We start from the raw sequence: 61,324 nt of genomic DNA on the forward strand, positions 1-61,324 counted from the left end.
ACATATTTTCTTCTGTTTTATCATCAGATGACAATCGTTAGTTAGTCGCTTAGAAAAGATATAACACAACTCTCCTCAACAAGCCATCATCACTTATGTGTGTAGCAGTATAACACTTATCAATAATAATAGTGATGCTTGCGATATAAGCATTATGACACAATTCTTTAAAAGGACTCATATGCAACTCTATTTTATGCTCTGTTTGTTTTTTCATTATATTTGTGACATGCGCAATAAAGTTGCACCATGAATGCAACCGAAACACAGTCCTATAAATAAAGGATACATTTTCACGCTAGTTTAGCATTTTCAGTTTGTCGTGCACGAGGGTATCATCACACGTATCTTTCAGGCGGCTCTACACAGCGTCTGCTCGATCTGTATGCTGCTGACGTGCTCCGCTGTCCTCGGCGTGTTTCACCAGACGTGTAGTAGCCTGTTGAATGTGATAGCGCTGGTATGCACTCTTCCACACAGGTATTTGTTCTGAAAAGGTATGTGTGATCACCCGAGACAAGAGGAGACCGCTGTCTGAATAAATGTTAAGCATATCAATTAGGGAGCATCAACAGAGACACTCTCTGAAACTGGTGGATAGAGAGAAATTTTAAGTAAAGTGTAGTTTTAAATTCTATGCTAAATTCTAATTTCTTTATATATGTGAATATATGTTGGGAGACAACAATAGCTTCAGAAAGGTAACAGCATCGACAGTTACATTTTACAAGCCTTGTGCTCAAGGTTGTGAAACAACAAATATCCACTTTTCAATAATCCACTTTTCAAGTTTTAACTTTTTTTGTACCATACAAAATTACTGTCCAATAAAAATTATAACAGAATAAATGTCACTTCCTAAAAAGATTATTATTATTTTATATATATATATATATATGGGAGAGTTCATTAATTTAACTAATGGGCTGATGCCCAAGCTGGGAAAATAACTATCTTTTTAAAAATATGTAAACAAAAATAAACAAACAAACAAAAATCATTCAACGGTTTAGCATCAGTATGTTTTTTTTTTTTTTTTTTTTTTTTAGAAATTAACACTTATTCGATAATGATGTATTAAATTGATCAAAAGTTCAGATTTTTTTTTTTACTGTAGTTTTCATTAAATTAACACCGCCTTAACAAACATACAGTAAGAGACTTCTGATAGAAAAGATAAAAAAGCTGTATGTTAATAATGCTATAATATTATGCTGGTTATGAGCAAATTCTTTAACATATCAAATAGTGATACGTAGTGCGGAAATGAAAAATCAAACAAATATAACGAGCGCTTAATCGGAAGACAAACGTCAACAACTATAAACATGACTCACTAAACTGCTATAACAGTCATCAGTTGCACATAACATGTTTGCTTTTTGACCCTGGCACTGACCCCATTATTTGTTCCCCAGAGAAATATGAATATACACACAGATTTCATGAACGAATGCTCATTTAACTTGGCAGGGTGATTAGCACGCCAGGCGGCACGGGAGAGAGGGGATATGTAAACACAGTTGGATCACCACACCCACTTCCCATCACAGTCATCACAGCCCAGCCTCTGGGCCCGGCCTGACCCCCTTCCATATATTAATCCCAAGGCTACTGTCCTGTCCACTGGGTGGTCATAGCGTATGACAACGCAGCGCACTGTCGAACCTCATATGCCAGGAATAACTCAGCCTTACAAGGCAGAATGTGGAGTGAAGGGGGGGGGGGGGGGGATAAAACAGAATTAGGCCACAGCTGTTTAGGTCTGTAGGCAAAAAATTAGTCTCAATATGTCAAAGAATATTACATCAAATAAAGGGCCTGCCGCATGCTGCCCTGCTTTGCTGTATATATGTACGCAGAACACAGCAGTGCTGTTCTCACACCACTTTGCACATTTGTTTGCACAGCCATGTTCTTCTTTAATAAGTGAACCTCTGTTTTTATGCTAATTGGAGGAAAGGAAATGTTGCGAGTACGGTTTACGGATAGATAAGAAAAGGAGGAGTTAAAGCTACAGTAGGTAACTTTTGTAAAAAATATATTTTTTACATATTTGTTAAACCTGTCATTATGTCCTGACAGTAGAATATGAGACAGATAATCTGTGAAAAAAATCAAGCTCCTCTGGCTCCTCCCAGTGGTACTATTGCCATTTGCAGAAACTTCATCGCTCCCGGTAAAAAATAACCAATCAGAGCTGCGGTCCGTAACTTTGTTTGTGTTCAAATGTAGAAAAATGTATATAATAAGCGAGTACACCATGAATCCATTTTCCGAACCGTGTTTTTAGCTTGTCCTGAATCACTAGGGTGCACCTATAATAAGTGTTTATATTCGGACTATTTTAGATTGCTTCGGGGATACCGCGGCGGAGTAACCCAGTACCTTTGTGATTCTTCGTAGACATAAACAGAGAGAAGTATTTCCGGCTACGATGTTCTTCCGCAAGACGCAAGCAGTTCTGTTTATTAACCGCTAGAGCGTCAAAAGTTACCAACTGCAGCTTTAAATTGTATGCTAATGTATTGTGGTACATTACATACTTAGCGATGTTTGCTAAGGCAAAGATATTGGAATAATGCCTTAAATTAATAAACCTCAATTTCAAACATTTTCGTGTTACAGACATATATGGTACAGCACATCAAATCACTGGATGTATTTAAGAAACAAAGCACTGCTTTGCATAAGAAAAATCATTCAATTTAAGATTTGAAGAGCAAAGAATAAATTGTGAAACAGAGCTAGCTAATATAAAATTAGCACCTAATGGAATACATTAGACCCCTTTTTTCACTTTAGCTGGTAGTGGTAAAAAGTTAGCGATGATTGCTAAGGCAAACATATGGGAACTTCCCGTTATAGTACTAAATGGGAGGAGAGGTGTGCTATTACTTTTCTAAACAATCAAATTTACCGTTTTTCCTGGCAGACAATAACCAGGCAAAAATGTATATTAGAAGGAGAGAACTCTGCAACATCAGTCCATAAATCATATTAACTTCACAGTAGATTCCTTTCACGTGGGCCTGCAATTAACCACCCTCGTGGCAACACTTTAACCCTTAAACATCCAATCAGCATGCTAGACCACTTAAAACCACTCCAACCATCATACATCTCTAGTATACTTCAGTTTTGACACACAATCACTAATTCCTTGTTGCTGCGTCTCCAGAAGTTTTTTTGTTGTTCCGTTTTTTAGTTTTTAGTTTTTTTTTTCGGGTTGTGACAGTGTTGCCACCTTGTGGACAAACTAATTAATGCAAAAAGTACACACAGATAAATATAGCTATGCACGTACTGGTATGAAGGTATACTTTGAGCTTTAGCAAACTAAACACAAAGCAATGCCTTATCACAATCTCATTTACATGAAAAACAATGTGCTAAAAACAGAAAAGTTATGCGTATACAGCCTTTATACTTTAATTTCGTTGTGAACGTTATGTGAACATCATGTGAACGTTAGCGCATTCATAAAAAAAAAAAAAACTTTAAACTTAAGGACTAAAGAGTAAAGAACATATTGTGAAACTGCTTGTTTTTAGCCTTATTCTTTTCACGTTTGAGTGGTACAAAGTTACATCTGTTACAGCTACATGATTTCTGTTGTACAATATGTTTTCTATGTCAGTCAGTGCTCATGTATAATGTCAACATCAGTTAGAATGACTAAGAGGAACTATCATGATATATAACCTTTAGAGGCTTATCACACGAACTGACATGACTGCGGCAAAACAAGTTTTTGTTGTCTGAACAAGAAAAGGCTGCAGGACTTATGGGGCCTTTTAGAAGGAACAGGTCACCTTAAAAAAAAAAAAAAAAAAAAAAAAAAAAAACTTTTGTCACTATTTATTCACCCTCATGTTGTTCTGAACCCCATTTCTGTGGAATGTTTTTAAGAATGTAAACACTGCTTTGTACTTTTGATTACTTTGTTGTAGGAACAAGCAAAAATATCAGTTCATTCACTGATAATATTTCCATGACGCCAAAACGAACAAATGTCATTCATGCTCATGTTCAATTCAATATGGAAGAGGGGGATATTTTGGGCTTTCTTCACTCAAATACAGTTTTAAAAGACATTTTACAGCTGAAATGAACACTAAAAGGAGGAGTAAAACCTTAACCATTTTTAGTTTTTTTTCACAAACATTATAATTACAGGACAGATTATCCATTAATAAAGACTTATTTTTGCATGATTCCTTGCACAATACAATGCTATGAACTCAAAACACTTTTTCATGATTTGTAAATGAATACATTTTGAAGTTTGTATCACATAACTAGCTCCAGGTACGGGTTTGTGGAGTCACAAGCATCCAGAGAAGAGCTCAAAAAGGCATTTCAGGTTTTGCAGAAATGTAGCCAAAGTCATGTATATCCAGTGAGCATGGGTTTTAAAATGTACTTAACACTTCACAAAAAAAAAAAAAAGTTCTTTAAAGGGGACATCGTATGCCCATTTTCCACAAGTTGGTAGGATTCAGAGTGGCTCTGATGTCAGGAGAAAATGAAGACTCTTTATGTTCACTTTTCCATCCAACTAGTATTTATTTTGTCAGCCATTGTTAATTTAGTCTTCGCCTTAGTCATGAAAACTGGCAAAAACAAACAAAAATATTTAAACAGTAAATTTCCTAATAGTAATTCCAATTTGAACTCTTGGTATCTGGCAACCTCACACATGAAACCTTGTGTAGTAGAAGTGTGTAGAAAAGTCTGCAATAATATTTTGCCTCATTTTTTTTTTTTATTAAAATGTAAAAAATAGTAGTTTTTATTTTTAAAATTACATTTTAGTCTTGTCTTTTCTTGTCAACAATACTGCATTTTGATAAAGTCACAGGGACAATATTAGTCAACAAACAATTTTCATCATCCTTTTTGTTAACGAAATTATCATTACATTCAACTAACAGTCCAAACAGTTCACGGTAGCCACTAACGTCCATAGAATTGGAAGCCAACTGTTTGGTGACCAACATTCTTCAAAATATTTTCTTTTGTGTTAAACAGAAGAAAAAAAAATGTATACTGTACAGGTTTGGAACAACTTTAGGGTGAGTAAGTGACAAATTTCTCATTTTTGGGTGAACTATCCCTTTAAGTCAATTTTATCATCGCTTTAAGAAGAAATACTAAACATTTTTTAGCCAAACAGGAATTTATGAAAAACTGTCAGTGGGAGGTTGTGTACAGGCCTCACAACTTTGGGTTAAAATGTGAGCACGAGATGAGGTCATGTTAGCAGTAAAAGGATGATAAATCCAATGGTAAACTGAAAATACTTATCTCTTCATGACACACCATTTTAGAAGTTCTCAAGGCAGGAGCATCCCGCGCTCACTGACAGAACTGGGTAACCCAGTAACACAGTCTCTCATCCTTACTCAGATCTTTCTCACGCAAGAAAGTGAGAGAGGAAAGGACACGAGAGAGAATAATGAAGAGAGAATAAGGACGCGAGACCCCAGACTTCAACTCTTCATACTCTCTTCCTGTTTAGTGAGTTGGGCTTTCCCAAACCAGATAAATAATTTAGGCACTGCAAGATGTGGGAAAGAAAGAGCCAGTGTCTCTCGTCTAACATTGGGGCCGTGCTATCATGCTTTGGCGCAGAAGACGAGGCGATGTACGCCGGTTCAGATAGCCATCTCGACTTAATCACGCAGCCGCTGCTTCATTAACACTTCAAAGAGATGCAGAAAAAAGGAAACGGAGGCCTTTATTCATTGGCCTCATTTTCTGGAGTCAGTAATGAATCACTAAGGAATTGGATTGAAGGAGAAAGCAGTGAGAATGCATCAATAAGGGAACGTGTGCTAAATCCATATGTTTACAGGATCACCAGCACACCACTGCAATGCTCTGACACGCAATGTCTGACTGTATAAAGTATATGCAACACACTTCAATGTAATGCACTGAGTTTATGGTAAATTAATTCGACAGAAGCTCATTTGTAAGGTTGGATCAGATGAAACTGACATATCAAAAGCAGTTATAATCTGGGATCAAGACATTATATATTTGACCAGTTGAGCTGTTTTTCAGCATCATTACTCCAGTCTTCAGTATCACAAGATCTTTCTTAAATGATTCTAATATGCTGATTTGATGCTCAAGAAACATTTCTTATTATTATTATTATTATTATGTATGTTGAAACAGTTCGTGTTTACTATCTTTGAGGAAACCATGATTGAAATAGAATTAGAAATAGCAATTATTTAAGATAGCATTTTCTGGAAACAATGTAAAAGCTTTGCTCCTTGCTAAATAAAATTATCAATTTATTTAAAACAATATCTTTGTATTATAAATAATAATAATATAAATAAAATAAATAAATAAATAAAATCAAGGTTCCAATGAGGCAGTTACAAATGAACATAAACATGACTAACTCTTGGATAATTTAGAAAGCAGGAACAGTGAGTATTTTAACATTTATGGATTAGCCAATGAATATGAGGCAATTTCAAGTGTTCCTTTCTCTTCGGAGTGTTACAAGCTGTTCGTGAATAGACAAGATCCCTAAAGTTGCAAAGACTAAAGTCTTAAACCCAAAGAGATATTCTTTATAAAAGTTAAGAATCCACACCCCCCTAAAACGTCTATTTTAAACACGCCCACATGTCTACATCACAATGTGAGAAGATTTGCAAAACACGGCCCAAATGTTCACGCAAAGAAAGAAGGCGTAACCTTATTGTCGCTGCCACCGCCGCCACCATGTCGTGGAGACGCCGTGTGTTTCGTTGCTAAAGCGAAAATACTTTGTTCGGTCTTCCAAAAGAGGACACAACTAGAAATCAGTGGTTAAGTTGTATTTGCAACACTGTTCCAGAACAGTTCAACCCAAATATTCAGATGTGTGCAGCACATTTTATAGAGGTCTTCCACTTCAGAATGATGAGCTTTATAAGAATCAACACGTTTCAGGAAGACGGGGCATAGAGGAGAAACAATAATGTCATTATGTGGAAAATAATGTGTGTTTTTTTTTTTTATCTTAAACCTCATAAACACATTGCATTACACCAAATACACCAAATAATGTTCTTTTTAGCAACATCATATGAACCCCTTTAAATTTTATTTTAAATAAAGTGAGAGAGAAAAGGGGTAAGGGGAAATGTGCCACAAATGCTGCTGAGTGAGCGAAGCTCGTACTGAACCCATGCGGAATATTCCATCATAAGATCAAGTATCTCTTCTGAATGACCATAATAATGTTTTTTGGGATAGATCCGAACACAGATAAGTGAAAATAAAGTGAGACAGTGAGTCAAACCAAGAAAAGGAAAGAGAATGCATGTCTCAAAGGTGGACAAGCCCAGACAGACACTCTGTGTTTTTGTTTTGTCTAACACTAACCCCTCATACACACAAAACAAAAGGCACTGAAGATCATGTCTGTGTTGTCACTCTACGACCCGACCCAACGGAGGGGCGTCTGGGATTTCCTTGCCCTCGTTCACCTCTCATGAGGGTCCATTTCACAGGAAACCCTATTAAGACGCCCAACACCCACATGCTTGACCCCAAGCACTTAGTTCAAAGAACTCCGACACAAGACGACAGGGTGGAAGATCAAAGCTCTGCGTTACGCCGGGGCGGCTCTGCAATCTGTTCCTCTCAGCTCCTCTTTTCAACACTCCACAGTTTGTTTGTAGGTTTGAAAATGGCAAAACATTCATTAACTCCCTTACTCTATCTCCATTCTCTCAGGTTTAGGACTTTACCTAGCCCTGTAACGAAACGCAGCGGCAGATAACGATGTCGCAAGAAAAGGATGCAGATGTTCACATGCTTTCCTGCACAGGAAACAAGGGGGTCAAACATCTGCACAGTATGGAATGCCTTGAGACTGCGTTTGTTCCACAACCATGATTGTAAATGTAATTCAGGACACTATAAAGCAGTCGTTTTGCTTGAAAAATGACATGACACTCAATATATATGTATATACAGTGGGGCTCGAAAGTTTGGGCACCCTTTGCAGAATCTGTGAAAATATGAGTAATTTTCAAAAAATAAGAGAGATCATACTAAATGCATGTTATTTTTTATTTAGTACTGTCCTGAGTAAGATAAGTACATAAAAGATATTAGCATTTAGTCCACAAGACAAAATAAATGCTGAAATTATTAAAATAACCCCACTCAAAAGTTTGGGAACCCTTGGTTCTTAATACTGTGTTCTGTTACCTGATGATCCTCGACTGTCTTTCTGTTTTGTGATGGTTGTGCATGAGTCCCTTGTTTGTTCTGAACAGTTAAACTGAGCAGCGTTCTTCAGAAAAATCTTTAAGGTCCTGCAGATTCTTCAGTTTTCCAGCATCTTTGCATATTTGAACCCTTTCAAGCAGTGACTTTATGATTTTGAGATGCATCTTATCACACTGAGGACATTTGAGGGACTCAAACACAACTATTTAAAAAGATTCATAAAGTCAAGTAAAAATAATAAAATAATTTGGTTAACTGAAATAAACAAAGTAATATAAAATATGCCAATATTTTAGAATTTTAGATGACAAATGATAAAAAAAAAACTAGATTAGATTAGATATGTTGCCTTTGCAACTTTTGTAACTTTGAAAAGTTTAAGTTAAGTTCTAAAAATCACAATAAACAATAACTAATAAAAATGGCATATTAAATACATTTAAAATGAAAACTGAAAGAAATGTGTTTGGTTTTTAAAATAGTATTTAATTACAGTCATGACATTTTTGCGTTCCTAAATCAAAACATTTGGCGAAAACGTGGTAACATGAAATCAAAATTAATACAGAGATGACATTTTTCAAAACAGTACATAAAGCGTAAAAATTATATGGGTGTAAAAAAAAAAATTACATGGGTGTAAAAAAAAAAAAAAAAAAAAAGAACCTATACAAAATACACAAAATAAATAAAAATCACTTGCATACTAAGTTTTTAGCATTAAAAGCATTCTGAATCCTAGCAATCTATTTCACACATGCGCAGCTATGGTTACTGAGTGTGCAAAGCAAGAAAAATCTACTTCAAAGGATATGCTACAGAATTGTTTGATAAAAGAAGCCCATTTTTTTCCAGGAACTAAAAAAAAAAACTAAAAAGGAAGAGAAGTTTATAGTAATTCCTCAGACTATTTCCCTTCCAAAGCTGCTGGGAGATTCACATCCATATAGCGTCTACACGCTCATGTATCCCCCACCCCCATGTTACATAAAAGGCCTATTTAAGCTTCAAAAAAGAGAGAGAGAGACACAGAACACTGCCACTACTGACAGCCTGGCTCCATGACCTAGTTTCCCACTTATTCAAAGGAAGAGAGAGAGAGAGAGAGAGAGAGAGAGAGAGGAGAGCGGGGGGGGTTCACTGGATAAGTAGGAGGGGGTCATGGTTCACTGTGGGCTGCCTCCGAAACGACAGACAATAAGCACTCACGAGTCATTTCACTGGAACAGGTGATGAGCTCAAGTCAGCAGGTTAAAAACACTCCCAGGGCCTGAATATGTTTTCTAACATTATCATGAGTGTGTTTGGTGTAACACAATTTGATGTGTTCCAAAACCTAGTGTGCTGCACTATAGGCAGCTGATTCATTGAGAATAAACAAATAAATTAGAAATCTGTAGGATAATGTCTACATTTCACTGCTTTTTATTCATATTTAAAAATGAAACCAACTAATACCAACATTTAAAATGTTAGAAAAATAGCTAAACTTAAGGTTGACTTTTTCCCATCACTGAATAACAATGACTACATTTGACTATTAAGTTAAAGTGCAAAATAGAAACTTCACTCATGATGTAATGAGGTTACAGTGATCATTTGCTGAGTAATGAGTGACTGATATTTCAGCACTTCAGCACACACTTGCGCTTTTGTGTAAAGTGCATCTTTGAGAAGTGCACGTATAAAAGGAACAAACATTTGTAACCTTGCACAAAGAAATCCATCTTATATAAAAGCCATCAGGAAAAAAAATATATTCATTTTTATTGAGCGATTGCATTTATTTTTGCAATCGACTGATTGAAAGCCGAACAAATAACTTGTATCCATTAAGCAGGCAATAATGTAAAGTAATAATAAATAAGTGAATGAAAGTAATGGAGCAGCGGCCAAATCAGTCAGCAGGACACCGGGATTTTTCCTGACATTCCCACAGCACTCAACATGAAAAACAATGGCATTAGAACTACGGGATTAATTTTCTAAACAACATTTAGAAAATGTAGAATTCACAACAAGGTCAGTCTGCTATTTAAGTTATTGCTTCAGACGGGATTGGGATCTCTGTAGTGTTTTACTATGTGGGTGTGTCCATTGTCAGAAGATCATGTGCTCTGGATACGTGCAGCATGAAAAGCATAGAAAAAGACATCACATATGTGGTTAATTGTCTCATTAAAATAATTATAGATTTCATACTACATGTATGTAATTAAAGGAAGGACTACAAAAATCTATCATTATTGAGGGTCACATCTGAGCAGCCTTTGGTCTGCCGCTCTTTATTACTGATTGAAATGTACTTTTATATGCCAGTATATGCAGAACTAGGACCATCAACTCTTATTTTACCTAGAGAGTAAGCAAAAAAACAAAAAAACAACAACTTTTAAATATATAATGAATGCATACTAAGGAGCAAAACACTGTACAAAATACATTCCTAACTGGATGAGATTAAAGCCGGCAAGGAATAAAATATAAACTTTTTTCATTAATCATATTTATGTATTTTTCTTTTTCTTTTTTGAGTGTGCCAACTTTCTCTAATCATATAGTATGTCACATTCATTTTTTAGTATAATGCATACGTCTCAAAATGTAATCATGATTACATTATTTTTCTTTTTTTGATAATTGGTTACACCTGGATGTATTTCACAATACAGAAGAACTACTTCAGTTTCATTGTGACTTTAAATTACTTTGGCCCTGTTTCCAAATGGTATTAAGATGCACTTTCAGTGATCCAGTCACAAGTGGTCAGCTGAGACGCATTACCGTTGACACCTGGTCTTAACATATCTTAAATACATTTCCTGTGTGCCTCTTGTGATGAATGAATACGTTTAAATTAAACCATTACACTGTGTACGTTCAAGCAGGAAAGGAAGGGAATGGAAATGATGCAAATGGTAAAGGTGATGCACACCATAACAAAGATTGACTCGATTGTTTTGGTGCACTTTTTAAAAACACATCCCATAATGCTCACATTTAGGGTCAGTGGGTGGCAAACATAGGTTTTTTTGTGCCAGTTCAAACTCATTCGGCTATATGATTGTCTTCACTAAGAAAGCAATTGTTTGAATTTGTGTCATTTCTCAAGTGGACAAGCTTAAAATGTTTTAGACCCCATCTGAACCTGTATTTAGACAGCCATCGGTACAGATCGCGAAGACCGCTGAAACCAGACGAGTCCTCTGCACAGACCCTTATAGCCAACTTTAACTCCCCCCACCAAATTTAATGTATCCCGATCTTCAAGCAGAATGAACTGGATGAAATATTCTGAAAGATCTGACTTGTGTGATGGAGCCTGGAATTAAACCACACCATAAGAAGAACTCTCCATTTCTGTCACCAATGGAGTTTAGCTTCTTTGCCACGTGCAAACAAGAACAAAAAGATCGCTCAGTATCCACTGGAGTCAGAGCAAACATTATATTTAGTTTCTAGACACTGCCCCCAAAAATGTGATTGATTTCCATTTTAGACTTTTAGATTTGTGTGTGTGCTCTTTTTGAAAATTGCACAATTTAGACCTTATTGCAGCATGTGCTGGTTTGGGCTGGTATGGCCTCATTGAGCTAAAAGTAATAGTTTAAAACTGTTTGAAACAAGTCTGTCACTCGGGAGACAGCTGCAGGATGCGGTTAGGGGGCCCCAAGTTCCTTGTGTGTGTGTGTGTGTGTGTGTGTGTGTGTGTGTTGGGGGTGGGGAACATGTCAGGGATCATGAAGTTTCAGAGCTGAACACACAAGTACTGAAGGATCTAAACATACTGATGACAAATGCATGTTTACCAGTGCAAAGACTTGACCAACAAGTTTTTCAAAGAACTGTTCAAAATCACACAGTTAGGCATAATCATATGATTGCTTTACAAATAATTTGTTAGTTACACCAGTTACAGGCTATGAGTATGTGAGTGGAATGTGAAGTGATTTTTCCGTCAAAAAAAAAAAAAAAAACCTTCCCCAGTCTTTTGAAACTTTATATTGCAGTTTACATACCGGAGGCTATCTGTGAATCCACTCAATCAACAGCCAAATATCTTTCAAAGAGTGACTAAAGTGGGCCGCAAATTAAGCCTAACACAATTTTAATGTCATTAAAATATTATAAACTAAGCAGAGAGTAAGTGTGTGAAATGTGATGGGCTGTAGTTACTTTGTGTAGTTGTGTTAGGCCACGAAAACTGGTAAAGAAAATAAAAGAGATATTTTGTATTTCCTTGTTAAAGTACGATTCAGAAATGTGATTTAGTAGGCAACTAATAAGGCTCTTACATTGCATCTCAACCTATAACCACAGAATAAAGAAACCAAGGTTGGTCAATAAAGAAACAATTGAGTTTTTCACTCTAGAATATTACGACACCGAGTGAGTGTCAAGTAGGACCGCACACAATCTCAGCCTGCTGGATGTCTGCAGATCACCAGTGCCTGCTCGACTGTAAGCTTTATTTATCATTATTGCATTGTGACCTAGATTAAATGTCTTTCAGATACCTCTCACTGCCAAAGAATTTCTCAGACTTTCCATTGCCACTGAATGCATAGCAACTTAACTAAGAAATGTATACTTCTCATCAGGTATATATATATATATTAAATTGATCAAAAGTGACAGTAAAGAATTTTTTTATATCAGATTTCTATTTTATAAGCTCTTTATTTTATTCAAATAATCCTGGAAAATGTATCATGGTTTACACAAAAATATTAACTATTTTCAACACCGATTAGAAGAAATGTTTCTTGAGCAGCAAACCAGCATATTAGAATGATTTCTGAAGATCATGTGACACTGAAGACTGGAGTAACGATGCTGAAAATACAGTTTGCATCACAGGAATAAATTATGTTTTTATATTTATTTAAATAGAAAACTGTTATTTTAAATTATAATAATATTTCACAATTTTACTGTGTTTTTAATCAAATAAGCGATAAGAGATATTTGATATTTTCCTTTGTATAATGTTTGTTTGCAAAACAATCTGACTCCCATTCCTATGACTTCTCAAACATTTTCTCCAGTCCGTTGCCAGGACCTGGAAACCTTCCTGGAGCAATCATCTTGACAAAGTGGAGTTCAGCTGCCAGTAATAATGGAAGATGAGAATTTTGGCCGTCTGATTTATGACACTTCACTACTGCAACAAAAAGAGTCTTAAAATCAATATTTAGACAAGGTTTATGTGATCTTGTCAGGTTTACAACTACAACCACAAGACCAAATCTGTCTAACTTTACAAGATCTAGATGATCAGTGAATGAAGTCACTAGTGGCAAAATAGGATGGAATAGTCCATCTGTCATCAGTGGTTCAAGTGTAATGTTGTGAAGCGACCAGAATACTTTTTGTACACGGATAAATCAAAAATAACAACTTTATTCAACAATGTGTCTCCTATGTGTCTCTACGAATCATCATAGCGTCATTTTGTAGAATATGAAGTAGCAAGGTACAGTCTTCTGTGTCAGCCGTGACACAAGGATACGTTTTCTACGTGTATTTATACTTTGATTTGAACTAAAACAGTGCATCCGACTGTTGGGCTGACACAGAGGAGCGCACACTGCTTGTGTTCAGTGGATATTCTCCAAAATGGCACTACGGTGATGCGGAAAGACACAGAGGAGACAAATTGTTGAATAAAGTCATTATTTTTGTTTTATTCGCATACAAAAAGTATTCTCGTCGCTTCATAACGTTACAGTTGAACCACTGTTGGCAGATGGACTATTCTTACAATGTCTTTAATACTTTACTGGACCTTGACACTGTTATTTATTTGCCAGTCTATGGGACAGTCACAAGTCTCCAGCTTTTCATCCAAAATATCTTAAATTGTGTTCCGAAGACAAACTAAGCTTTAAAAAAACAAAATCATTTTGGGTGGAGTATCCCTTTAAGGTGTCTTTCTTCAAAAAGTCACATAACATTTTGTTTTTCATGACTATTTTTGATGTCATTTTTTATTTATCAAAAGATGAAGAAAATGTGATTTAGTTTTTTCATAAGATTCCTTTAAAAGTAGATAATTCTTACAGATAGAGACAAACACGCTCTGTGTTAAATTTGGAGTAATTGTTAGGATATATGTTTCTTTGTGTTGATGGGAACAACAGAGAACAATCTGTGTTTGCGTTACGTGCCTCTCTGCTCACATCACATTCCACTGAAACCGTCCCATTGTCTACCCATGTAATAACAAACAAAACGCCAAAGATTCGCAGATGTGTATGACTCTATAACACTATCAACTACTCAAGATCATAACATTTCAACAAATGTTTTATTCTTTCCCTGAAATCACTCTAGTTTGCAAGTTTTATGTCTACTTTCAGCATTCCAACAAATCACGGTTGTTGCTTTTGTTTTTTTCTTTCTCCCTCAAACTTTAATAGAAACCTTACTTTACCAAAAAGTTCAGGAATCTCAATTTACAATCTCATTTTAAACCAGCTTTATCTCGCCTGAATTTTTAGCACATTATTTCGCAAATTATTTCAAATACTGCAATCCAGTTTAAAATTATCCAATATGCAACAAATCAATAAATACATTTATGAATTCAGAGCTATTTAGTCTACTGTTTGAAATGCCTTGTCTGGTTTCATAATCAATATGATCCTCAAAAATGCCGTGTTTGAAAGTAAAAAACAAACTCTTTAAATACATTTCAAAATTAATCTCAGACATTTAAACGCTAACAGAATATATTGTGTAACATAATTTTTTTCAAGTGAATGCACAACTGTTATGTGCCATAGTATATTGTCAAAGCCGAACAAATTGTAATAACTGCTTTTTAATATTTAATTGAATGCTTTTTTTTTCAACAAGTAAGCATTCAAATTGATCAAAAGTGACAAAGGCATTGAGAATGTTACAAAAGATTTCTATTTCAAATAAGCTTTTGAATAAAATAATGTTTTGATATAAATCTACATGTTTGTTTTTTAATTTTGTGCATTTCCAGAGTTGCAAACACTACTAATAAATCACTGGACATACGGCAAAACATACAGCCAAAGCAGCTGATCTTACCGCATGAATCTCATCCAATAATGCCATAATAAAATTTCAATCATATACACCCCTTTAGTTATAACATGACACGTGGCTTGCCAAGTCTCCAGTCGAATGTGCTGACACCGTAATAATAAGCAGGCCGGTGAATCTCTGCTTGGTGACAGAGTCGAGTAAAAATGCTCTCTAAGCAGAGGGTTTTCCCTGAAATAATCCAGCTCACTGCAGGCAGGGTTCAGCACTCGACATGTGGCTCTCATTCCCGCCCAAGCCGCCACCACCACTGCTGCCAGAATCTAAAACCCAAGCCATAAGTGAGCAGAAAGAGCCGGCTAAAGCACATCTAGGCCGGCTGGGGGAGACAAGTTCTGTAGTATGATTTTCACAGATGAAATTGTCTGAAATGAGCAAGAACAAGGTCAAACAACAAGAGTCCAAACACTCCAGACATGATAACCTTTCAAAGCTTCAAAAGCCACAGGCCCACATATTCACACATACATAGCTCTTCCCCATCCAAATATGAAAGCTTGGAATGACTTTGTGTTTTGCATAGAGCCTCTTAAACATTAGCCCTTACTGAGTTGGGCGGCACAGGAAGAGGTCAATCACTTTTAGAGCGTATGTTAGGTTCAATGGGATCATTTGGGGGGAATACGAGTCCTGGCCCCCTCCCCACATTTTAACTCTTGACTAAATCAGAGTTAACTTAAAATATAGAAATATACTAACACTAAAACTAAAAATGCTTTGTTAGTGTATGTAAAAGATAGTAGATTTGGGATTTGTTCGGTTGAGCAGCGCTCTAATTAAGAGGAATGGAATGGGAATTTGACTGACGGGAATTCTGCAAAGATTTAACCAGAGAAAGTGGTCAGTGTTATTGTTTTTCCACCTTGGGTTTCAGATGAAGAGATGTTAACCAACCCACTTTACTTTTAATTTGCTACCTTTGCTTTTAGCAAGGATTTAATCTGAGATGAGCCTTAAAACGTTGGTTCCAGTTAGCTTTGTTCGGTTTTTGCTTAAAAAAAGAAGAAAGAAATCATATTGCTTGTTTAATGTTTTTTTTTTCTATGATTTTTACTATCTCTTTTTTTCACTCAAATCAGAAAATACCATCAACAGCCAGAATAGCTATGTTAAATCCAAAATTGGTAATTTAATCTATGAACAAAATTGTTATATCACATGAAACATTTGTGAGTTGAAGAGTGTGCGTTGACTTTGCTTATTGCACACAGGGACAAAAGGATTACAGTGTTAAAGAATATTATTGTGTAGGCTACATAAATATAATAATGTAATGATGGAGAGTGATTGCGTGTATAAGAATTAGGCTACCTATTTGCAATTCAGCCTATTACTACTTATAATGATGAATGAAATTGGCAAATTAATTGAACAATCGTGCCAATACACAAACATATATTAACTGACTCATCGCACGGAGCTATTTGAAAGCCTGCATCCAATGCAGATGACTGAAAGACTGACTGGCCACTTAACAGGCAATTTCAGCAAAATATAACTCATTGAACTCCTCAGTTTAATCACTGTGTTTATTAAGTCAGTTTATTCCTGCTTGTCCCATAGATGATCTTCTCGTGCGCTTTAACTTCGCGCATGAGCAGATAGGTTTCTTTGCTTGAGAAGCATTCAGCTTTTCCTCCAACAGATTCCACCATATAAATAGCGATCCGCCATGGCGCAAGCGCATCTCGTTCTTAAAGGGAATGAGAGATGACACTCTGATTGGTTTATTGAACGTTACGCCCATTACTTATTAAGAGAACAGGGAATACCCATTACAAAAATGCGCAGCAGCGCATGGACCGTTTGTCCATCGTTAAAATAGCAAAAGTGGATTTGGAGACGCCTTGAGTGCACCTGTGCCGTGCGCTTTAAACTTTGCGTTTAGATCGTTAAAATAGGGCCCCATGTGTTGAATCACATTTGCTTTTTAGTTGCACATCAAGGAATTTATTTGATTAACAGGTTTCCAATGTATTTTATGTGCAATTCTTCTTATTGGATAAAAATTATCCAACTCAATTGAATGGGTTTTTTTATTGTGCATTTTAAGAATTAATATGCATCTTGGCATTTCCTTCCAATTCCCTTTTTTCTGATTGAAAGAGCCAATCGCTAATCGGTAAAGTCGGTTGCTACAGAAACAGTCAGTGCTCGGAGATGTGCTCTTAGGACTGTGCATGAGTACTGGGTGATCTATCCTGAGAAATAAACTTTTTATAACGTTATTTGAGCAAAAGTAACAACATCTATGACACAGTTGGTTATCAGATTTCTTTCATGATTTCAAACATGAAATGTTATCCTAAGCTTAGTGAACAGTTTTGGAGAATTTGATGTTTCCCCATTCAAAGAGATAAGAGCTGCACTTGGATGCCCAAGAGGCCTTTTAAAGATGGCCGCCGAGTGACAAGACTTGTCTTAAAGAGACTATGGATATATTCTTTATAAAGTTAAGAGTCAACCACTCCTGCCTAAAATGGCTAATTCAAACACCCCCACATGTCTATTCACTGTGTGGGAATAACACCGTCCAAATGTTTATGCAGAGAAAGAAGGTGTAACTTTTATTTTGGCTGTAGTACTGTTGTTACCGCGCCACCATGTTGTGGAGATGTGGTGTGTTTTATTGTGAAAGCGAAACTACTTTGTTTGGCCTTCCAAATGAGGATGATATTCGTTTCGTCATCCCTAGAGCTGATCTGTGCTGGTCGCTGAGGAAATACATCAACTTCGCATTGTGGATCGCCAGATCGGCTTTCACCGTGGATGAAGCGGAGTCCAGCCCTGGGTCGTCACATGTGGTTGCCGCAAGTTCCTTCGAATTCGCCAGCTGCGCCGTTCTCAAGCCGGCCTCCACTCACTCAGCCCACCGTGTGTGATTGTGTGTTTCTTTGATTAAGCTAAACTACTTTGTTTGGTCTTCCAAAAGAGGTCACTACTAAAAATCAGTGGTTAAGTTGTATTTACAACACTGTTCCAGAATAGTTAGACCCAAATATTCAGCTGTATGCAGCACATTTTATGGAGGACTGTTTCCTGATCTGCCGGCCGTTCTGAATCACAGGCTGTATGTAAATTTTTATATTTAAAGAATTTTCCACTGATGATCAAAACACGAGTTGAAGACGGGATGAGACAAAAATCAGATGAAACGTTAAACCAAGGTCCTGACTCTCTGTGGTCAGTAAAAATCCCAGGATGTCTTTCGAAAAGAGTATAGTTGTGACCTCGGCATCCTGGCTAAATTCGCACATTGGCCTCTGACCATCATGGCCTCCCAATCATCCCCAAATCTGCTGATTGGCTTCATCACTCCGTCTCCTCTCCAACAGTAAGCTGGTGTGTGGTGGGCGTTCTGGGGCAATATGGCTGCCATTACATCATCCAGGTGGATGCTGCACACTGCTGGAGGATGAGGAGATATCCCCTGTCTATGTAAAGCGCTTTGAGTGCCTAGAAAAGTGCTATATAAATGTAATTAATTATTATTATTATTAAAAAGATAGTATAAGTCATCATAATCAGTAATTTTGTGCCCAGTGGATGCAAAAAAAAATTCTTTGTTTGTAATGGGTTTCATTGATTTTGTCTGGTCATGCCAGGAGACAGCAAGGTATAGTGAGGGGCGTAACATTTACGTCACAAGCTTGAGGTATTCGGCCAATCACAATGCACTGGATATCTGGCCAATCAGTGCACAGCTCACTTTTCAGATCGTTGAGCTTTGTAACAAAAAGGTTTTTGTTTCAGAAAGGCGGGGCATAGAGGAGAAACAATTATGTACATTATGTGGAAAATAAGTGTTTTTTTTTTTTTTACCTTAAACTTCATGAACAAATTGCATTACACCAAATACACAAAATAATGTTTTTTTTTTGTTGTTGTTTGTTTTTTTAGCAACATCATATGACCCCTTTAAAGAACTCTGTCTAAAACTATAGATAGGAAAACAACTGGTGAAAGTTTAGTGTATGTAAGTGCTACTGAAGCAAAGATTTCTGGCTCAGTGCATGTGAAAATACATTTTGAGAAAACAACCTCTATATTTTTGCATCTGTAGATTTTATTTGAAGTATCTTTAAAGAGTAAAAAATAAACATTTATTTCATTCCACAAACTATAAAATACAATTTCACAAATGTTTTTGTAATAAAAAGCATGCAACAGTTCATTTCAGCCTGTGGATATTTCTGATCTGAAACAAAGGCCGAGCAGAGATTACATACTTTATTGCCAGGCTTACTTCACTTGGGCTGCACATGTGGCCAGCATTGCACCAGACGGGCCAGATGTTGTTTTTAATGTGTTTGTGGAGAGAGAGCTCTAAGCTTTGCATGGCAGATCCAAACGCCTTTGTTCCCACCAAAGCTGAATTTCATTTCTAAACTACAGTACCCCTAATGCAGTGCAGAGCTGGTGGCCTTAAAAAACAACAATGTCTGTCATGTAGGGCTGGGTGATTTTTCTAATTTTATTGATTAATGCGAATGTAATGATTTGCCATCTTTTTTTAATTGAGGAATCCTGGATTTGAATAAAAATACTAGCAAAGGTTATGAGATGCGAGTTGAAATCATTTACTGTAACTACAAATTTTTACAGTATAATGCAGTTTAATGCACGAGGCGCTGAAAAAAAGACAATGTAAACCGTGCAAACCTGTAAAGAAATGCTACTGTATGTTTGATATTTTATGTTTGAATGATGGTGACAGGCTGAGAGCTGCTGTTATTTTCTTTTACGGTTAATAATAGCCTACTACTGGTGTTATAATTTTAGTCATTTTGAATTGAATTGTCCTGTCTTTTTGAGCTGACCTCTAAAACTGAATGTACACTTGGCCAAGAAAAAATGATCAACTTCCTTATATATATTATTTTGAACATACAGAAAATGTTTTAGACAAGATTATACTATATTTGCCATCAAATTTCACACATCTCGGAATCACACAAGTCATTTGTTTTACATTTATACCATGTTGACCACTTCATGTGTAATTGGAATAGAATTTTAACCAGATAATGTCACTCAATCATGTTGTTATTACATACAACCTAGCTAACATTACCAGAAAAGTTGCATATTCCAATTTAAACGCAAACCAAGTAATGATGATATGCCATACTGTCCTCATGGGTCAATAGCATTGTTTACATACACCCAAATAATCCATTAGCAATCAGATTGATGGCTCAGTTGAACTGAAAATCCTCTATGTAAACCCCTTAAATGGATCTGCCTGAGCTCGATCTGAATCAATTGTGGGGTGGTGTAGACCTGAAATAATCCTATCAACAGGAAAAAAAAACTGAAGCACGTAAATGCTTGATTCTGATTATTTCCTTAACCAGATTCAAAAATACTGTGCGCATAGTGCAGTGCCATTATGCACGTTTACATATGTAACATTACACAAACATGCAGACATCTAATGTCTTAAGAACTGCTCAGCAGATGAGATGAATATTTGCTTAATATTTTCTAAAATAAAAAAAAGTTTTTCCTGACATAAATCTTTCTTTTTAGATATGTCAGCAATGCAAAAATGCCAATTATGGTTCCTAACGTGGCAGATGCATGTAATGCACAAATAAACACAAATCAGACTGCAACATTTAGGGCTCATATAAACACAACTTTCAGAACTTGAAATCAGATTACATACATTCTGATTTATAATTTTTGTCATTTTGATGTCAATTTTGACAGGACTGAAAATAAGACGTGTGGATTGTATTTCAATGGACTGTAGTTTTAACATGCCAATTCTGTTCTAAACATTACATGTGATCTGTATCCCTCTCAGCTTTATCACAAAGTGCATAAAAATCAATATGGCATTTACTCCAACTAAAAGTGTTCACTTCAAGATGAATGTTCTTGGTTGTATCTTGTACTTCAGTGATGCCTTTTTTTGTATCTTTCTGAAGCTTGACAGCCACTGTTGCATTCACAGAATGGAAAAAAGCAGTGTGTACATTCTTCAAAATGTCTCCTTTTGTGTCACTCACAAATGTAACAACATGAGGGTGAGTAAATAAATACAGAAATTTCCATTTTAGGTGATATATCTCTTTAAGGAAAAGGAAATCACGCTAAATAGCGTGACTTTTTTTATAAATTCCCACATCCGCCCTCATAGAACGGAAATTGGGCTTTTCAGCATGCTAGAAAATTCCACATTTCATCACCCACATCAGCAGCCGATTCCAACCCTGCATTACATACACAACTATGGCTAGGTTTACATTCAATTAACATGTCTGCATTGCAACTCCCTGTGCGAGGAAGCACGGGGGAGGAAGAATATCAGAGCGAAGATCTAATGCTCTGCTAAGTGAAGCTGAAGCAGGATAAGGCCAATGCTCAGAGAGCCGAGCGGCAGAAATGGGCCTAACAATCTCCTCACATCAGCCTCAGAAGGATGTGACAATCAGAGGATACTAACGAGATGATTTTACGGTTCGGCTGCCCCCACCCCTCGGCCCTGCTCATCCACACTCATGCTCTGTTTACGCTGGGGGCAATGGGGTGCCATGTTGGGCACAACTCACATCTATTCCATCTGACTGCTCGCTGTGCCACACAATCATGCATTTGGACACGCATTTGGATGTAAAGGCATGGCGACAATGCTCCCATCTCGACAGAGGCCTGCTTTTTCAAGGACTCCGCACTCGGACCAGAAAGGAGAGAAGCCACGAGAATAGGAACAAGAGGAAAAGGAGGAAAAGGAGTTATATGACCATGGGCGAGACGTTATCAGATAAGAATGAAAGCATTTGGTTCTGGTCTCAGCGTGGCTTTGACGTCATCGTCGAGCAGGATGGATGGAACAGAATAAAGCGTGATGGCGCTTTGCATCACCTCGGAGATACGACTGCAGCCTTATCTGAAACATCTGAGCAACAGCAGGAAACAATAGCCGACTATAAAACCAGGCTGAGGGAGAAAGACCAACTACACATATAGGGAGGGGGACATTTCAAAGTCTTGAAGTAGCAAAGTACCTATTTGTGGCAAATATTATAGCTGATATTTTACCGCAGACAAGTGCAGTGTTAATGATGACAGAGTGCTTTATCATAGCAACAGTTTTTGTCTTTTGATAGCAACTTCAATCAATGTTACTAAATTCACAATTTTAGTTAGCAACTAACCAACCACATTTTTACATTTTTAATTATTAAGATTTACAAAAAAACTGGCATTATATGCTATTATATAAAAAAAATTAGGACATACTGTATATGAAAACAGTATGTGAAATTCAGTAATTATTAGTTGGTAATCATCCCTAATGCGATTCCTTGGAAATCTTAGTTGCACATTGAAAGCACATATTCAAACTCCAACCAGGTATATACCAATGATGTAATGCATGGTTGTTGAGGAACTAGCAAATTATTATCATATGTATTATTTTTAAATAGGATGTTTTTATGTGAGCTAATTAACCCGGTAGCAAAGTGTTCTTATTTTTTTATAAACAGCACGTTTAAAAAACTATTGTAATGTTCCTTTTCATCATATTCATTACTATCGACAAAAAGCCAGTCATCCAAGAACATTATACTGACAAAATGATGCTTCAGGTAAAATCAGAATCTGAACAACAGAAAAGTCAGAAAAATAAATAAAAGACTAAAGAAAATGTTGTCTGTCGCTAATTGTATACTACGTTTGTTGTTATTGTTGTTGTTGTTGAAATGAGAAACACAGCACTGAAAGGAGCTGGCAACCAACATCCCTGCTTCCTAAACTAAACTACTTGACACTTTTATTGAAATAGCCACATAAGATTTGCAACTCTGACTATTCTTGTCCGCAGCAGCTAAATCGTCCCCCCCCCCCCCCTCTCCATTTCTCTCTCTCCTACTCTCTCTCCCTCACAATGATTAGTGTTAGGACTGACAGAGTGCAGCAGTCCTGCCCTGCCCCGGCCAGAACAGTAGTCTGGAATACTGAGAGTTTCTCTTTTCAGCAACCTCAAAGACAGCCAATCACAGTAGTCTAGCCCCGGGGCCTGGCTTCAGCCAGCCAATAGGAGGAGCTTCTTTCTGTCACCTGACAGAATGTGCCTCTGTCCATCAACTGAGTCATATATAGCCATTCCAGCAGCCTGAGACAAGGCTGTGACTGTGTGTGGGACCGGCTGAGGACTCTGTGTACCTACAGTTTGCTTTGTAAACGACAGCGTGTGCTTACGTGTGGGTTCGGGAGCAAATGAAGGGGGCGAACGAGTGAGAGAGAGAGAGAGAGAGAGAGAGAGGGAGAGAAAATTAGAGAGGAAAGAATGTATGGAAAAAAAGTCTGATTATTCTGGAAGTTAACTCATATTGCACTCAAGAAGGACTCAAGATTTCGGAGGCTACTTTTTGATAGAAAAAAAAAACATTTTTTGATTGCATTTTGCCAAAATCACTGGTCTCAAAACAGCAAATGGGCTCTGATGACCTTACAGTGATGGGTAAGTATTTTAATCTTACTTTCAATTCCTTACCCCTTATTTTTCCTCATTTCTGTCCTTTTGTTGTGGCTCAACAGTCGCTTCAAGTGTGACGCCGCGGCGTGCCTTGTGCTTTCACTCTGCCAGAGTTCATAAAGTGCATTCCGCCGTTATGTGCTTGTTTGCTTTTCTGTTATCTGAGTTCTGAATGAGGGCTTACGCTTTTCACACGCAAAGCTCCCGGGCCAGACCGTGACCAGACAGCCGTCTGAGAGACTAACCGTGATGATCCCTATTAGTTCCACTATCATCGCTACTCATACCAGTGGGAAAGACACGAGATAGAGTTGTCAATGACTTGAGCGGCAGGTTTCGTGGCCTTGTCCTAGTTGGAGAGTTTCTCCATCTGGTTCATGCGGGATGGTACGATGTGGCCAAGAGCGCTCAGAAGTGAGGAGATGTGTGGTGGTGGGGGTTAAAGGCAGACAGACAGACAAAAGCGGCAGACCCCCTCCAGACAGACTAGGTCAAGCTTCATCTAGGCCCTGAGCTGTACGGGGTCAGCCGGTTGCTGGGAGAGCGAGAAAGATGGGGTGAGCGATGGGGCCCCTGAGGGTTAGAGGTTGCCAGACTCTTGCTCTCGAAATACGAATAGGAGCAAAGAGTTTTGATGCGCCATAAAGCTGGATTCTCACCGTTTTGGTTTGTGCTGGGGTTTAAGATCGGGCAGATTTATACAAGAAAAAAAAAGAGTGCAGTGAGTTCACTTTAACTGCTAAAACAAGAGGGAGGGAAAGGGTCTGTAATTATGACAAGGAGTCTGTGTTTTTCTTTTCTTTGTGCATGTGAGTGTGTGTATGTGTGTGGGTGGGGGTCACAAGGGTTGTAATGTATTGAGTGACAGCAAACGCGGTCTACTTATTTTTTTTTCTCTTTACGCAAAGCTTATGTCCAAAGGTCTTAATCTACAGAGGCAAGAAGGCACATTATTGAGACTTCAAAACATCACTAAATAGTTAAACGAGCCAATGGTTGAAAATATTTATTCCAGGATATTCAAACAAACCAGCAGCACCGGCGTGATTCTAATCTTCTGAGGAACAAGTCTGATGCAATAAAGTGTGTTTATGTCCAAGAATGTCCTGCTCAGGATACAGACAGTGTTTATGGCAGATGCTTTGAATTACCCAACATGTAGAGTCTTGTTCAATCGTACCAATAGAGGCAGGAACACAAACACACTCGCACAACCTTTCCCCCCACCTTCACTCAAGAGTATTTGACTGATCTGCCACAAAAAATCCCGTCAAAGATCATATCACCACTTCACATTCCCCCATTCTGCCTTTGAATTAAGAAGAGACGAGTCCTACGCTTGGAAAAAACAAAGATTCACAGTCTCCAGCCAGCCAATACAAAGCTCGCACATGCCCTCTGTGTGCAAGATTATCAGACAGTTCTGAGTCTGGGGGGATGGGGCGTCAGGGGCGGGAGAGTGTGGGACAGGATATGGAAGTCTTTGATGCGACTGCAAGGCGGAGAGGAAGAGTGCCCTAATCAGACCCTCCGACCAAGGGCTCACACGGAAGACCACAAGCAACATGCTGTAAAACCTGTCTGAGTAACATGTAGGCCTACACACACACACATAAATGCCATCTCCCATCATCCATTTAATTCCCTGCTTCTCAATCTAATACGGCGGCCTAATCCATCGGCAGGAATCCTGTTCAGCCCCCAAACCCCTGCTCTGATTACACACCAGACAGGAGAGAATAGGTCAGCCTATTGTGATTTAGCCGGACCTGCAGATTACGGCGCCCCTCTTTAGCCTAACGGTTGCTTTGCACATCTGTTCGGTGTTCCTCTGTTGTCTCCCGACAGGTCAAACTGAGAAAAGCACGTGTTTAGAGAAACGACACGTTGTAAATGTTGCAGAGATTGCATCAGTCTTTTAAGCGCTGCGTTGTTGTAACACTGTGAAGGCGAAATTAGGAGTTCACCATCATCTACGCACTGTTTCAGTGGCCGTTTGAGGTGTAAGTTGTACAATCCTTCAGTAGTTTATGGTCTTTTCACAGCCTGAGCCTACATGAGCGTGTGAAGTCATAAAGAACTACCTTTTCGCCCTGTCTGAAGTTAAGCAGGAATAGTGGTTAGGCTTCCTTTCAGAAGATAAGAATGACTTTTATTCAATGCAACGTGAAGTTGCTGCTGAATATTGGAGCGAGTGATCTTGTGATCATGTGGGGAAAAATTTATTTCAGCCAAAGTGGGTTAGCCATCACATGGTATGAAAAATCTAAACACAAATTTTATCACATCAAGACAGATAGGGTTGCAAACCTGTATGACTTTGCTTCTTCTGTGGAACACAAAAGTTGACGTTAAAGGCAAAAACTTTGTTTTAAAACCCTTCTTTAAAACACCTCACAGACGACACAACTATAATTTTAACAGGGTTAAGTGTGTAATGCATCTTCGGTGATAAAGAAAAGCCATTTTTAACCGGGTATCGTTCAAATTCTTTGTCAGTGCCACTACAGCTTTCCTGGAACGTGCAAACGGAATGGTCCGAATTGCCCATTTTTGTCAGAACAGTCGCTCTCATATGGGAAATTAAGGTTTGAATTCGGCCTGCAACGTGCACCTATCCCATTCACTCCACCACTGCTTCTAAAATCAATAAAAGCTGTCAGAAATTGCACCTAGTTTGTTTACAGTGTTTGTTTGTGTCGATCAAATCCATTTAGTAATGTGGAGAAAGACACAGGAAGGGACTGAGCTGTGGAAGATTGCAGCCTCAGCAATAGATAAGGACAGCCGGGTCTGAAGTTTCTCCGTAACGCATTACCAAAGCCCCTAACACTCACTTAAGGAATGAAAGGTGTGTGGTTGAGTGTGTGTGTGTGTGTGTGTGCATGTGAGACAAGCGGAGACGGGAGTGAGAGAAAGATTAAACAGCGGAGCTGGGATTGAAGACCGCAGCATGAGAAGAGGAACGTGTATGATAATGCTCTTAACCCGCACAAAGGGAAGAGAGCCGGAGCTGTGGCAATGCCAGCGCTGTGGTTAATGCTTTCCGAGGGCCTGTCAACCCGCTCACTCACTCTAATCCACTGAGCTTTAGTCTGAGATGTGAACGGAGAAGCCTCCTGATTTCTTTAAGATCAAGCCGCAGTCATCGTCAGGGTTTCAGCATCGTTCTCGAAATGCAGAGAAACGCTTAAGTTAAGTACTTTACGAGTGCCTCATTAGCAAAGTCGAGCAAAGTGTCGCAGATGTGCAGCATTTATCGAGTGTATTGGATGGTAATGTATGCAAACCTCTTAAGACGGGTGACCCCGAGGCCTTTCACAGGAATGCAAGTGTTGTCGCAATAAATCCTGATAGTATGTGCTTGTTTTTCCATGTTTGATTGACATTATTTGATAACCTGCCACTAGCCGGGTGATCATAACTAACATTAACAGTGATGTGAATACGGACAGAGTAGACACAGTCACTCACATGGACAAAGGGATACATCAACATTTAGTAATCGTTATTGCCCCACAGCTTGAGCGTATCAATGTTACTCTTTTCCACAGCCGCATTAGTGAGACGCGCGTGTGTGTGGCGATAAAAAGCAATGGGATGTGAGCAGTGGAGATTAGCTTCAGTTTGAAGCAAACACTGTGGCAGCGTGGCGTCTACGGAACAGATTAAACCCGGATTAAACGTCCAAATCAAGTATGTGTGTTTGTGTGTATGTGTGTGTTAAGCTTTTATTTGGTTACACACATCTTTAGGCAAACACTAATTTAGTGGTGTATCACCTCTTCAAGGTGATTTACGCTTTATTAAACTTCAAATAACAGCTATGCGTCAAAGGGAATTTGCATTTCCTGGAAGAAAATTTATGCCACGTACTCTTAGGTTTTCGGTATGATTACAAGACCAATTACCATTCAGTTCGCAAGAAAGAAGGCCAATTCAGCATGCAAAAGCTATAAGATGATGACTCACATTTTTATATTATGATCACGCCTTTCATTTCGAATGTTCAATCAATGTAGAATTTTCCACCAGAATGTTAGATTTTTTTTTATCTTACATTTCTTATACATACACTTAGAGGTTCAGAAAAATCCTGAATGTTTGTGGAATATCAATACAGTCTTGTTTGGTGCATTCCTCATTTCAGAGGTGTCTGTTTTTTAGACACTTGCAGTAAATAGGTCAGTGTCTATCAGTGACTGTCTCTCTCTCTCTCTCTCTCTCTCTCCCGCAGAATGCCTCGTGAGTGACGGAGAATCACGCTGATGGAGAAGTGAAAGTCTTTCGGCTCTGACCCCGAACAATGAGCTCCGACGTGACGGGAGCAGACAGCCGCCATCATGGAAATGTCACGGCCAACATCAGAGACCCGGCAGCCTACTCTTTCATTCCCTTAATCCACAATCCCTCCTTTCCTCTCCTGAGCGGCATACATATTCAGCAGCTCAAGTCCTCACCATTCTAATGAGGGCTAGACCAGCGGGCTATGAAAAAGAGGAGAGATACGGGGAGGTGGGTGAGTGGCGGGTTAAAAGAAAGGAGAGACCGTCTTTGAACTCCTAAAGAAAGAGAGAGACGAGTGAGAGATGAGGATGAATAGATGGATGGCTGAAGTGATAAGAGACAGATCAAATGCTCCTGATTCTTTCCTGTGGTCTTTACACAGCAGGGTTAGTTGTGTCGATTTAAATGCTGCTTTAAGAGAGCGTCCTGTTATATTTCATCATTTAATTCACTCTGAGACACCTAACGCTGAAGTGTGTCTTTTTTATGTTTGATCTATTTCAGTGTAAAGGGATGCTTCACCCAAAATGACGATTCTATTATAATTCATGTTGGTTTAACTTCATTTGTTCTAAATGTTTAGCAGAACAGTCACGTCACACTGTTCCGTAAAACTTATGTGACCACAGGTTTGGAATGACGTATGAGTGATTTTATTTTTCAACAAACTCTTCATTGTATATGCAGAGACACTTATAAGTTTGAGGCAGGTCTGTTGGTTTGTCTGACCAATGGCAGGAAAGATTATTTTTTGCAGTTTCTTTTGGCACAAGAAAAACGAGACAGACCAATGAAAGAGAGAAAGCAATGACTCCATAAGTTAAATAATATTCTGAGGTAGTAAAGAAGTCTAAAATGTACATTAATGGATTTAACAGAAGCTATTATCCAAATCGACTTACAAAAGAGAAGCAAAAGCAAATTATTGTCCTTTCTCTGATTAGGTCAATTTTGTGTGGATTTTAGAAACAGAAAAATATCTATGCATTATGTTTTTTTTTTTTTACTAATTTAATCTTTACACACTTGTATGCCAAATTTCAAATGTACTACACAGTTATACAAATCTTCTATTGTATATTATGATACTTTATAGAGATACACTTTTTTTTAAGTAGTTCCACAATTCCAGTTCCACATTTTCAAATATTATAGTGAACAGTGAACTTTAAGGAAATACCTTGTAAAATTAATGGTCCTTTAAATGAATTACATTTAAATCAATAATACATTATTTTAACATATCTCTATATATTTACGAATATAATATTTATTCATATCATAAATTTTATATATATATATATTATATTATATTATATTATATTATATTATATATATATATATATATAATATATATTCAATTATATGCAGTAATTTAATTATATATGAATACATTTAAATTAAAAAATATCATAATTGCACTTAAAACATTTACATTTACAACATTTACATTTACAGTCACACTGGCTATAAAATAAATGTTTTAAAATATGTTTTCAGCAATAAGTATCATCTCTAAAAGTAAAATCTCTGTATCAGTGCATTCCTAGTTCAAAGCCTCAAAAAGGAGACATTTTTAGCTGCAACTAAAGCAGTCTCTGGGCATATATGCTCAAATGAATGCTGCAGTGGTGTGAAATTGGTCATTTTCAGCACTCCTAGACTCTTGTAAAAGTAGAAGAGGGTGCCTGAGGTCTGTTTTCCCCTCCTCACACACAGCTAGCAGTGGGAGGCAGGAAGTGCGGCCTGAAAGACTCGCTGGACGCACTATCATAAGGGGAAGTTCCCGTTCCCATTCGCCGCTTTACAAACCAGATGTCTCATGGCCTGGATCTGTTTTTTGGTACAGAGCGATAGTGCCAAATGTGCAGTGAGTGCACTTCAAACTGACGCTGTAAGCAAGCGTGCTTCAGATAAATGAGGGAAATCAGGATCGCGTGCTAATGTTTTTGCATTTTTAATAGAGGATAGAGAGATTATGAAGCTTTCGCTTGCTCTTGAGGCAGGCTTTACACACAGCGTCTGCTAGTCGTCCATTGTTGCTGTGAGCAGGTGTGTGAAAGGTGATAACATAGTCTGCTTTGGGGTTCACTAAAGCTGGGGGTTTCACCTGCCCACAAACACACACATGCAGGCCACCAGCCGTTAAACCGTTCCACGTAGCAGAAACCAGGTGCAATAACCCAACGCTAGAGCTCTCAGTTTCAGTAAAGATCCAGCTGAAGTCAGTATCTGAATGGTATTCATTAATATAGATAGCATCGCATGATTATCAAGGGGAAAATTCACATTTATGATTTCTGTCATAATGTAATCAGTCATAAATTTTGTATTTGTGTTAATTAGCCGTTTTCTGAATTAGTATAGAATAGAATTATACACAGAATGCAAGAAACACTCCCATCACATTATATTCAACAAAACTGCAGGTTTACGTTTCTGTGATGGTGACAGTAGACTCATATACTTGGAAGTTAGTTTAGCATTAGAGGGACAATGAATTAACTTTAGCTTCTTAACTTTAATTTAGTATTGCATTTTTGGTACCCTTGTGAAAAGAAGTAGAATTTAACATATGAAAAGAGCACTTTTGGAAACAGTATACTTAAGAGCAACTAAACGTATTGATTTGGACACTTAAATGCATGTTAATTAAAGATAAATAAAAATGCATGTTTTTGTTAAACCACTTAAGCAGGACTTAGGTACATATTTATCTGTAATTTCACAATTACTCCCAAAACGTTAATACAAAGTGCACTTTTTAAAAGTTTACTTGCGTGTTAATAAATATAGTCATGAAAGCATGCTTTCTTCCAAGTACACTCAAGTGGCTTTTCGTTTCATTAATATTATCTGTACGTGCACACTTTAAAGATCTGAAGTACACTACAAGGGCACAGTCAATAGAATTAAGCACACTTCTTTTCCCCAATGTTAGAATTCTGGTCAATACTGAAAAGCCAGTAATTATTTTCATGTTATAGCTGATAACAATAAATGTCTAAAGTATTTTGTCTGAATAAATCAACAATAAACCACCGAAAAATGGAAAAAATTAATCATTGCATTTGCTAAAAGTGAATTGCTAAAAATTAATTTGAAACAGTATATTTATTTTGAAAAAGTATATTTAACGTGTAATTAAATTATTAGTTTTTTTGAAGAGTAACTTTAAATGAGTGTTATGAAGGCAAAGGTAAAAATGGAGGGAATCCAAATGTAAAATTAAGGCAATGCACAATTAAATATACAATATTGGATTTTTTACAAAAATATGTTTGAGATCCAACAATAATAGGCTCCAGCAGTATCACCACAGACCCCAACAGACATGCCTGTGGCTGCTAGAAGTCTAAAAACGCTTAATTACAGCCGTAATCATAACCTTGACTATTTGATTAGTTCTGCAGCCTTAAATATTTCCTTCCTTTAAAAGAGTTCTTTCTTTCTTCCTTTGTGCCATAAAATGATGGCGAATGGCCATCCATACGAAACTGCATCCGAAAGAACTGCGCAAACTTACGTTCTTTTTTCATTGTCATACCTCGAATGATATTCTAATCAGGGATTTTTTAAATCCCCCAACATACTCAGCCCTCTTGATTTCTGTGCCAGAGAAGTGAGTGGGGGGGGCTCGGGGGTGGAGAAAAAAAGACAGCATATAGTGTGTTTAAAAGTCGCTGGGATTGGTTGTGTAGTTTGAAGGAGCAGTCGAATGGGAGCGTGCATTAATAATGCATGCCTGGCTCAAAGAGCTCTCACACAGGAAACACAGACTGGGGTTCAGATCAGGGTAAAGAGAGAGAGAGAGAGAGAGAGAGAGAGAGAGAGAGAGAGAGAGAGAGAGAGATTAAAGAACAGTAACAGGCAGGAATCACTGAGGTTTATTGGATTTTAACCTCACAATTGTATTTTGTCTCATGTTGTGATGTGTTTTTCTTATTCTAGTCTTCAGCTTTTCTTGAAGAATCCATTAAATTGTTTGGTTAATGCCCTTTTTAGTCGTGTGTTTAGACATATTTCCAGTTTTAAAAAGGAAGTTTGGGTTAGACATTAAATATTTCACTTCCTAGTCATTTGCTGGTGGTATTGAGGGCGGGGCATTCACATTCTAAAGAGCATCTGATTGGTCAAAAATCTGTGTAGTGCAGGACGAGTCATCGTCATTCAACCTCCAAGCAAATAGACATGATTAAAAGTCATGGAGTCTTTAAAAGTTATTTTTTTAGTTTCACAATCATTGCAATCCAACAATTTTGTTGTTGTTGTTGAATATCTTGTTAATTTTCTTTCACTATTTCATGTTGACTTTAATTCCTTTCCAACTTCAAGTAAAACTTGCTCTATACCATCAGAATTATACCAAATCGCACCTGGTTCTTCTACAGTAGGTCTTCACTAAAAGGCCCATTGTCCTACAAGATTTGCTGGTCCCTTGGTGAACATTCAACGCTGTCGGTGAGTTTTGAGCTTCTGAAACAAACCATCGACCGTTGACTGTACCCTGAGGGTCGCCAAAAAAAGCTACGTAAGCGAAGCAATCTAGAAACGGATCTGGAAAGAGCTGTATGGGTGTATTAGCCCACTAATGACTGCAATAAACATTCATTGCTGTCGGTGGGTTTCCAATGGACACAACTCACTGATCAATGAATGCAAACTGCGGTACAAGAACCTCAGTTAAAAACAGCAGGAGTCATTTGCACAGTGTTAAAAAGACAGCAGGACACGTTCAAAGACTAAAAGGTTAAGGTAAGTCCACCATCTACTTTGTATATCATAATAACAAGATGTTTTTTACACTTTTCATTCAACTGACAATATTCATCACAGATTAATTAAACAGTAGAAATTACCGTATTAGCAATATTAGACAAACAATAGTGCTATTTTATTGAATACCAGCACGGCTGAGTTTCACCTGTAGACAAGAAGCCGCATGACGTGCTTCAGGATTGCTCCAAGAAAACACAAATGCACCAGTTTCCCAAAAACTGTCCTACCAATGCACTCCCTGTTCCACTTCAGCTCCACATCACACGCAGATCTGGCCTGGATCGTTGTGAATATGGATAAATGGAGTTGTGCAAACACTATCAAACCCCCGGATATACATATTCCATGTGCTTAAAATCATTTCAGGCACCTTAGTAATCACACAGCAAAACCCTTGCAACCACCCACAATGCCCTAGCAAGCAAACATCACTCATATCGGCTTTGGAAAACGGTGCTCACTCAAGCAAAACATGTTTGAACCTGGCTCCCAACATTTCCTGTACTGATTCTCCTCATCACTAGGGTTATTATTGTTAACTAAAACAATTAGATATAGATATATCATAGATAGATAAGGGAACCCCAACTGTGTTTATTTTTTATTTATTTTAGAAATATGTATTGTAGGCTTTTATACCTATGTGTCATACTCTTTTACCTTTTGTTCTTTAATATTTTTAGTTTTTCATTTAAATGTTAATTTTGTTGTATGCATTTGTCATTTTTAATAATTGTATTTTTAAAATGTGTTTAGTATTTATACAGTTTCAGCTTTTAGTTTTATGATAGTAGTTGCTTTAATACTAAAATTGATTGTTTCTGCTGTCGCTCTGGATAAAAGTGTCTGATAAATGAGTAAATATATTAAAACCATTTGTGTCAATTGAAATTAAAATAAATATTATATAAAAATATGATTTTACAGAGAATTTCTTGTCTTTTACTTGTTTTACAAATAACCTAAATAAAAATTGGAAAGGTTGAAATGTGTGTGTGTGTGTGTGTGTGTGCATATATGTATGTGTGTGTGTGTGTGTGTGTGTGTGTGCATAATAAAAAAACTTTAAATAAAAATACATTAAAATTAAATAATAAAAATGGGAAAAATACAAAAAATTATAATACAAATATTAATAAAAACTATAACAGTACATAAATAATACAAAAATGACACTGCTCATCACCCCGTTATTTCTATTCCTAACAAATATGGTTAGCATATCAAACTCTAGCAAAAAAATGCTCCCCAGACACTTCAGCAATCACATAGTTCTTCTAGAACCTTCCCAAGATCTTCAGGAAAAAAATATTTCGAACCCAATTTGAATTTATATTTCCTCAATGATCACCACAGGAGAACATGTCACAACATGTGCACAATCTTGCAATTTTTGTTTTAGACTTCTTCAAACACACTGACATTTCCTATGCAACCAAACACAGGACCGATTCAAAATTCATATAATAGTTCTCAGTGTATTCGGTGCACTCTACAGTAACTAAACAGTACTATTGTCTGGTCGGTGGATGGCTGGGTGGTGCTTTGGCTGACCTCTAAACCTGGTCCAGACTTCTCAGCATCATCATGCTAAAATAAATCTGGCCTGAAATAGATCACAGCTCAGCACAAAACCTCAAATTGCATGAATAAATGAATGTATAAAAATACAACAGTTACCACTGAGGAGCTAAGCAACACCTTTTTCACGCTCATGTATGCTGACCTTCCTGCACAAGAGTACAGAGAAACACCCAACACAGTTTATGAAAAGATTGTTTCCCCTTTTTTCAGCAGGAAGAGATAGAATCATCTGGAAACAATCCCAGCGTAATTGCCCTGTTTAGTTTGCTTTACGTGCTGGGAAATTTCTAACACATTGACATTTTCCAGTCAGCCTAAACCAAGCTTTCGTCTTCTTATTTTTTTCCTGCTCTTTCTTTTCTCTATTTGTCTTTTACAGTGGAAAGTGTCTGAAGTGAAGGAGGAATATGGCTGGGTTCGTGTCTCTGCTGCCTATATGGAGATTTTACTATGGTGACCAGACCAAACTGGCACTCTGCTGTGACTCTGAGAGAGAACTGACTCACAGGACTATAATAGCATTAAAACCCACAGCATGCAAACAAGCGAAGTCTGGAGAGAGTGCACTGACCACAGTCTTGGCCTGTGTCTTGGACTTGCTTTTTTCAACCATAAATTGGTCTTTTGCTGCAAAAAAAACATACTTAAAGTGAGAGTTCATCCAGAAATTAACATTTTGTCATCATTGGTTTCATGTCTTTACAACCTGTATGACTTTCTTTATTCAGAAGACCATGCTAGTCACTCTTTTCCATGCAATTACATCAAATTGGCAAAGCAGGATACAAAAAAAGGTTAAAAAAAAAATGGACATTAATTAGATGTCCATAGGATTTGTGATTCTTCTGAACTGGAATCATTAGAAAAATTAACAGATCATGTTTTACGTTGTTATTCAATAAGATTAATTAAATGATTCAGACTGGTCTTAAAAATGAATTCAAGATTTAAAAAAAGAACTATTCATTTACAAATCAGCCCTTTGTGGGAAAAAAAAAGAGTATCTCTTATGGAAATAATATAATTTAAAAGAATATACTTAGGTGTGAACTGAATGTAATGTTTACAGACTGCATATTATTTCTATTAAATTGTATAAAATGTATTATAGTTTAAACTTATATTACATGCAATTACTTGAGCTTTTTTGAAAGACATAGCAGTCTTATATATATATATATATATGTTTGTGCATATATGTAAAATATATGTTCATGTGCATTTGCTGCATTTTCAGTCCAGATCACTAAATATGGATGTGAACAGCACAATAAACAACACAATTGTCAAATTTATTTAGCATTTTATGTAAGCAGAATATTCAACTTATACAATGTGGGGCAGCATGAAGCATGAAAATCTGTTTTGTTTAATTTCATATCGGGCTTCTGTTTCAGATAGATCGACTAAGGGTTAATTAGATAATCACACGGCAGGCTACGTAACACAGAGAGGAAATGCGAGTGTGTGGGTCTGTCACAAAAATCAGTGACTCATGCTAGTGACATTCCCTTCTCCCTCACTGAACGCGCTGATGCTACAGGAAGTGACAGGAGAACAGTCTGACCCATTTCTGGATGACCGGGGAGCACTCCGGCAGCCTGACCCCCAGTCAAACACGACAAGCAGAAGATGCATCAAGCATAAAAAAAAAGTAACATTGTTTGCAACAAACAGTGAACTAGCTCTTCCTATATTCTGAAAGGAAACACACAATGGGGTCTGAGGTCACTAGTGAGGATGCTTCTGTTTTGTATTTCTCAAGTTTAAAACCACTTCTAGAACCATTACAAATCATATTGCAAGCACTTAAAACTGAGTTTTGAATTCCAAGAGGTGTTAATATTTCAGACATATTTCTAATAAAAATTCAGTAACAATATACATTGTTATTTAATTTGTATTAATATTTTGGTCATATGGATGGCCTTTTTTGCCACTCTTGCTGTCTTGGTAAATATGTACATTTTAATTAATTAAATTTAATTTAATTTCAAGTTTTGGTTGAAAATACATTATTAGAGGTACTTTTAATTTCTCTCTATATTTACCGTAATTAAATAAAAATACAAATAAATCATTCTTACTGACATCATCCTTCCTTTAAGCAAAATCTCCTCTTTTAATCACTTTATATAATGTTTTGTTGCAATTTTACTGCAAAATACTCATATTTCTACAAAATCCACTTACTGTGTTTGTAAATCACTTATGACGGATAAGTGGATATATAGAGAAATATCAGAATTACATTCTCTCTTTGTGGCACTCAGTAGTTTCACAAGCTTACAATTGAAACAAGGCCTGTAATGAAACGGTCAACCTTGTTACCTTACTGAAGGCATATCTATATCCCAACGCATATGACATGTATATTTTAAGCTAGTTCATATAGCTTGAGCAAAATGCTAATTATTAATGCGTAAACATTAAATGTTTGTTAGAATGTTTACAGTTCTACAAAATAATAATTAAAAAAATCTTTGAACTTAAGTTTAGCAATGTTTGCTTATTTGTCCATTTGTTTATCTAACTTTATAAACTGAATCAGTTTCAGAAAGGTGCTATAAAGGATAAAACATTATTACGATAAAAAAATAAAAATAAAATAAAATCACCTTAATCGAACTAAAAAACACAAATTTCAAGAAACAACCCAAAGTGTTGTACGGAAACTTTGAATTAAAAAAGCACCTCCAGCCAACTTTTTGAAAATAGATAAAGTTAAGTGGGGAAAGCAAGAAATAATGTTTGAGAGAGAAGAAGAGAGAGGGAAGGTATGTGTTTGGCCCTGTTATGTGAGGACAGCAGAGAAGCATGTGTTGGAACAGAGCCTACTGTCTGCATCTGGGTGCTGGGTTCATCGAGGGCACATGAGGTGCAAAAGCCCTATATATTCAGCCCGCTGCTCTCTACTGACCCCTTGTGCTTGCCTCAACAACAGCATAACGATTTGGGCATCTGCACAAATAAAACACTGACTTTGTGTCTAGAGTACAGGGAGAAAGTGAGGGAAGATGTGTCAGTGGGTAACATATGTCCCCCCTTAATCTAGCAAACTGCTCATAATTACTGTCAGGTGCCCTTAGAATAAGTCCATTATATACAGCTGCATGTGATTGAGGGACGCAAAGGTACATACGTAAGTTGTTAGCATTTGTAAAAAAATATGTAGTCTTTTTCTTATTAGCATATATTTTTACACATTTTAAATCAAAGTGAATTAGTTTATCTAGGCCACATGGTTGGATCAATTCGTGGCCCTTGAGATGAGGTGACTGAGGTGCCCTTGAGCAAGGCATCGAACCCCCAACTGCTCCCTGGGCCCCGCAGCACATGGCTGCCCACTGCTCCGGGTGTGTGTTCACGGTGTGTGTGTGTGTGTTCACTACTGTGTGTGTGTGCACTTGGATGGGTTAAATGCAGAGCACAGATTCTGAGTATGGGACAACATACTTGGCAACATGTCACGTCACACTTCACTTTATAGAATTTATATAAATGTCACTGTAGTTAATAACAAACAAAAGTTAATAAAAACATTTGAGCTGATAATTTAAGCTACTGTAGTTGCCAAGGAAACATTTCTATTAAGTCTATTAAAATAACTAAAACTAAAAAATATATTCGAACATATTAAAAAAACATAAAACAAAAAAATAAAAACAAAAACAAATAACACTACTAAAACATTAAAATTAAATAAAAACTATAAAATTAAAATTAAACCAGAAAATATAAATATAAAACCTAATTCAAAATATTACTAAAAACGTTATCAATTTTAATAATATAACTCTAAACATGGGTTATTATAGTTACTTCCTCACCTGAAATAAAGTAAAAATTTTTACTATTTCAGGTTTTCTACTTCAAGATTTCAGAATGTGATTTCAATAATAATTGTTTGTGAAATTGATTATCAATTTCTGACTGAAAAAAAAGAAGAAAAATGTGTGCACTGGTATATATGGTTTATATGAGGACACTTCCTGTGTCCCCTTAAAAAAAAAGCATTAAAAAAAAAAAATACATACCAAACGGTGTTCTAAAATTGTCAGTAGTTTTCTGTAAGGGGTAGGTTTAAGTGTAGGATTGGTGTAGCACGAAAGAAAATAGTTTGTACAGTATACCATTACACCTATGGAGACTCCCAGTAAACCACAAATGCAAGTGTGTGTGTGTGTGTGTGTGTGTTCCTTTGCATGCATGGGTCAAACAACAAGCCTTGTGCCAGACACAACATCCCACCGGCGAGTGTGGCGACCCTCTCCACAAATCCAAACAAAAACATTTGCTGCCTCCCCGGCTTTAACACAGCACCCAGCGTGCTGACTGGCCCCCTTTCCCCCTAATCCCATTGGTCACGCCAGCCACACACACTGGGGATTGGACGGGGAGATGGAGTATCCATGGAAACCAGAAGGATGGATCAGAAAGTTGACAGGTTGCTCAGATTAAGGGCAGTGCTTTTCTTTTATTTGGGGTTTAGGCCCTACACAACTCTATTAACACTGAAACTAATGCCGAACATAGCCTGCAAAACACACATGCCCCCCCACACACACACACACACACAGAGAGAGAGAGAGAGAGAGAGAGAGAGAGAGTGTGTTTACTTTGCAACTGGATTTGGATTTCAGACTTGCCGGAATGAAGGGGGATGTGCAATGAATAAAAACATTTAAAAAAACATAATTTAACACCTCAAGTACTACCAAATCAACATGGCTAATGTAATATATAGTATACTGCAATTAAAATGAATGACTGTGCAGTTGCCTTTCTATTTAGTTTTTATATTGTTGAGTGGTGCTAGGTTTAGAGTACGGAGTGGTTTTAGGTGATAAAACACATTTTAGTGTCAATTTAATTTATACCTTGAAAAGGGTATTAAAAAAAATGGTTTTCGAAACAACATACTGTTAAAATGTTACAGAAACAAGACTGTAAAATGCTACAGTAAAAAACAGGTTAATAAGGTAACTGAATTATTACTGTACATTGATTTATTTGTAATTTACTATAAAAATGCATAATGCTTTTTGCAAATAAAACTATGACTTATACAATTTATGGTAGAAATCAACAGAACATTCCCATAAGCCACTATATGACACCACATATATTTATAAGGTTTAGCATTCAGAATATGTCTTTTAACACAGAATTTCCAAGACGTTGTTTTCCACTGAAGCATTTATTGTAAAAGCTATAACCATGAGTTTGTTTTCCAGTGTTAAATGCATGAGTCAGTCTTGTGCATTACCTTTGTGGCTTTGAGTAATCAGTATTACTAGTGATCAGCAAGATTGGCATCTTTATGGTTAATGACGATATAAATTTGATACAGAAAAGAAAAATGCAGACATAAAAAAAAAAGGTAACCAGAGTGCAGTGCTAACGTACCCATTTCACCCTTACGTTTCCAGCCCATCATAATTCAATCACAATCTCAGTAACAATAGCCCTTTCTCTGGTGTGGTGCTTCAACAGGTCCCTCATGCCTCTTTTCCCTCATCACAGCTTCCCAGAGGTTTACGTGAAGCAGTCACACAGAGGTCAGCAATGGCTGAACTGAAAATGACCCTTTCCTCTTACAGCCAACACCTGGCACCACAGCGTACACACAGAGAAAAGCAGAAGGAGGGGGAAAGACAAAAAGCAATAGAGTCTATAGAGAATGGAAAACACTAAAAGAGGAAGAAATGTACTTGAGATGAACCTGGACATCAAGAGATCTGTGAAAACAATCAATTCAGCCACTTTAAGGCAACTCAACCAAAGTTAGTGGGCCTAAAATTCAAATATTTAACTCTGCTGGTTCACATTAAAAAGATAATTCTGATATTGGATACAATTTTCTATAGTTTAGTTTCTGAAACTATTACAAACACATAAAAAATTTATAATTGGCGATTAAAAATATATATATATATTTTAAAAACTGGCATCTAACATTCAAAACCAAACTATACATTTGAGTTTGCACTGATATCTTGTTCATCGTGTTCCAGTCACAGTGATTTCTGGAGGCAAATTTACTTATAGAAATAACCAATCAATACACTATGAAGAATGTTATCCAAGAAATCTCACTGGATAGTCAGTACGAGTGTATTATTATTCATGGAGCCAGCCAAATGATCACAACAAAGGTCAGAGGTCAAAACTAGAATACACAATCATAAAATTCCAAGCTCAAATTCTAAAGCAGAGAAATGCTGCCTTCCTAAAGTGATATACAGAAGCAGAAGGCATCAAGGCACATTCATATCAAATCTTTGCTTGCATTCAGTCCTGTAAGATGCTGGTCAGATGTACTCTTCACTGGTAATAATATCTCACAGTCCTTTTTTTTGTATGCTTTTTTTTTTGTTTTTATAAATTTATGTTATGTTGCAGCTTGAAACCAAATAGCTTCTTTTGATTTCAAAAACAGCACCTGTTTACAGACTGAATTGGATTGGAGGATGTGTCATTGTATTTTGGTCAGCAAATTGAGTAATTACAAGTATGGTAAACACAAAACACAACACAACATTTATATATGCACAAATACATGCTAAGCAACATTTAGTTTGTTGAACCACAGTGCAAAGCAATGGACTATAGGATAATGGTGGATAATAGGAAGCCCCCTGGTGGACATTTACAGTTGACACACTATAACCTGTGTTAGCTTTCAAATAATTATATTTCTTAACTTAGAAATCTACCAAATGTAATGCTTTTTATAAAAATAAAAAAACGAGCATAGAAAAAAGTAAATTAATTAAAAATTAATTTATATTTATTTTACCCACACTTCCTTGTTTAAAAAAAAAAAGAAAAAAAAAATTGTTTAAAAATAAATTGACCTTACCTTGCTCCTCTGCATCCAATAGATCACCACAGAAACCTGCATTGAGAAAATAGTAAAATTGTATATAGTTTGCATAAATGCAGACACAGAATGAATGTGTCTCATACACACAACAAAACATATGAAACATAAATAACATATGAAACACACTTTGTTATATATATATAAACCACATCTGACTGCCAGCAACATGAGAGTTTAGCCTTCACCCTTCAATATAAGCCAAAGGTGGAAGAGTGGACCTTGGTCTGTGTGGCATTAAAAGGGTCCATTAGCAGTGGCTCTGCATTTCACCTCAGCTTCCTGTTAGCAGTATAAACAACATGACCCAGTAATGATGCTCTTGCATTCTGCCTTTGGTCAAAAGTTCATCAGACAGCCCTTTGAGATCAAACAACTGAATTTTACGGCTCTAATTTCTCCTATCTATGCCAATTATCGCAAGGTGTCAATAAGAAACCCGTCCAATCTCTAACTCTCACCGCAGTTGCTGGGTTGTGGAGTAAAACACTGATTTCATTTAGATTAGAAAAAAAGAAAAGGTTATGGTGGCAAGGACATTTTAACGCATGGCAACCTGTTACATCATGTGCAATTATGAGCCACCTGGAACTAAATTCCAAGCAAATTGACACATTTTCAAACAAAAACAGTGGAGATACTATATAATAGCTATATTGTGATAGAGCCCTTAATTTGTAAAGACTGGTTTGAATGCCTATATTGATTGGCTGTTTACAAACCTTAGAGAATAAGAATGAGTGACCCGACTGATGCCACTGTATTTGACATCTGGGTTCTCCTGGGACATTTAATGCAGTTACAAGGAAGAATGGCTTTATGGTTGGGGGTTTGAAGGACAGAGAGAAACAGCTCGTTCAATTCTCACCGGCTAATTTTCTCTCTCCAACACCTTCACCTTCTCTCCAAAAAAAAAAAAAAAAAAAATCACAGACACACTTGTAACTATTTGACAATCCTGATGTCATTTGGTGTAACATATGCAAATGGATTATTTGAAATTGTTTATTATCTAGAACTGCATTGATAAGACTATAATTCAACAAAAAATTAACTCTCAATATATGAACTCTGTCATCATTTATTCACCCTCAAGTCACCTATATGATTTCATTTGCTGAACACAAAAGAACTTTAGCAGAAAAGCTGCTCTTTTCCATAGTTTAAACGCGAATGGGAACTGACAATGTTGAGCTCCAAAAATGATGAAAACACCATAAAAGTCCACAATGTGATAGGTGTGATCCCGAGAACAAATTGACATTTAAGAGAAATAAATAAATAAATAAATTTCTATGATTTGCTGTAGTACATCAGTAGGAAATATCAGTTTACATTTCCAAACATAATTTTTGCCATTAAATGTAATAATCCAGAGAGATTTTTGTTTGCACAAAAAGTCTGACAACAGCCAGTGGAATAACATGAAGAAGCAGAACAAACTGAGACAGACTCAGTCCAGAAGAACTGTGGCAATGTCTCCAAGACACTTCAAGAAACCTGCAAAGCTACAGTACTGTGCAAAGTTTTAGGCACTTGTGTAAAAATGCTGTAAAGTGAGGATGCAGTCAAAAATAATGCCATAAATAGATTTTATTAATTAACTTCTATTTACTTAACTAAATTAAATCAACATTTGGTGTGACCACACTGTGCGTTTAAATAAGCTTTTGTCCTATAGGTGCACTTGCACATTGTTTTTCAGGTAGCTTTGCAGGTAGGTTTCTTGAAGTGTCTTGGAGACATTGCCATAGTACTTCTGGATTTAGTCTGTCTTCGTTTGTTCTTGAGCAAATGATAGAAATAACTGACATAAAACCAGGTTTGGTAGGTGAACATACTAGTGGCATAAGACTTCTGCACAGTAATGTATATATATATATATATATATATATATATATATATATACACACACACACACACACACACACACACAAATAAATAAAATAAATAATAAATAAAAATTTGTTTAAGGCTTCTTTAGAATTTTCTGGGTTGTGGTACAAGATAAGGAGGCTGTTTAGATAAAGCTGTAATGACTAGGTTGTGGCCTCAAATTCCTAAATGAGTGCAGGTTTCCCCAAGTTCAAAAGTTCACATTTTACAAGCATTTAAAGACCAGTGACCCATGGCATGTCCAAATAAAAACGTTCCTGTTGTTGACTCCTCTCCTTCTGTATTTATTTCTCACCAAAAACGAAAGAAAAAAGAAACATAAGACTTCATCTTCCCTACTGTAAATACTGTAAGTGGTAGGCTACACTGAATTGCCTATACAAAATGATTTTTATGAATTATTAATTTAAAATTAGTGGCAAGGGAAATTATTATTATTATTATTATTTATTTTTCCGTTTATTTAAGCAATTATGGTTTTAAATTCAGTGAATCAAATTACATAACAATCACCATTATAATTAAATTGAACTGAATTAAAAGAAAAACATCATACCACTTGCTGTCGTCCCAAAATGTTTCTTGGAAAAGTCAACCCTGCGTATTTTGTCCACCATATCTCTTGCTTATTTTCCTTAAAGTTGCACTTTCTCCGTTTTGCCGATCATGCTACGTTTTAAATGAACAAGTTCACTGCTTACAGGATCAAACTTCCATCATTTCTGCTGCTGCCTCCAAGCGTGCCGCGAGGGTGGGCGTGGTTATCTGCGCTCCGCAGCCAATCACTGTCGCCTGTCGATTACGTAACAGGAATACACGCTGTTAGGACGTTAGCGCTTAAAACCTATTAAAACTGGGGTGTATAATAGAAACGTATGTATTTCATGTGGTTTTCAGAATTACATATTGTAGTGTATAAAAACAATACATTATGCAATTTTATTTTTATTAGAAAATGTAAGAAGAGGTTGGGCTCTTTGAAAACCAAATCATTTTATAAATAACTTAAAACCATTAAGAGCAAAGTAAAAACAAAAACTCGCTTTAATGCATTAAAAACACCAAAATTAATTTAACTTTTTGTATAAAAGTTAATGTTGTTAATAATGTAATATTTATTGCTCCTGTGGGGAAAAAAATGACGTCACAGCTGTAATGCAATAAGCATATTAACACAACCAAGTGAACGTTGACAAAACTTTAAGAGAAAATGAAGACGTCTTCCGAAAACTGGATTGTTATCTCTGTACAAGTCATGCAATATGCGAAAACACATTTTCTCTGTGTGTCTATAGCACCCTCTCCTGGTGTTTTTGCGGTGTACAATTAACTTCTGGGCTGGTCTGATGTGGAATGGGCTAATAATAATTGTTTTCAAAAACTCTGTTTGTGACTCTTCAGAGAAAGAAAGATTGAATGAAATGTGGTGTGTGATATTGTGTTTGTTCAATAAGTGATTGTGAGTTGAAAAAAAATAACTGATTGTTGAGATCAAGCCTCTTATTAAGAAACCAAAACTAGATCCTAGTGTACTGGCAAATTATAGGCCTATTTCAAATCTTCCATTTATGTCTAAAATTTTGGAAAAAAGTTGTGTCTGCTCAATTGAGCACCTTCCTGCATAAAAATGAATTTCAGTCAGGTTTCAGGCCCCACCATAGCACAGAAACTGCACTTGTTAAAATTACAAATGACCTGCTTCTTGCGTCAGATCAAGGCTGCATCTCATTGCTAGTTTTACTTGATCTTAGTGCTGTGTTCGACACCATAGATCATGACATACTCATAGACAGATTACAAAACTATACAGGTATTCAAGGGCAGGCTCTAAATTGGTTTAGATCCTACCTGTCCGATCGCTACGATTTGTTTACTTAAATGGGGTGTCATCTCATTTATCATCAGTAAAATATGGAGTGCCACAAGGATTCGTCCTAGGTCCCCTTCTATTTTCAATATACATGTTGCCCCTTGGTAATATTATAAGAAAATATGGAATTAGCTTCCACTGTTATGCTGATGATCTCTCAACGAGACTAGATTCAACTTCGAAATTATCTAAGCTAACAGAGTGTGTAAAAATGTAAAAGATTGGATGACCAATAATTTTCACCTATTAAATTTGGATAAGACAGAGATATCAATTATTGATACATGCTGATGATACTCAGCTATATATCTCAACGAGACCAGATGAAACTTCTCAATTATCTAAGCTAACAGAGTGTGTTAAAAATGTAAAAGTATATAATAATAGTAGAATAGTAATAATTTTCTCCAATTAAATTCGGATAAGACAGAGATATTAATTATTGGACCAAAAAACACTACACAGAATCGTAGATTACAATCTGCAACTAGACGGATGTACTGTTACTTCCTCTACAGTCAGAAATCTGGGTGTTATATTAGACAGCAATTTGCCTTTTGAAAATCATATTTCCACTGTTACAAAAACTGCATTCTTCCATCTTAGAAACATTGCCAAGCTACGGAACATGTTATCTGTCTCTGATGCAGAAAAGCTAGTTCATGCATTCATGACCTCTAGACTGGACTATTGTAATGCACTTCTAGGTGGTTGTCCTGCTTCTTCAATAAACAAGCTACAGGTAGTCCAAAATGCAGCAGCTAGAGTCCTTACCAGGTCAAGAAAATATGATCATATTACCCCAATTTTACGGTCTCTGCAGTGACTACCGATTAAGTTCTTTATCAGTTACAAATTATCATTACTTCCCTCTAAGGCCCTAAATGGTTTAGCTCCTGCGTACCTAACTAGCCTTCTACCACGCTACAACCCATCACGCACCCTAAGGTCACAAAACGCTGGACTTTTGGTAGTTCTTAGGATAGCAAAGTCCACTAAAGGAGGTAGAGCTTTTTCACATTTGGCTCCCAAACTCTGGAATAGCCTTCCTGATAATGTTCGGGGTTCAGACACACTCTCTCGGTTTAAATCTAGATTAAAAACGCATCTCTTTCGCCAAGCATTTGAATAAAGGTATCTCTTAAATTGTGAATGTAGTTGCTTATTCTTAAGCTTGGGTTAAACTAATTAATTTTACTTTGTTGGAATAGCAGCTATGCTAATGATGTCTCTATTTGTTTCTATTTTCTGCCACGGGAACTAGGATTTACACAAGCTCCAGTCTGGATACAGAACACCTGAAAAGAGAATATGCTGACCCCTCAGAGGACCGCAGATGATGCGAACCCTGAATCAACAAACAGAACTAACAAATATTGCTACAAGTGTGACTGCATCATATAATTATTAATAGTTCATTGTCTGGCTGACTACATCTTGTATTATTTTTTTTTTAAATCCTGTCATGCATGCACAAACTGACAGTCACCACTTATAAGCGACTACTAAATATTGTAGAAACGTAATTTTCTGTAAAGTTGCTTTGTAATGATTTGTATTGTAAAAAGCACTAGACAAACTTGAATTGAAGTTTTGCTACGGAGTAGTATGTGAAACACCCCAAGCCCACCAGGATGCCATAAACAAAATCCAAGCAAATGGAAGGATGCTAAATGGACAAAAAAAAAAAAAAAAAAAAACTGGAAAATACAAAGCAAGAGTTGTGGTTAAGGGTTAGTCAGAAACAAGTGACTGACTATGAGGAGACAGACATTCTCACCCACAGGTGACATGACAAGTGAGAAAGTGGTTTTGCAGAAAGCAGCACAAGAAAACCTGATCTTGCACCAGATGGACATCGAGACCACTTACTTGACAGGGTGCAGGCATGAGGAGATAAAATGCCTAATTTATTGAAATATATTTAATTTGTTTCTTGTCAGAAGGATAGGCTCCACAAGGATTTGCTCTCAGCTAAACATGCTAAAAGGAACCTTTTTACTTGCCGCCGCCGCCACCTCTTGTGTGTGAAGTGGGAAATAAATTATACAAATGAGATTCTAGAAACCAAACACATTTTGACCTGACAGCGAAGGCAAAGTATGGCAACCCATACTTGAAAATTGTCCTCCAATTTGAATCCTTCCATGTTACTGCACACACATTAGAAGCAGTGAACCCACCCAGTGCAGGTTGCAACCAGTCCCTGGTGCCCAGGGATCAACTGGGTGTATTGAAAGGGGAGCACGGTTCATTCAATCCCTAACCTACAGGCCTTACTGGTATTGAATATTAAAAAGGGAAGAGGCATGTAATAACGGATTCTGCAGAACAATACCAATAGACACAGATACCTCAGGGTTCTGCAAAGTTTATTTAAAAGAAAACCACTAGATTTACATGACCAGAGTAACTTCTCCACTAGAAACCACAGTCTGCTCCCCAGAGACGGCCTTGATATGGGGGATCTCGTCCTGAAAGGGAATGTTAGACGTGAGGACACGTTTACAAAATGCTCAGTTCCTCTAGTCAAGAGGAAGCAAGAACTCACGTTTCCTGGTGCAGCTTTGCTCACAAGAGCCGGATGATGGATGGCACACCTCTGTACTGCAGTGGATGAAGATCTGACAGGGAAGAAAGAGGCTCAAGTCATAGAATCCACAAGCAGTAGATATACAAAATGTTCAAGTAAAGGGGGCATACGGTTTCCTTCAGAGCAGCCAGTGAGGCTGGATCTACAAATGTGAACATCTTCACAACAAAGCGCTTGTAATGGGTTGGGAACTGAAGACCAGACGATCCGGTCACTGGCACCAGTGTGGTCAGATAACTGTCGTCCTGGTAAGGGCATCTGAAGACAAAAGAGAAGGTTCGAAAGGGTCTACCAGCAGACTAACGGGATAAAGATTGGCTGAACACTCACCCATCGATCCGAAGGTCCCACTGGGGGAGACTGAGTGGACTGGGGGTTGAAGTAGTCCAACAACGTCCCAGCATGAGGACAATGTTGGGGTCAGTCCTCTCCATAATGTGCACCTCAACATACACGGGCTCCCGCAGGACTTTTGTGATGGGATAATCAGCGTCACTGTAGTAGGATGTGTAGGCCTCATCCCCTGAGGAACAACACTGGGGTTTAACCAGACTCGAGTTTGAAAAGCTTTAGATAGACACCGGACAAGACCTTACCGTCAGCACAGCCTTTGGTGACACATTGGCCATTGGCCAGCCTGAGCTCCACCCTGAGAGGTCCAGGAGCAGCTACTGGTGGAGGTGGAGGAACAGAGTTGACCTCCACAACCAGAGCTTCCACAGAAGTTCCAGAGTATCTACACTGGAAGAGAAACCTGAACACACAGAGAGCTTGTAGCATTTATCAAGGATTAAGGTTCACACCAAGTCATAGATGACCTACTCAAAATGACTGTCCCTTGTGATGGAACCATATGGTCCAATCCCCACTTCATAGGATGAGGTCATTCGGTTTTCATACACCACAGATCTGCTGTCCTCCTGTGAATAGGAACAGTGTCAGCATCCAGTCCATCAGAAATAAAGTGCAGAACAAAACCAGTAACAGCTGCTCACCATCACGCTTGTGCCACATGCGGTCACAGGGAACTGGTATATAGCAAAGGAAGATGTGGACCCCACAGGAGCACAAGGTGGGTCGTTTCCACCCAGTAGATGAACTGAATCCAGACTCAGTCGAGGCAGAGTAACGTCTCTAGACACCACTACCACAAACTGACCATCTCTAATACACTGGACAGTCACTAGAACAAGGTACAAGAGCAGGTTAAAGCAGAGAATCAATTTAACACTAACGGAATAAGATTGAAAACACTTACCCGCCCTCCCATAGAAACACTGTTGTCCCTTAAAGCAGCAGTTGATAGCGTCACACGCAGCACCACTGATCCCAGGTAGCCCACATTGAATCTGCTCAGAATCAGCTACAGCACATTTATCAAGGGGCTCTGCCTTCACTACTGGCTTCTGAAGTGTTTAGGTAGTTGTTGAACTGGCTTCTGAAGTGGAATCGGCTGTTTAGGTAGTTGTTGAACTGGCTTCTGAGGCGGAAACTGCTGACTCTTCAGAGCTTGAGCATCCTGAAGCGATTTACTCCACTGTGGAACAGCATGACAGAAAGCACAAACCAGCAAAATCTGAACCAAATCCCAACTTCCAGGCATTGTTCAAAAGCTAAACACAAAGTGGAGATACTGCCCTTTTGGTCTTCTTGTAGTCTGCAGATTTCAGCTAATTAACGATAGTCCCTCCCTCTTCATTAACACACTCATGACTTGCAGAAATGGGAGCTCATGCAGCTGGGTGATTCTCTTTGGATCTCAAGAGAGAATTCTTATTTTTCCCATTTTGAGCATAAATGCACAAACGTAATTCGAAAAATCTTACTAATCTGATTATTATTGGTTCTCAAATTCTGTTAACATGGTGTTTCATGATTCATATTGACAACAAAAAAGAATGGTTCAAGTCCAAGTTATGCTGGGCACACACCAAAAGATTTTTTTTACATCTTATAAGATTTTCAAAATGTGATAGACCACAAACATGAGGATAAAATATCCCAGATTTAACTGTTTTGCTCCTATAGAGTGTGGTGTGCCATGATGTGTCAAAGACAGCACACCACACACGAGCAGATTTTCAACCAGAGTCTCGACTGTGAACACAGGAAATCCCACAAAATCTCGTGAGGCTTCAGAATAATATGCAGGATGAAATTTTAATGATAGTGTTTTGAATGATTTTATACCCGACACAAGTGGTGGAAAGAGTACTGAAAATTTTACTTAAGTAAAAGTTCTGTTACACTGATGATAAACTACTCAATTACAAGTAAAAGTACTGCTGTCAAAAGAGTACGTAAGTAAAAGTAAAAAAGTACTCCTCTCAAAAAGTAATCAGAGTACAAGTTACTAGTTACTTTTTAGCAGGTGATATTTAGTTACTAAAAAATATTCATATCAAAGATCTATGTGGATGGATAATATCAACTTTGAACAAAACCCACTCTTATCTTATTGACAAAGTGGGTTAATTAGTGGTCATGATACAGGGATTTCTAACTTCAATATCCTAGTTGGATTGGAGTTGGAGTGGTTAAAAGGGTCCTATTATGCTCTTTTACAATGTCTTGAATGTTTTCGGGGTGTACTAGTACATGCTCTCTTGCTTGGTGGTTCGAAAAACACATTATTTTTCACATCATTTACATTATTACAATACCTTTCTCCCCAGCTTGGCACAAATGTCTCGATTAGTTCTGGGTTTGATGAAGACCTGCCTTCCGAAAAACAAAATGTGTTGTGATTGGTTAGCTGTCCCAGTGTGTTTTGATTGGTAGCTAAGACGGTGTTTCAGTACTGCCCACCTCTTGCCAAAGCAGCAAGTTCCCTCTGATGAGGATGGCATCAATATTGCTATATCAATTTGATGTTGTTTTGGAAAACAACGCTGTATTCCAACAAGCTGTTTACTGTAGTTCTTGAAAAGGGCAAGACAAAAATTAAAATATCTCCCTTTGGAGTGGACTTTGAGATTTGTAACTTTGTAGAAGCCCAAACATACACACTACACACTGAGTATAATTCAAAAACTGAAAAAAAAAAACATAATAGGACCCCATTAAGAATATCTGATTGTTACGTCTGACAAAAAAGCCCCCAAAAAACAACAAACTGATTCAGCTAAAATATTAGTGTCTGAGACACTGTGAGCACAGAGACTGTAGTGTGCACAGAAAATTACTCTTAGCTTAAATACATAATATTAATGAAATAGTGTTAATAAATGTCTGCTGAGATAGTATTCTCAAGTGAAATAAGTAGAGGCATGGACCTGGCAACAGCATTCCTAACATCTTGACTTAAGAAGAGAATTCTCCCAAGCCATCAAACTGACTTCATCAAAGCAAGGACGCCATTCCAGAGCCGGATGCGATGGCAGACCATTTTTTCCCCCAGTGTATTGACTTGCATGTACTAGTACTGTGCACTAAAAAAAGCAAGGAGGGTTATTTTTTATTTCATGATGTACAATCATTTTCAATACCATTGGCAAAACTACCACATACTGTATACTGCCATATACCTGTAGATTTTTTTTATTTTTTTTTGTCCATAATTTTTTTCAAGGCACTCATTATTTAAAGCTTTGAAAATGGTTTAATCCAAGTCTTCTAAAAAGATATATTCACCTTATATGATGATTAGATTTTAAATAGGCTTTTATTTACACATATAAATATTATGCCCCCAATTACCATTAAACATTTGCTCATTCTGTGAATTTGTGTCGTTAAAGTAACTTACAGCACAAGGAAACTTGATTTCAAAGTTGATTTCAAACTGAATTGAATTTACAAAAAAAAAAAAAAAAAAAAAGTACACCGTCAGTAATAAAATTATAAAACAAATGACCTCAGTTCAGTTTGAGGTATTCGAAATATGACCACACTGAATTTTTACAAGCAAAGAGCCATATACAGTATGTTAGGACTATTTATGTAGATAAATGGAACATCAGATGGCTTTGACCTGCAATGACTGTAAAATTTAGTGATGCGGTAGACAGGATATTTATATGTACAAATCAGACAAATATCCCATTCCAAAACATTCATAGCATAAATTTACATGGTAAGAAATTAAAGTTCCATCTTTGTTTAAAGACTTTCTGGTGCATTTCACTTACAACCAATCAAATTTCTAGAAGGATTTTCTTCGGTCAGGTATGGATCTATTCTGAATGGTTGATAACTTTTGACAAAATTTAATCCAGGAGCAAAGAGAAATAATTTCTACTTTAAAAGCACGGAGAGATCGCGACTGCACACAGTCTGCAACCAAGCAGTTCATTTGTATAAGTTAGGCCTATTTGAGAGCTCACATCCAGTTTTCTGCGATTACATGACAGTATTCTCATGTTAGAATAAAGTGCTCGCCACATTTGCACGGGAATGATTATAATAATGTGAATTACCTGCAATCCAGCGCAGACATTCAGACTGTAATTGACAGCAGGCTGATGCGTGTCAAACTCACTGTCGGAGAGGAATGCGAGACGCAGATTGTATCTGTGTATATTCAGATATGGTGGAAAATGAGTAATGGAACCGTGTCAGATATTTCAGTATCTGTAACGGAAACAGGTCAATTTAGCACAAAGGGAATCATTTAATAATTTAAAGGGAATTTGAACAGAATCACTGTTTCACGGCTGATCACTGAGACGCCCTGCGATTCACTGAACGAGCCGTTTAACATCAAATCTGCGCTGGATATTCATATCCAAATTATAGTGAAAACACTATCAATTAGCACAGTAACAAGATCGGCAGTTTAAGACATTAACTTGTAAGCACAAAACACAAGATACTTCTCTTTTCAATATAAATAAGGCTTTATTAGATAAATCTAAGACATATAAACTAATCTAACACATAAACGCACGCACTCACACATTCACACAAGTTGCAGGAAGATCAAAAGTTAGGGAAAGATGAGTTTAAGAGAATGGAAATATGGAATCCCAAGTTTACATCAATATGTTAAATTGCATAGACATGAACAACCATCAATCACGTAATTAGCCCTCGCATTGAGTTCCTCAGTGAGGTTAAAATTATATTAGATACACCAGTAAAGGTCACAGTCTGGAAGTAAAGTTACTTGCGTCTCCTGTGAAAAAGGAGTCCCGGTGAAAGGGCTATCCCGAGGTCGTTGATTGGCTGGAAGTTCAGTCGCTGAAGTGACGTCTTGGGAAGCCCGTGGTTGTTGGGCGTTGGCTGAAGATGGAGTTGTGTGGCTGGTTGGAGTTGAAACGCGCAGACGAGGTCGACGTTACAAAACTTAACTCAGAACATGAAACTCTCAAACGGAAAAGAAAATAAATAAAGTTTGATGAGACAAGGTTGTGTTCCTTCTCATCGTGGCTAAGTAGCAGCAGGCATGCAGGCTGAAGCACGCTGAAACCGCGCTCAAAGAATAGTGATGACAAACAACATGGCTAATAGCAGAAACACAGCTAGAGACTAAAAGCAACAATTTTATGGTGTCCTAAGTATTTAAACTGGCCTGTTGGCCACACCTCAAATGTTGTCTTGACCAATCAGATATTGTCTTGGCTCGGGGGTATCATAAATCATATGCCCGCCCTTAGTCATGACGCGAAGGCTGAGGTTCTTTAACTGATGTTTAATGTGTTCTGGACTTAGACTCCAACACCAACACCGTAGAACTGAGTAAAAAAGGGTGAATATACAACAAACATGTCATACATTCAGTTACATGTAAAACACACATGACTTTAAACTCGTACATAAACAGAAAATACATCCACATACCACTTTTGCCTGCTTATGAGCTAAGAGAGGGGGTTATCTTGAAGCTTCTTTATCGGATGACTTCTAAATAGAAATACTTTAAACTTTGCAATGATTACATCATTCCATATGATCAGCAGAATTGCTCTGTGAAACTCGGACCGCAGTTCCATCTAGTGGAAATAAACATTATAGATTCCGAAAGCTTGTAACAGCAAACACACTCCCACCATCACGCAATGTGTGATTCTTAAAAGAATTTACTTTATAAATACTCAGTAACTCAACATGAACTAATAAACATTTAGTGGATAAGTATTTGTACACGTTTAACATACACAGTTAAACACTTTTCAAACTTAACCCTTTTAATCAGCTTCAAGTAGTAACACTGTTTTGTGTATGGGTCTTTCTAAGTAGACTGACTTATTTGTGCGTGCACCCTTGCTATCTAGTGTTGCATCACTAACAAGAAGTTTAAGTCTTCTCACCATTCCATCAGATCCTGGGAAAACTTCTACCACTTTAGCTAGCTTCCACTGATTTCGTGATGCCAAATCATCTTGAAGCAGAACGATATCATTTATTTTGGTGTTTCTCCTGCTCTTATTCCACTTACTTCTCTGCTGCAGATTCAACAGATATTCCTTCCTCCACCTGGTCCAAAACTCATTTGCCAGAAACTGAACTCTTTTCCATCTTTTCTGAAGATAAAGATCTTCCCTCACAAACTCTCCAGGAGGTGGTGCAATGATGGTGGACTTCATTGTTAGTATATGATTCGGCGTCAATGGTTCTGGTCCCACAGGATCATTGAGGTGCTCTGAGGTCAATGGTCGACTATTTACGATCGCCATTACTTCATACATGAATGTTCTTAAGGAAGAACTGTCCAGTCTTGCTGCAGACTTGTCTAGGATGGACGTTAGTACACTCCTTACAGTCCGGATCTGTCTCTCCCAGACACCACCCATGTGACTGGAAGCAGGCGGGTTCATGATAAAGGTACAGCCTAACTCTTTCACACGTTCTTGATCCATTCCCTTCATCAACTTCAGGAACTCTCCCTTTGCACCCACGAAGTTGGTACCTTGATCACTATAAAGCTGACTTACATTGCCACGTATAGCAATAAGACAACGCAGTGCATTAAGAAAGGCATCAGTACTAAGATCATCCAGCACCTCAAGATGAACAGCTCGCGAACACATGCAGGTGAAAAGTAGTCCGTATCTCTTCAACTCTTTCCTTCCCTCTTTAACATAGAACGGACCGAAGCAGTCCATGCCACTATAGGTGAACGGAGGGGTAGCTTCCATCCTTTCTGGTGGCAGGTCAGCCATCCTTTGCTCCTGATTGCATTTCCTCAGCTTCCTACACTTAATGCATTTGTAGATGAGAGATGAAACTTCGCTACTGCATCCCAGAATCCAAATACCATTGGAGCAGATTTCATTGATGGTCATGCCACGACCTTGATGTTGCACCTTTTCATGGAAGTGTTTTATGAGTAAACGAGATATATGATGTCCTTTAGGAAGAATGGCTGGATGCTTGACATGAGAGTGAAGCTCTGCCTGTGTCAATCGTCCTCCCACTCGTAAGACATCATGGTCATCGATAAACGGACTTAACTTGTACAGCTTGTTGAAAAGACTTGAATTAACTTCCTTGCCTTGTCTTAGATGCTTGATCTCGTCACTGAACACTTCTTCTTGAACGATGTGAATTATGAATTGTTCAGCATCCTTCCTTTCTTCAAGTGTTGTGGAATTGTTGGATCTTTCTACCAAACCTTTCGCACTCCTTGCACAACGTTTGAGCCTTGCTATGGCTTTCACTGCCCTCTTCCAATCTGAAAACCTTTGCAAGCGATCTGACAGACACCACTCTTCCCTTGCCTTGGTCATTAGAACCTGTGCCCTTTTGAGTTCCGGGTCTCCATCATTAACTTCTCCCACCTTAATGTCATCCTTAGGGAGTTCTCTTTGCCATAGGAAACTTGGACCAGTAAACCAGTTCGATCCCATGAGTTCCTTTACGGTGAGCCCACGAGAGGCATGGTCAGCTGGATTTTGTTCTGAAGCCACATATCTCCATTGACTAGTCTCAGTGCTTGTTCTGATCTGCTGAACTCGGTTGGCTACAAATACATGGAAACGTCGTGCATCGTTGTTAATATAGCCAAGGACAACTTTGGAGTCGGTCCAGTAGTATTCACGAATGCCATCCAATTCTAGTTCTCTTTTGAGCAGATCACCAGTTCTTGTGGCAACCACTGCAGCTGAGAGCTCCAGTCTGGGAATTGTTGTTACCTTTGTTGGAGCAACCCTAGCTTTACTCATAACAAGAGTGCAGTAGACTTCTCCAGACTTGGTTACAGCTCTGAGGTATGAACATACTCCATAGCCTGACACACTGGCGTCTGAGAAATGGTGTAGCTCATATTGTTGAACATCCTTGAATGTTGATGGCACATAACAACGTGGTATCTTCACCAAAGACAGGTTATGGAGGTCTCGCAACCAAGCTTCCCAATGCGGCTTGAGGTCATCAGGAAGTGGTTCGTCCCAGCCTAACTTGTCTTGACACATCTTTTGTAGAGTCCTTTTCCCAACTAAAATGAAGGGAGCAACGAATCCAAGAGGATCAAAAATGGAAGCAACTGTAGACAGCACACCTCTTCTAGTAAAAGGATTTTCCTTTACTAACACTCTGAAATGGAACTTGTCTGAAGCCACGCACCATTGGATGCCGAGCGCCCTCTCTACTTTAGGTTCTCCTAGGGTCAAGTCAAAGTCAGTTGCCCCTTCAGTACATTCCTCCTTTGGAATTGTGGCAATCACCGTCTTGCTGTTGGTGATGAATTTCTGCAAGCGAAGCTTTCCGATATTGCAGAGACCCCTGGCTTCCTTTACAAGCTGGATTGCCTCTGCTTCAGTGTCCACACTTGCTAAGCCATCGTCAACATAAAAATTACGTTGTATGAACTTCAATGTGGCTTGATTAAACTTGCCTTGACCTTGTACGGCAAGGTATTTGAGTCCGAAGTTTGCACATCCAGGCGAGGAGGCCGCTCCGAACAAATGGACCTTCATTCGAAAAACTGAAGGTGAGGCTTCCATGTTTCCATCTTCCCACCATAGGAACCTGAGGTAGTCCCGATCCTTTGGAGCAACGTGGAACTGGTGGAACATACGCTCCACATCACACATGATGGCTACTTGCCCTTTCCGGAAACGACACAAGACTCCAACAAGGGTATTTGTGAGGTCAGGCCCAGTCAGTAGATGCTCATTCAGAGAAGTATTCTGAAATCTTGCAGAGCAATCAAAGACGATACGAATCTTGCCTGGCTTCTGTGGGTTATATACTCCATGGTGAGGTATATACCATGCTGGTTGACTACTTAACTCCATCTCTGGGACCCTTTCAGCATCGCCTCTTGCTATTATGTCCTTCATGAAAGCCATGTAGTCCTTTTGGTACTGTTCATCTCTCTTTAAACGCTTCTCTAGGGATTTGAGTCGATGCTCTGCACACGCTTTGTTGTTTGGCAAATCTGGCCTCTCACCCTTAAAAGGCAATGGCATCTCATAGTGTCCATCTTGCACTTGCTTAATGCCTTCATTCAATTTTGCCAAAAACCTTAAGTCTTCTTGCGACGTTGAGACTTCCTCATTATCCCGTTCTACAAAGTCTGACTCAAAAACCTTCAATATCTCTGCCGGAGTGATCATCTCTTTAACCTTGTTCCTCTGTACAAAGCAGACTTCAGACTTGAGTTTGTGAGATGGATCACGAGCTGGTAGAACTTGCTTCATGATAATCCTGTGACTCACACCGATTTCATCTTCATAATAACTGTCGTCATGGTTGTATCCAACGATACTCCAACCCAACACGGATCTTTGTGCAAATGGCTGATCTTCATTGCCACTGAGAACATCCCTGGGAAGTAAGGCTTGAGGGCAGTTGTAGCCTATTAACAAACCTACTTCACAGTCAAGTGCAGGAGCCATTTCATCTGCCAGATGTTCTAGATGAGGCCAATTCTTTGCGGTTTCACATGTGGGTATATGAGATCTATTTGCAGGTATGTAGTCTCTAGTATAAGTTGTTGGAAGTTTGATTTTAACTTCAGACTGAATGCCTCTTACTTGTAGACCATTCAATTTGTGACTGGACACAACCTTCGTTTTGGATGTTATGGTGGAAATCTTGAGTTTGACAGGCTCTTTCTTGATATCAAGTGTCTCAGCTGTGTCCTTTAAAATGAAAGTAGTGTCGCTCTGAGTATCAAGCAAGGCATACACTAAAATCTCCTTCCTTGGTTCATCTGTTGTTGAGACATATACTGGAATGATTGATGACGTATGAGTGCCGTTCCTTTCTACTCTGTTTGAAGTCACAGGCTTAGACTCTTGTACCTTCTGTGCTTCGGCTGTTCTATCTGCAGATCCGTGATTGACCTTGAACTGATCTTGACTGGTTCTAGAGCTTTGTCCTGGGTATTTATTTACACGGTCCTGGTGTAGGCTTGTTGGGTGACACTTCTCACATTTTTCACACACACTCCTAGAGGTGCAGCTTCTGGAGTTATGACCAGTCTTAAGACAGCCAAAGCACAACTTCTCAGACTGTACAAACTTCAATCTTTCCTCAATTGGTCTTTCCATAATTTTGCGACACTTATGAAGAGTGTGGCCTAATCTCTTACAAAAGACACACATAAGGCTAGTCCTTTCACTGGAACTAGTGGTGAATGTCTTTGCACTTGAGTTGCGATTCCTCTGAAACTTATAATGATCTTGATCTGATTGCTTGAACCTTTCTTGCTCTGCTGGCTTTATCGCTTGCAGTGAGGTGATAGGATTGCATGCGATTCTAGCTTCCTTGTTAAGAAATTCAACAAAGTATTTGAAATCTGGGAATCCTTTGTATTCGTCTTGAAACTTGGTGACTGCTCTATTCCAACGTGAACTCAACCAGTCTGGCAATTTGGCTAATATTCTTTGATTTTCAACACAGTCATTCAGAGCTTGTAAACCTTGTACATAAGGCATTGCTGATTCAACACTGCTTAGGAAATCTACAAATTCCTGGAGGTCTTTGCTGTCTTTGGTAGCAATCTTGTGCCAAGACTGTATTTTGTCACGGTAAGATTTGCCAACTACGAACGGATTGCCGAACCGGTCATCAAGGATGTTCCAGGCTGCCGTGTAAGCCATTTCTGTTCCAGCCACAAAATGTCCTTCAATCGCTCTCTTGGCCGGACCACCTACATACTTGCGTAGAAAGAATAGCTTTTCTTGTGATGGCAAGTTCTTGCGATCAATTAACGTCTGGAAGGACAGCTTCCAGTCATTATACTTCAGGGGATCTCCAGAAAAAACAACAGGTTCTGTAATTGGAATCCTATTGGCTGTAATCGCTTCAGCCAGTGCCTTCACAAGATCATTAGAAGCTTCGTTGGGAGCAGGCCATGTAGGTGACTGAGAGATATGAGCTTGGGGTAACCTTTGAGAAGAACAAGAGGGTTGGTTGAAAGGAGCAGTGTCTTGAGCGAGCGTAAATGGCTGAGAGAGAGAAAAAGGAACGCTTGGTTGAAAAACATAATGTTCTTGCCTTTGTTGAAGAAGAGGAGCAGAACGCTGTTCTCCCTCATCACCTTTGATGCTTTCAGCATAAACTTGCAGCCTTGCTTGTGCTGCGTTATGTCTTTTTAGTTCCTCCAACCGTTCCACTTCTTTTTTCTTTTCTTCCAGCTTTATTTTTCTAACAGTGCTTTCTGAAATAAATTGAGCCCTTTTCCTTGCATTCTCCGCTTCAGTTTCCCTTTCTTGAGCTTCTCTTTCTGCTGCTAACCTTTCATCCTCTGCCTCCAGTTTCCTAATTTCCTCTTCATGCTGATGTTGTGTCTTCATTATTTTAATCACTTCTTGTGTAGCCGCTACTTCAGCCGCTGCTTCTTGTCTTTTCTGCAGAGAATCACTGTAAGATTGACTGGACATCTTGGAAACAGACTTTGACTTACTGGAGGTTGCTGAGATGATGCTGGACACAGTGGCTTCAAACACTGAATCTGAATCAGGCCAGGGAATGTCCTTAGGATCACCGTTGAGGAATCTTTGAGACTTCTCATTTGCAGTGCTAGTAATGGCAAGGCAAGTGTCATTTTTCCTCCGAATTTCAGGTTCAGGGCTTGTGATGCTTCTTATATCACCATAAATATGGTCGACCTCAGACTGAGTGGCATTAATGGTGCTCACAACTTCACAAATCAATTCTGCATCATCATTGTTCTTAATGGCTCTTTTCAAACCATTGATGTGATACTTCCACCTTCTATACTTCTGCTCAAAGCTTCTTTTCAGATCATTTAGTCTAGCGTCTTGCAGCGTTTTACCCTTCTCGGTAAGCGTGCGTGCTCGCTGGCTTCTTCTAATATCTGAGAGCTGTGTATTATCTATGTCCACCTGAGGTTGTTGTACTTGTGCAGCCACTTCAACTTGTTCAGTTATATCAGCCTGCTCTGATGGAATGACCTGCTCTGCATTGTCTACGTCTTGTGCAGTAGGGGTTGTATAGCTAACTTCTTTAGTAGCCAGCAATGTATTTTCACTTGTGTTTGACATGCTAAACCTGTGTTGCACTATAATGTGAATATTCAAAGAGCAATCTAAAGTTTAGTGTAAAGCGGTTATCTCAGCTACACTTATGTGATCCAATCATGTAAATGATAACAAGCTACAGAACTGTCAAGAAGTAGTCTATGAATTCAACTTGTAAAAAAAAAAAAAAAATGTGAATATCAACACGCTTAAATGATGAAGTATACACAAATACTTGAATACAACAGAAAATTCAAACTTTAGTCTTATTTAATAGTAGCAAAATTGTTTATCTGTTTAGTCCCTTTTATTTTCTTAATAAGTCAAACGATAATAGAAAAATGTCCAACTTTATCTTAGAATGGGAATGATGGAAATACCAGAGCAATTGAAACTTCAGTGACAGTTCACAAGACCTTGCGCTGCTTCCAAGTCACTAACTTCAAAAGTGCTTGCTTGTTCAGCCTTTGCTTGCTTCAGTCAAGTCAATTGCAATCTTTTCATGTTGTACTTCCCTCATTCAACATGTGGCGCCTCTTGATGGCCGATTTCCTCGTGCAGCTTTACGATCTGATGCAGTTGGCCTTCACCGACGCAGAAAGTGTTCTACTATGCCCGCCCTTAGTCATGACGCGAAGGCTGAGGTTCTTTAACTGATGTTTAATGTGTTCTGGACTTAGACTCCAACACCAACACTGTAGAACTGAGTAAAAAAGGGTGAATATACAACAAACATGTCATACATTCAGTTACATGTAAAACACACATGACTTTAAACTCGTACATAAACAGAAAATACATCCACATACCACTTTTGCCTGCTTATGAGCTAAGAGAGGGGGTTATCTTGAAGCTTCTTTATCGGATGACTTCTAAATAGAAATACTTTAAACTTTGCAATGATTACATCATTCCATATGATCAGCAGAATTGCTCTGTGAAACTCGGACCGCAGTTCCATCTAGTGGAAATAAACATTATAGATTCCGAAAGCTTGTAACAGCAAACACAAATCATATGTTTATCTTACCAAGTATGTGGTCCGAATTTTCCTGCTCTGGCAGGGTCTAATTTTGGACATGATTCCTATAACACGAATATGATACATGGGACAAATAAATTATTGTCTGTGCTAATTCAAGCAAGCAAATTCGATCACACACATACCAAACATAATTATGAATCGTTAAGCTATGCCATCGTTATAAAAAAAAACATACACAATAAGTGA

At 37.8% G+C, this 61,324-nt stretch overlaps 1 protein-coding gene and 1 long non-coding RNA gene across 2 annotated transcripts; one reads left to right on the forward strand and one right to left on the reverse strand.

Annotated features, from left to right (window-relative positions):
- The first annotated feature begins 23,737 nt into the window (after positions 1-23,737).
- Positions 23,738-28,824, forward strand: LOC113070679 (uncharacterized). The gene is made up of 2 exons (XR_003279978.1): positions 23,738-23,809; positions 28,062-28,824. It is a non-coding gene; the product is annotated as an uncharacterized LOC113070679 (long non-coding RNA).
- Positions 28,825-47,491: 18,667 nt separating this feature from the next.
- Positions 47,492-49,131, reverse strand: LOC113070784 (zona pellucida sperm-binding protein 4-like; the record flags this gene model as incomplete). Its single annotated transcript, XM_026244231.1, has 8 exons — positions 47,492-47,600; positions 47,678-47,750; positions 47,830-47,977; positions 48,050-48,242; positions 48,316-48,473; positions 48,542-48,639; positions 48,715-48,902; positions 48,978-49,131. Coding segments are annotated over 8 exons (1,065 nt in total), but the record flags the coding sequence as incomplete, so codon positions are not given.
- Between the last annotated feature and the right edge of the window lie 12,193 nt (positions 49,132-61,324).

Source organism: Carassius auratus, unplaced genomic scaffold (assembly GCF_003368295.1).
Source record: "Carassius auratus strain Wakin unplaced genomic scaffold, ASM336829v1 scaf_tig00005214, whole genome shotgun sequence".
In the NCBI taxonomy this organism is placed as follows: Eukaryota; Metazoa; Chordata; class Actinopteri; order Cypriniformes; family Cyprinidae; genus Carassius; species Carassius auratus.